The sequence below is a fragment of the Magnolia sinica genome, chromosome 5 (assembly GCF_029962835.1).
Source record: "Magnolia sinica isolate HGM2019 chromosome 5, MsV1, whole genome shotgun sequence".
Taxonomy (NCBI): Eukaryota; Viridiplantae; Streptophyta; class Magnoliopsida; order Magnoliales; family Magnoliaceae; genus Magnolia; species Magnolia sinica.
In genome coordinates, this window is record NC_080577.1 from 27,274,012 (window position 1) to 27,346,100 (window position 72,089).

At 39.6% G+C, this 72,089-nt stretch overlaps 2 protein-coding genes across 3 annotated transcripts; one reads left to right on the forward strand and one right to left on the reverse strand.

The window, feature by feature from the left end:
* Positions 1–7,858: 7,858 nt before the first annotated feature.
* LOC131245838 (T-complex protein 1 subunit zeta 1) lies at positions 7,859–36,956 on the forward strand. Of its 2 annotated transcripts, none has more exons than XM_058245564.1 (15): positions 7,859–8,128; positions 8,229–8,292; positions 8,715–8,850; positions 18,207–18,358; positions 18,510–18,557; positions 19,601–19,693; positions 21,461–21,567; positions 29,142–29,256; positions 29,344–29,430; positions 30,251–30,455; positions 30,617–30,711; positions 35,671–35,739; positions 36,201–36,308; positions 36,436–36,554; positions 36,660–36,956. In XM_058245564.1, exons 1-15 carry the CDS (start codon positions 7,995–7,997, stop codon positions 36,733–36,735), a joined length of 1,608 nt encoding a protein of 535 aa, XP_058101547.1. In that variant the 5' UTR covers positions 7,859–7,994; the 3' UTR covers positions 36,736–36,956. The 2 variants fall into 2 exon arrangements, with proteins under 2 accessions (XP_058101547.1, XP_058101545.1); XM_058245562.1 differs by lacking the exon at positions 8,715–8,850 and adding an exon at positions 13,150–13,285 and having other exon boundaries at positions 7,860–8,128.
* A 2,920-nt stretch (positions 36,957–39,876) lies between these two features.
* Positions 39,877–58,179, reverse strand: LOC131245839 (uncharacterized). Its single transcript, XM_058245565.1, has 11 exons — positions 58,038–58,179; positions 57,877–57,951; positions 57,257–57,352; positions 57,062–57,137; positions 56,876–56,974; positions 56,684–56,772; positions 56,472–56,576; positions 56,197–56,334; positions 55,143–55,248; positions 54,519–54,724; positions 39,877–40,259 (listed from the first exon to the last, which is right to left on the reverse strand). Exons 1-11 carry the CDS (start codon positions 58,107–58,109, stop codon positions 40,191–40,193), a joined length of 1,131 nt encoding a protein of 376 aa, XP_058101548.1. The 5' UTR covers positions 58,110–58,179; the 3' UTR covers positions 39,877–40,190.
* Positions 58,180–72,089: the final 13,910 nt, after the last annotated feature.

The window sequence follows — 72,089 nt, forward strand, 5'->3', positions numbered from 1 at the left end:
AAAGAATTCCAGTGGTTGGCAACACGAAATAATCTGTCTGAAACAGAATTGCAGAAGGTAGCACGATTTGTAAGTGGGTTACGATCAACAATTCAGGATCGAGTTCAGATGCACTCAGTCGGGACCGTGGATGAAGTAGTTCAGTTGGCAGGTAGGGCAGAAACATAGCTTGCAAGAGTTCATATTCAGCCTTACCCTTCAACTCCACCCTCCATGACAGGTCCCACTTAGGATTCAAAATTGACACGAGGAAAAGAACCAGTAGGATGACGTCATTAACCTTCTGCAGACAATGGGAGCGGCTCATATAGGCTTCAACACCCCGCAACCCACGTGAGGCCGTAGAAGAAGACCCTAGCATTGATGAACATGAGCAAGCCACTGAGGAAGGAGCATATGGCGATAAGTTGACGGTTCAAGATTGTGGCGAATTTCTAGTCGTGAGGTGATTAATGTACACCCCACGGAAAGAATTATATCCACAACGACATAATATATTCTATACACGATGCACTGTCAAGGTCTATGATGTGATCATAGACAGTGGTAGTAGCGAGAACATCGTCTCAAGAGTAGTGGTGGATAAGTTGCAGCTACCAACGACAAAACATTATTCCCCGTACTCAATTGGATGAATAAAAAAGGGGAACGAGACCAAGGTAACCGAACAATGCACTATCTCGTTTTCAATTGGGAAAAATTATAAGGATCAAGTACTTTGTGACTGTTGGAAGACCAAACCAAAACGGTGCAATCTCAGAGACAGTGAATGCTGAAAGAAGCTTCCAGCAACTGACATTCTCCTCCATGCAACCGTTCAATTCCTCCATGCGACTGTTCAGTTCCTGATGCAAGCTATTTAATATTTTATTTTGGTTTTTGTTACTATAGTAAATACTATGCCCCTGTAGTGTATTTTAAATGGCCATTTGTGTCTTTTCACATTGGTGGAAAAAGTCTATATAAGGGAGCTCTTGTAGTCGTTTGAAACCAACTCAGTCAGCTTGTAAGCAATAAAAATATAGGAAAAGTTTCTTCTTCTCACGTGTCCAGTGAGTTAGTTTCTCAGGTTTTGTAAAGCCGAGTATAGTTTTGGCTAGTACAACCATCAAACTGGTATCAAAGCTAGTTCTTCTCAGATTTAAGGCTAACGATTTTAGCATTCACAATCTCTAGCTCTCTAGATAGCAACAAGGTGTTCTTGTTCATTTTATCAAGTGATTTCGAAGCAAGACTGTTTCAAGTTCGTTCGGGCTTCTTTTTTTGTTGCAATCTGTTTCTTTAATGCATCCAGGCCTTTCTTCAAAGAAGTGACTGCCTTTCTTTCTCCCAAATCATGAGTGACAATCTCGGTTTTTTTTATAGATCTCTAGCAGCTCCCTTACAGGTATCAGTGATTGCAGGAAGTCTGTTGTCTCATCTTAGTCAGAATCAGGATGAGCTTTTTCTGTACCAGTTAAGAGTCTTGTTAGGTGCATTCTTCTTGTGTTTTTTTTTTTTTTAAGAAGAAAAATTTGTTCAAAAACGAAAATCAGATTTCAAAAAAATAAAATAAAATCAGATTTCTAAAGTTTTTCTAGCTAAAAATTTTGTTTTCTATTTCATCCCTCTCTCTCTTCATTTAAAAAAGTTAGTCATTCCTTCTTTAAAAATAAAAAAGATGGCCAGCACAATCCAGCCGCAGGTTCCTAAGTTGTCAAAGGACAACTATGAAATGTGGTGCATCCAAATGAAGGCGTTGTTGGGAGATTGTCACCGATGGGTATGTAAAACCTACTATGGAGGAAGAAGCTGCTGACCACTCTAAAAAATCAAAGGAAGAAAGACAACAAGGCTTTATTCCTCCTCTATTAAGGGTTGGATGAATCAACCTTTGAAAAGATTATCAAAGCAACATCAAGCAAGCAAGCTTGGAATACTTTTGGCACCATCTTCAAGGGTGTTGATCGAGTGAAGCGGATTCGCCTTCAAACACTAAGAGCCGAGTTCGAAGCGGTGCACATGAAAGGAGGTGAAAGTATCTCTGACTACTTCTCATGCCTAATTATTATTATTAACAATTTAAAAAGAAATGGTGAAAAAGTTGAAGACATATGTGTCATTGAAAGGCACTGCGATCTCTCACAACCAAGTTTGAGCACGTGGTTGTGACAATCGAAGAATCAATGGACTTGGAAAAACTATCCATTGAAGAACTGATGGGATCGTTGCAAGTGCATAAGCAACGAATGCAAAAGAATGCTGGTTCAACGCTTGAACATGTCTTACAGTCTAAGTTGACTTTAAAAGAACAAAAGAATGGCCATACACAACAAGGCGGCCGTGGCACTAGCAATCGTGCAAGAGGCAGAGGGCATGGATATCATCCAAGCCATCAACAAAATCAACAAAAGTCTACCAGTTTCCGTGGAAGAGGAAATGGTAGAGGCCGATTCATACGTGATTTTGAAAATACAAAGAACGTTTAATGCCACAATTGCAAGAAATTCGGCCATTATGCCTCTAAGTGTTGGAGTAAAGTGGATCAAGATGAACGGTCCAACTATGCTGAAGCATCATACCATGAACAAGAAGACTCCACACTCCTCCTCGCATAAGAAAAAACATGCGAATGCCCAGATGTGTGGTATCTTGACACTGGTGCAAGCAACCACGTGAGTGGTAACAAAGAACTGTTCGTGAAACTCACAGAAGGAGTTCGTGGCAACGTGAGTTTTGGCGACTCATTAAAGGTACTCATAATAGGCAAAGGAAAAGTTAAAATATATCAGAAGAATGGTGAGCCAAATTACATCTCTAGTGTGTATTACGTACCAAACATGAAAAATAACATCCTCAGTATCGGCCAACTCCTTGATAAGGGTTATGTCATACACATGGAGAACTATTATCTCTCTATAAGAGATGCTCACAAGAGACTTGTGGCTCAAGGCCAAATGGAGAAGAATCGCATGTTTCCGCTCCATATTAACACAGAGGCTGTGAAATGTTTCTATAGACTCGTGAAAAATGATTTATGGAGATGGCATCTTCGCTTCGGGCATCTCTATTTCAGTGGCTTTAAACTCTTATCCTCATCAAGTATGGTGCATGACTTGCTAGCTATTGAAGCTCCAAAACATATGTGTGAGGCGTGCACACTCGGCAAGCAACAAAAGAACTCCTTTCCAAGTGGAGTGTCTAGAAGAGTAAAGGAACCACTTCAGTTGGTTCATATTAATATTTGCGGACCACTTGAAACACCCTCTCTTAAAGGTAATAAATACTTTATTACCTTCATTGATGATTTCAACAGAAAACGATAAAATTAGAGTATTGTCATACTACAGAACAGGTAGCGGATATTTTCACAAAGGCATTGCCAACAGATGCATTCAAACGACTGAGAACGATGCTCGGAATGAAGCTGGTTTTGGTTTAAATGAGAGTATTGGAAGACCAAATCAAAATGGTGCAATCTCAAAGACAGTAAATGCTGAAAGAAGATTCCAGCAACTGGCGTTCTCCTCCATGCAACTGTTCAGTTCCTCCATGCGACTGTTCGGTTCCCGATGCAAGCTATTTAATATTTTATTTTGGTTTTTGTTACTGTAGTAAATACTATGCCCTTGTAGTGTATTTTAAATGGGCATTTGTGTCTTTTCACATTGGTGGGAAGAGTCTATATAAGGGAGCTCTTGTAGTTATTTGAAACCAACTCAATCAGCTTGTAAGCAATAAAAATATAGGTAAAATTTCTTCTTCTCACATGTCCAGTGAGTTAGTTTCTCGGGCTTTGTAAAGCCAAGTAAAGTTTTGGCTAGTACAGCCATCAGTGACATGGTCGATATGGAAGCATACCATATGTTACTCGGTCGACCGTGGCAATTAGACCTTGATGCGACCCACAGGGGACGAGACAATGTTTACGTCTTCATCAAGGATAATTGAAAAATAATCATTATCCTTATAATATCAGAGAACCACCCTGAAGTCTCTAAAGTGGAAGAGAGTTCCTTCTTAACCATTCGGAATTTCATGGAGGAATTCAATGAAACAGACGAGGTATACGCCGTAGTGGTAAAGGGCTAGGAATCGAAACCATTAGACATTCTTCAAAGTTTAAGGCCTTTCCTGAACGAATTTAAAGTAGTTTGGCCCGAAGATTTACTCAATGGATTGTCCCACATGAGGTACATCCAACATCACATGGACCTTGTCCCTGGGGCTAGCTTGCCTAACTGCCCTCACTGTTAGGTGAGTCAGAAAGAATGTTAGATCTTGAAGGTAGGAGTGAAGGATTTGATCAATACTGGCCAAGTTAAGAAAAGCATGGGTATATATATTGTGTCAGCTCAAAAGCCCAATGCCAAGTATAAGAAAATGACTAATAAACATCGGCATCAAAGTTATCTTAGAATCATGAACCAAGTCCCTTGAGTAACTCAAGAATGAGTTTTTTCAAAGCGAAGGGGTTTGATGTAGAACGTGTCACAGATATATTCCTAGCATGGTTAGACCAAAAGAAGGTGGACTATAAATTGATCATAACTTTTGATCCGGGTATTATTAGGTGCACCAGACCGAGTATCATGAACCGAAGCAGCACGAGAACTTGAGGATGAGTTCTTTTGAAGTAGAGGGGACTGACGTAGAGTAGGCCACAGATACTTTCATGCCCAGGATGTATTAGAGAAGGCCCGATCAGAGGTAGAAATTATCAAGATCGTCAGAACCTTAAAACAGACATATCTCGCAAACCGGAATGAGTTACTCGACGTACCATATATGATTTTAGGGTAGGACAAGCTACTTTAGCCAACCAACTCAGACACGTTGGGTTGCCCACGCCGAATTTGCGAGATTCCGTCCTATCGACGGTCAAATTCCATGTTTATTTCTATTTTTACAATTCTCAGTATGTTTTAATCTGATTATAACTCTTCATCTGTTGGACTTCAGGAGTTGTGTCCAACATGAAAAGTGATAAGAAAAATTAGGAGAATAACGTGGTTAAGCCACATAGGATGCTTACTATAAATAGTAAATTTACTATTTATAGTAAGTTGCGAATTTTATGGAGTTTTAGTTATAATTTAATTCTTAAACTTTTTTCCTAGTATTGGTATCCCTATTTAAAGGGTTGTTGACTCGTTTATTTCATAAATCAGCCAATTTACAAATTTTCATGAATACTATTTTTTTTTATTGCCTTTTCCTCGTGGATTTGAGAAGTCTCTGTGAGGAGTCCAAAGAAGCTCTGTGGATTTGGAGTAGTTATCCTTGAGGAAGACGGTGATCGACTTTATCACGTTCACCCCTGCGTTAACTCTCCTTTAGCTACATTAACTTGAATCTAAAAGGAGAAGGGCCCTGCGGGTCTATCTGAGAGTCAAAAATAAAATAAAATAGGACAATGATTTGACACTAGTCTAAGGAGCAAAAACCGATGGATGTTTGGGTACAACTCACACCACCTTGGATAAATAGGTTGGGTGTGGATCCCATGAATTCTCATTTGGTTCAATAGCATGAGTCCTCCCCTACCCCCTGGACGCAATATGCTTGATCTGGATGAGCCAACCCATTAGCTTGCTCACCTCGAGTCAAGTTTGGGCAAGTTAGATAGAGTTGTAGAATAAAAAGAACCATGTTATATCTTTGTATGCCCGAATCTAGCTAGTAAAAAATTAGATGGGCATGGACCTAAACATGAAATGTACTCTACCTAGATTTTTAATTAGTCACTATAATGTTAAAATTTTAACTAAATTATTAATGGGTTAGGTCCAGGACTGCCCTCATCCTAACACACCCATTTGCACCTTACAACAGCCACAACCTACCTAATACATTGTGAGGGTGTCACTTGCAATGGCTCATGCATCAAATAAACCCATTATACAGTTTTGACTTCTCGATGATTTAATCAATGGAAATTACCAGGTGAGATTTCTTCTCAGGCACCCTAGCTCAACAGTAGATGCAACAAGAGAGGTGATTTCAAACTATCCATTCGATGGATCCTGTTATGGCTATTCCGAGATAAAGACCCCAGTGATCGGGTAATGCCAAAAACCATCTTTGCCCACCTTTTTTTGTTACTCCGAACATTGTCCTTGCATTTAATCATTATATTCTACACCACAAGATGAGTGGCTCGACAATGGGTTCGAACGTTATTCTTTATGGTGGAGCCTGTGTTTTGGATGGGTTGGATCTTGTGTGCAAATGTGAGATAAATGGGTAAGTTGGACCCCAAATGTATATCCAACTCGGGGCCACTTGGTTGCAAGCAAATCTCATACCAAATAAGTGATTGAGACTTTTTTAAAAGGCAAATAAAAAATCTCTCTTATTACCCACCACTTGTAAAAGCCCAAAAATTGTAAAGATATATTAAAAGGTTGAAGCCCCTTGCTAGAAGGAAAGAGGAAAAAGGGGAAAATGATTAAAAAAGAAGAAAATAAAAAAAAGGTCAAACCTTGAGCAAGTGATAAAAAAAAAAAAAAAAACTACCCACATCCCAAGCTAGGGAGGAAAAGAATGCCCACACCTCAGGTGAGAGAGAAAAACTACCCATAGCCAAGCCCATGTAATACTTTGAACCATATATGAAAGCAAGAGAAGGCTTTTACATGAGATTGTGCTTATTTTTCAGCTCGTTTGTTTTTTTTTTTTTTCTCACAGGAGCACATTAATCAAAATTAAGAGAATTGGAGGATCCAACCCCTCCAAGACCATTAAAAGAAGGGAGCGAGGGTTCATGATCTTGTATGAGGTGGTTTGATTGGGTCATTTAGATGCATGAATAGCCATGATGGATTTGAGGTTCGTGATCAACAATAAATGCTACCTTGATTATATCCCAAATATAGATGTAGGATCCTGAAAATTACAAAATGGGATGTACATGTAGAAAAGGATATTTAAAAACTACTAACAGGTATAGATCTATATAGATCTCTTTATTTGAAATGCATGTTGTAAAAAGTGGAGGGTTCCAGACGAAGAAAGAAACTTAATGAGGGTTTTACTGTATCAACAACCTATAAAACAAGCATGCGATGAAAAGCACAAGGCCCACACCAAACATAAATTTATCTTTTTTACATCTATCTTTACTTTTATCCTAGCATAGTATACCCCAATTTTAGCATAGATTGTTGCTGTCCCACGCCACCGATACAGTACCATAGAATTAGATTAAATATCCATATACATAAGTTGTTGGACCTCGATTAATTGAATTCTTATTTACACGATCATCTTTTTGGTTACATCTTGGTGACCATCGGCCTGATCAATATGTTCTTACTCATGGATCATATATTTATATTTTGTTCTACTTATTTATTATGATACTTAATCATTTGTAATGAGCTTGATTTATATATTAATGAAATCATCTTAATTTTAACATTTTATTTATTTATTTGTTTATATTCATCAATTTAATAAATATTAATAACAATAATTACTTGTGAAAAGGAAAACAAATTAATTGGAGAGACTCATCCATACTCTTCCTAATGCATAGGCCACCAGTGTTCAATCAAAGACCATGTGAAGTATGAATTTGGCACGCCTGAACAGTGTAATAGTACGGAAATTCAAATACATTTGACCACATTGCACTGTGTTTGATTGAATTACCCAAACACTTCGGTCGGGCATCAATATAGCCTTTCATATCACATGTGATGGACGGATTGGATCTCTGGCCTATCGTGTTATGCGGGCACATTTGTCGCGTGTACATCAGCTTCATCGGGCGCGCGCGCTTAGCGAAGCTCTCAAAGTATCAGAGGGCGGTCATTAACAGGAAGTGCAGGGTCATTTCCGTCATAGCAACTTAAAAGACTGTCCTTCTAGGTTTTTCCCGGCTACTCCATACAAAACCCCGCAACATCACTTCCTTCTCTTCCGAATACCGGAGTCCTATTCGCTCTCTCCCGTTTTCCATCTCTCAAATCCCTCTCTCGCTCTCTGCTCGCAGATCCAAAAACGCGAAGATGTCGCTGCGGGTATTGAATCCTAATGCGGAAGTGCTGAACAAGTCAGCCGCGCTGCACATGAACATCAATGCCGCCAAGGGCCTCCAAGACGTCCTCAAGACCAATCTCGGTCCCAAGGGCACTATCAAGATGTATGGCCCACCTTAATCTCCATCATCATCACCGTCCATTCCATCACCACCACTACTACTACCATCATCATCTTCATTCTTCCTCTTCTTTTTTGGCCAGGCTCGTCGGAGGCGCCGGAGACATCAAGCTCACCAAGGACGGCAACACCCTTCTCAAGGAAATGGTCAGTTTCTCATTGTATCAGGGAATGCCGAAGACGTGCTGTCATATCCAGACCGTTGGTCTGATGGGCCCGTTTGCTGAGCTCAAAAATCGCCCTGATCGGTAACAAAGTTACATCTGATCGTTGAGCTACAGATGCACATTCAACAGGCCAAATCCTACCAGTTGAATACCCAGAATCATGTTATCAATACGTTTTTGCTGGACTATGGTCCATTCATGGTAGGGTTATTCGATGAACGGTCCGGATCATGTCTTCACGTGCACAATCTATTCATTTTCGATTGGCATTTCATGGTTTCCTCATCACTCTTTCTCTGTTCATTACTCAGCTTCCTTTGAAGTTTTCTGCCTTTTTATTTATTTATTTATTCATGTCTGATGATTTCTGCCTATTTAAGTTGCAATTGGATGGTTTTGCAGCAAATTCAAAATCCAACGGCCATCATGATCGCGAGGACTGCAGTGGCCCAGGATGATGCGAGTGGTGATGGCACGACTTCTACCGTGCTCTTCATTGGGGAGCTTATGAAACAATCGGAGCGTTGCATCGATGAAGGTTAGTACTTAGTACTCTTAACCGATTTAACTTTTTATCCATTGCTTATGCATTCTCATCAAAGGGTGCATTTCTTTTCTTGTTCTATCACGAAATCTTATGTGTCATTTGAATTACTTTCAATTAATGCTGAAGCATTACATTGAGTAGATTCATTTCAGTAGTCTCTGGTTAAGGGTTTATGCTGCTTTTGGATGCTCAATCGTGTTGATTCACAATAAATCAATTTTAAAAGTGAAAATGGTCAAACTTGCTCCACTCTGATCATAATGATAGAGTTGGCCCGAAATAGTAATTATGTTTGTTTCGAGTTCAACTTGAAAACCCCTTAAAAAAAGAAAAATAAAAAAAAAAGAAAAATCCAACTTGAAATGCATTTGATGGGAAGTGGGCCTGAATTTGAATCCAAAGAATAGCATCAATAAATGCAGAAATTCGTCCCACGAAGAAAAAAAATAAATTCATAGTGGCAGTAATTCAAAGAAAGATAAAGGATTGTTGAAGGACTTTCAACGGCCTTCTACGATATCACACCATTATAGAATATAGGAATCACTATTTTCGCTTATCCCACTCAATGAAGCAGAAAATTCTGAAATTCTGTTTAAGAAATAAGGTGCCTATTCCATGTATTTCCTTGTATTTATATGCCTTTTTCTTCAATAATTTCCTACTTTAACTCTACTTGTATATGTCTTTGCTTGCTAATCAAGTTTCACAAGTAAAAGAAACTAAACAAGAAAGGAAATTAAGTAAGCTAGGACTATCTTTAGGGACCAACTAATCAAAATAAATAGTTAGGAAAAAAGAAAGTACCTCATCATTGTCATCTAAGCCTTGTCCCAACTAATAGGGTTCCTATTCGTCATCCCACTTATCATGAACCGTATTCTCAATTAAACTATATGTCCTCACTCCTCAAGTATTTTCTCACTACCCTCACCCATGTCCTTTTGGGCCTTCCCCTTGCCCTTTTAGAGCCTTTAACTTGAACCCACTGCTTTTAGCCGGTGTAGTTCATGGTCTCTGACTCTCTGTGGCACATGGCCCAACCATCTAAGTCTACATTCCCTCATCATTACCCATTGGTGCCACTCCTAACTTTCTTTGGATGCATGCATTTTTTATTTTATCCTTCCTCATCTTACCACTCATCCATCTTAACATCCTCTTTTCAGCTATCTCATCCTACGAAGCATGGTCGGTCTTATAGCTATGTTATAAAATTTCTCCTTTGGTTTGATTGGGACATGGCAATCACTTAAAACTCCAGAGGCACATCTCCACTTCTTCCACCTTGCTAGAATTCTGGAGCAACATTCTTCTCAATCTCTCTGCTCTCATGAATTATTGGCCCAAGATATTGAAAATGGTTATTTTGGGGGTGCTTCTTGGTCAACATTTTTAACTAATTCCTCGTTTTCAGTCTATTGTTGCTAATATTGCATTCCATCTAGTTTGTTTAGTTTAATTAATTTTAAAAACATGTAGATTATAAGCATCCCTCCATAGTTAGAGCTTTATGTTTATGCCCTCCCTCATCTTGTCAATTAGGATTGCCATTTGCAAATAACATACACCATGGGACCTCATCTTGTAAATGCTTCGTTCACTTGTCCATAACCAATGTGTAAAAATATGGGTTCAATTCCTCACCCTAGTGTAAGCCTACATGAATTTGGGAACTCACTTGTCTCTCCACCAGTGGTCCTCACATTTGTTATCGCTCACTCACTCACACATTTCCTTAACCATGTCAAGATCTCCTCTTGAGATTCTTTTCTTTCCCAACATCCTCTGGATTAACTCTCTAGGGTCCCTACTCCCTATCCTATGCTTTATATTGGTCAATAAAGACCATATAGAGATCATTCCTCGTATCTCTATATCTTTCCATTAGTTGTTTAAGTAGGAAAATAGCCTCAATAGTTGACCTTCTTGTTATAAATCCAAACTGATTTTCTGATGCATGCATTTTTAATTCTATCCTTCCTCATCTTACCACTCATCCATCTTAACATCCTCTTTTCAGCTATCTCATCCTACGAAGCATGGTTGGTCTTATAGCTATGCTATAAAATTTATCCTTTGGTTTGATTGGTACATGGTGATCACTTAAAACTCCAGAGGCACATCTCCACTTCTTCCACCTTGCCAGAATTATGGAGCAACATTCGTCTCAATCTCACTGCTCTCGTGAAATATTGGCCCAAGATATTGAAAATGGTCATTTTGGGGTGCTTCTCGGTCATCATTCTTAACTAATTCCTCGTTTTCAGTCTATTGTAGCTAATATTTCATTCCATATGGTTTGTTTAGTCTAATTAATTTTAAAAACATTTAGATTCTAAGCATCCCTCCATAGTTAGAGCTTTATGTTTATGCCCTCCCTCATCTTGTTAATCAAGATTGCCATATGCAAATAACATACACCATGGGACCTCATCTTGTAAATGCTTCGTTCACTTGTCCATAACCAATGTGTAAAACTATGGGTTCAATGCCTCACCCTAGTGTAAGCCTACATGAATTTGGGAACTCACTTATCTCTCCACCAGTGGTCCTCACATTTGTTATCGCTCGCTCACTCACACGTTTCCTTAACCATGTTAAGATCTCCTCTTGAGATGCTTTTCTTTCCCAACATCCTCTGGATTAACTCTCTAGGGTCCCTACTCCCTATCCTATTCTTTATATTGGTCAATAAAGACCATATAGAGATCATTCCTCGTATCTCTAAATCTTTCCATTAGCTATCTAAGTAGGAAAATGGCCTCAATAGTTGACCTTCTTGTTATAAATCCAAACTGATTTTCTGACACTTTTATCTCACGCTTTAACCTTTGTTTGATCACTCTCTCCCAAAATTTCGTAGTATTGACTCAAAAGTTTAATGCCACAATAGTTAGTCCAGATCTGTCCCCCTTTTTCTTGTAAATAGGTACCATGGTACTATTGCCCCATTCATTTGGCATTTTTTTCGGTCCTACAAACTTGTTTAACAACTTTTTCCAACCAAAATAAATCGTATCTCCCATGTACTTTCAAACCTTTTGTGGCATACCATCTGGTCCTAGGGCATTCGTTTCTTCATCTTTTAAAGCTTCTTCACTTTGGATATCCGAATCCTACGAATGTATTGCCTTTGGTGTCATTTGAGTTTATGATTCCTTTTGTCCTATGCTCTCAGAGCGGCCATTATCTAATAAGTTTTGGAAATAGCTTCTCAACCTCTCATCGATATCATTATCATCGTCTTTAATCAATACACTCTTGTCATCACTGTCATTGCATCTAATGGGATCTAAGTCCCTAGCTTTCCTCTGTCTCATTTTTGCAAGTTCGAAGACATCTTTCTCACTTTTTATGAGTGTATCCCTAGTCTATTTTAAAGATCATCACATGCCTTAAGTGTAGCCCTAGGTGCTATTCTTAAATCCTAGCATTAAAAAAAGAAACTATCTTCTATAGAAATGTCCAAACATCTCATCTGTAGGAATCATGTGGGCTCCATGTCTTGGTCAAATAGTCAAACCCTCTGAACCTAAATGTCTCCCAGTATTTTCTGGACAAAAATGGGGTCTGAAAGCACACACTTGTGCTTCCCAACTGGTCAACCGTGTGAACTGTGGCCTGATCTTCAGTCAGATTACTCCTTGTGCCTGCCTTTGGCCCTGCTTAAGATCTTTTGAAGATCAGGAGGTTCTCCTGCATCTGCATGGAATTTCAATCAGGGGTTAGTCATCGCTATGAATTGAAATGATCTTATCTTCATTTTGGACATTTTCCTAATTGCAATAAGTTAGTCCAATTGAGCATCCAAACCCGCCCTTAGCTAAATCAGAGACACTACAAAGATTCTTATCCAGGACGTGAATAAATCAACAAAATAACCAACGGATTCTGTGTAAGTGGTTTCATCCCCATCCTCAGTGCATTACTGTGAGGTAGGATAGGAAGCCACAACTGTTTCATTTCATAATGTTATTGTTTGTCACTTATTATCATGTGTGGCATGATTCTGGTGTCAAATCCTACCAGTTGAATACCCAGAATCATGTTATCAATACGTTTTTGCTGGACTATGGTCCATTCATGGTAGGGTTATTCGATGAACGGTCCGGATCATGTCTTCACGGGCACACACTATTCATTTTCCATTGGCATTTCATGGTTTCCTCATCACTCTTTCTTTGTTCATTACTTAGCTTCCTTTGAAGTTTTCTGCCTTTTTATTTATTTATTTATTCATGTCTGATGATTTCTGCCTATTTAAGTTGCGATTGGATGGTTTTGCAGCAAATTCAAAATCCAACGGCCATCATGATCGCGAGGACTGCAGTGGCCCAGGATGATGCGAGTGGCGATGGCACGACTTCTACCGTGCTCTTCATTGGGGAGCTTATGAAACAATCGGAGCGTTGCATCGATGAAGGTTAGTACTTAGTACTCTTAACCGATTTAACTTTTTATCCATTGCTTATGCATTCTCATCAAAGGGTGCATTTCTTTTCTTGTTCTATCACGAAATCTTATGTGTCATTTGAATTACTTTCAATTAATGCTGAAGCATTACATTGAGTAGATTCATTTCAGTAGTCTCTGGTTAAGGGTTTATGCTGCTTTTGGATGCTCAATCGTGTTGATTCACAAAAAATCAATTTTAAAAGTGAAAATGGTCTAACTTGCTCCACTCTGATCATAATGATAGAGTTGGCCCGAAATAGTAATTATGTTTGTTTCGAGTTCAACTTGAAAACCCCTTAAAAAAAGAAAAATAAAAAAAAAGAAAAATCCAACTTGAAATGCATTTGATGGGAAGTGGGCCTGAATTTGAATCCAAAGAATAGCATCAATAAATGCAGAAATTCGTCCCGCGAAGAAAAAAAAAAAAATCATAGTGGCAGTAATTCAAAGAAAGATAAAGGATTGTTGAAGGACTTTCAACGGCCTTCTACGATATCACACCATTATGGAATATAGGAATCACTATTTTAGCTTATCCCACTCAATGGAAGCAGAAAATTCTGAAATTCTGTTTAAGAAATAAGGTGCCTATTCCATGTATTTCCTTGTATTTATATGCCTTTTTCTTCAATAATTTCCTACTTTAACTCTACTTGTATATGTCTTCGCTTGCTAATCAAGTTTCACAAGTAAAAGAAACTAAACAAGAAAGGAAATTAAGTAAGCTAGGACTATCTTTAGGGACCAACTAATCAAAATAAATAGTTAGGAAAAAAGAAAGTACCTCATCATTGTCATCTAAGCCTTGTCCCAACTAATAGGGTTCCTGTTCGTCATCCCACTTATCATGAACCGTATTCTCAATTAAACTATATGTCCTCACTCCTCAAGTATTTTCTCACTACCCTCACCCATGTCCTTTTGGGCCTTCCCCTTGCCCTTTTAGAGCCTTTAACTTGAACCCACTGCTTTTACCCGGTGTAGTTCGTGGTCTCTGACTCTCTGTGGCACATGGCCCAACCATCTAAGTCTACATTCCCTCATCATTACCCATTGGTGCCACTCCTAACTTTCTTTGGATGCATGCATTTTTTATTTTATCCTTCCTCATCTTACCACTCATCCATCTTAACATCCTCTTTTCAGCTATCTCATCCTACGAAGCATGGTCGGTCTTATAGCTATGTTATAAAATTTCTCCTTTGGTTTGATTGGGACATGGCAATCACTTAAAACTCCAGAGGCACATCTCCACTTCTTCCACCCTGCTAGAATTCTGGAGCAACTTTCTTCTCAATCTCTCTACTCTCATGAATTATTGGCCCAAGATATTGAAAATGGTTATTTTGGGGGTGCTTCTTGGTCAACATTTTTAACTAATTCCTCGTTTTCAGTCTATTGTTGCTAATATTGCATTCCATCTAGTTTGTTTAGTTTAATTAATTTTAAAAACATGTAGATTATAAGCATCCCTCCATAGTTAGAGCTTTATGTTTATGCCCTCCCTCATCTTGTCAATTAGGATTGCCATTTGCAAATAACATACACCATGGGACCTCATCTTGTAAATGCTTCGTTCACTTGTCCATAACCAATGTGTAAAAATATGGGTTCAATTCCTCACCCTAGTGTAAGCCTACATGAATTTGGGAACTCACTTGTCTCTCCACCAGTGGTCCTCACATTTGTTATCGCTCACTCACTCACACATTTCCTTAACCATGTCAAGATCTCCTCTTGAGATTCTTTTCTTTCCCAACATCCTCTGGATTAACTCTCTAGGGTCCCTACTCCCTATCCTATGCTTTATATTGGTCAATAAAGACCATATAGAGATCATTCCTCGTATCTCTATATCTTGCCATTAGTTGTTTAAGTAGGAAAATAGCCTCAATAGTTGACCTTCTTGTTATAAATCCAAACTGATTTTCTGATGCATGCATTTTTAATTCTATCCTTCCTCATCTTACCACTCATCCATCTTAACATCCTCTTTTCAGCTATCTCATCCTACGAAGCATGGTTGGTCTTATAGCTATGCTATAAAATTTATCCTTTGGTTTGATTGGTACATGGCGATCACTTAAAACTCCAGAGGCACATCTCCACTTCTTCCACCTTGCCAGAATTATGGAGCAACATTCGTCTCAATCTCACTGCTCTCGTGAAATATTGGCCCAAGATATTGAAAATGGTCATTTTGGGGTGCTTCTCGGTCATCATTCTTAACTAATTCCTCGTTTTCAGTCTATTGTAGCTAATATTTCATTCCATATAGTTTGTTTAGTCTAATTAATTTTAAAAACATTTAGATTCTAAGCATCCCTCCATAGTTAGAGCTTTATGTTTATGCCCTCCCTCATCTTGTCAATCAAGATTGCCATATGCAAATAACATACACCATGGGACCTCATCTTGTAAATGCTTCGTTCACTTGTCCATAACCAATGTGTAAAAATATGGGTTCAATGCCTCACCCTAGTGTAAGCCTACATGAATTTGGGAACTCACTTATCTCTCCACCAGTGGTCCTCACATTTGTTATCGCTCGCTCACTCACACGTTTCCTTAACCATGTTAAGATCTCCTCTTGAGATTCTTTTCTTTCCCAACATCCTCTGGATTAACTCTCTAGGGTCCCTACTCCCTATCCTATTCTTTATATTGGTCAATAAAGACCATATAGAGATCATTTCTCATATCTCTAAATCTTTCCATTAGCTATCTAAGTAGGAAAATGGCCTCAATAGTTGACCTTCTTGTTATAAATCCAAACTGATTTTCTGACACTTTTATCTCACGCTTTAACCTTTGTTTGATCACTCTCTCCCAAAATTTCGTAGTATTGACTCAAAAGTTTAATGCCACAATAGTTAGTCCAGATCTGTCCCCCTTTTTCTTGTAAATAGGTACCATGGTACTATTGCCCCATTCATTTGGCATTTTTTTCGGTCCTACAAACTTGTTTAACTACTTTTTCAACCAAAATAAATCGGTATCTCCCATGTACTTTCAAACCTTTTGTGGCATACCATCTGGTCCTAGGGCATTCATTTCTTCATCTTTTAAAGCTTCTTCACTTTGGATATCTGAATCCTACGAATGTATTGCCTTTGGTGTCATTTGAGTTTATGATTCCTTTTGTCCTATGCTCTCAGAGCGGCCATTATCTAATAAGTTTTGGAAATAGCTTCTCAACCTCTCATCGATATCATTATCATCGTCTTTAATCAATACACTCTTGTCATCACTGTCATTGCATCTAATGGGATCTAAGTCCCTAGCTTTCCTCTGTCTCATTTTTGCAAGTTCGAAGACATCTTTCTCACTTTTTATGAGTGTATCCCTAGTCTATTTTAAAGATCATCACATGCCTTAAGTGTAGCCCTAGGTGCTATTCTTAAATCCTAGCATTAAAAAAAGAAACTATCTTCTATAGAAATGTCCAAACATCTCATCTGTAGGAATCATGTGGGCTCCATGTCTTGGTCAAATAGTCAAACCCTCTGAACCTAAATGTCTCCCAGTATTTTCTGGACAAAAATGGGGTCTGAAAGCACACACTTGCGCTTCCCAACTGGTCAACCGTGTGAACTGTGGCCTGATCTTCAGTCAGATTACTCCTTGTGCCTGCCTTTGGCCCTGCTTAAGATCTTTTGAAGATCAGGAGGTTCTCCTGCATCAGCATGGAATTTCAATCAGGGGTTAGTCATCGCTATGAATTGAAATGATCTTATCTTCATTTTGGACATTTTCCTAATTGCAATAAGTTAGTCCAATTGAGCATCCAAACCCGCCCTTAGCTAAATCAGAGACACTACAAAGATTCTTATCCAGGACGTGAATAAATCAACAAAATAACCAACAGATTCTGTGTAAGTGGTTTCATCCCCATCCTCAGTGCATTACTGTGAGGTAGGATAGGAAGCCACAACTGTTTCATTTCATAATGTTATTGTTTGTCACTTATTATCATGTGTGGCATGATTCTGGTGTCAAATTAATGGAATAAGGGTGTAATCTTGTTAAATGGTACTCACATCAGTGCATGGTACATCACGGAAGCTATCTTACATCACTGAAGAAATCTTGGAGACCTCTAGAGTGAGTATTTACTCTTCCCATGTACCCAAGGAAACAAACCCAGCAATCAATAGGGCCTTGAAGGAGGATGTGAGGAAGATCTAAAAGGGCTTGGACGGTGGCGAGAGGGATGTTGCGGCTTTTCTCACATACCAAAGATAGGGCCTCAGATAGGATTTTTTTGAGAAATGGGATTTGCAAAGCTGACCCCAAATAGCTGGGACAAGCCTATGACAATGTTGAAGATGTTGGTGATGATTGTACCAAGGGAGGCTAATGAGATTGCAGATGCTATTGCCAAAGAGGGGGTGACAAGAGTGTTGCTGTTGGATCGTCATTGTAGCTTTCTTGGTTGTTGTTCTTCTGTTTTTCTTTAATAAAATGACTCATTTGCTCCTTGAAAAGGAATAACCTTCATTTTTCTGACAAGTGATGGGAATTGCATGTATTAATTCTGTTTTTGCATATTCGAATTCAAGACACTTGCAAATGCAGTACACAAACACAGTATATACCGTGCGTTATTTGCGTTTCTACTGTCATGGTGTTATGCGCAAAATCAAGTACATTATATGCATGTATAATAATATACACTGTATATAGTGTATATTATACAGACACACAAGAACAGTGACTCCTTTGTGTATCTGAAGGCTTCCATTTGAAATTGTCATGTAAACTTCCGTTTTCTTTCAGTTTTTACATGGTTATCCATTTTATGCTGCATGCTGGATTGAGATGCTATGCTTCTGTGCTTTATTTTGATCATGTTCGTTACTTCATTTTTTGAACAATGCTTGGTCTAGGGATGCATCCCCGTGTACTTGTTGATGGCTTTGACATTGCAAAACGAGCAACACTTGAATTTCTGGAGAAGTTTAAGACCCCTGTAGTGATGGGTGATGAGCCTGATAAAGAGATTCTCAAAATGGTCGCAAGAACAACACTAAGGACAAAGGTTTCAACTATTTTACTTCTTTATGTTTTTTGCTTTTCTAGTTTGAGTGTCTAATAGGAATTTTCTCTTGCATTTGTTTTTTTTTTATATTTAATTTTTTAATTTTTCATATGGACTGCCTTGAAAGTTTTGTATTTCTTCTTCTGTGCAGCTGTACGAAGCACTTGCAGATCAGTTAACTGAGATAGTTGTTAATGGGGTGAGAACTTGTATTTGGAGTTGACATTTGTTTTGAATTTCACGTTTCTCCATCCATATCTGTATTTTTCGTAACACGTTGTGCATTTTCCAACAGTGTTATGGTCATGAACTCATGGCAGTTTATTTCATTCTACCGAAGCAGAATGATCCCATGTGCCATTGGGCTCCAAATTCAATGTTGTACATTTACCGTTGAATATTACCTTTGTCTGTTTCTTGTCAGTTAAGGTGCAGAAATTCCTTCTGAGCATGTGTTTCTAATCTGTCTTGCTCAATCCTTTTGTTACTTTACCTCTCCATCTCCCTTCCTTTGTATGGTTATCTTGTAAATTTATATCCTTACTATTTTATATCTACTGTTAGAAATTAGATCATATAAATGATTAGCCTTGGAAGCACCACCATTTCTACTCTCTTTGATAAGGTATAAGAAACTATCAAGTAATGGGTTATAAAATACTGGGGGTTCTGACTGCACTAGATAGAGATAGTTATTGTGCGTTTTCTTCTGTACTCATGCGCATGAATAAAGTTTTCAACATTTATTAAACGTTTCTTCCATAAAAGGACTTCCTTATAAATCCAGTAATTATACATTCTCTCTGCATATCACACGCATTTGAGTTGGATTTTGCATTCTTTTAGCATTAGATGTTCTGTGTATGTGCGCGCGCGCCTCATCCTACTTCATGTTTAATGATTTAATCAGACTTATTTGTTTCCTTCCATTAAAACAATTACACTGTTCGATAAACTTCCCCTGACACCCTTCATTTTTAGCTTATTTCGCCCACCCCTCAGTAGACATTTGCTTAGTTGCAAGACTTGATTTTGCTTCTCCGTATTTACATATATTCTTTTGTTTCTATGTATTTAGATTTATTCTTTATGTATCTCTGTGTTTGTTTGTGGAGGTTTCCTTGTCTGCTTCAATTTGATTTGTAGAAGTTTTTTGTTGAGTTCTATATTATGTGGGTGGTTAATTATAAATTTGTAATGTTAACTTTCATGATTAATAAATTGGATGATGGATATGAACAGGTGCTTTGTATTCGCAAGCCTGAGGAGCCTATTGATCTGTTTATGGTGGAGATTATGCACATGCGTCATAAGTTTGATGTAGACACACGTTTGGTATGCTTATCAGCTTTCTGTTATTATTTCCTGTTTGCACAGGCCAGACATTTTTCCTTTATGTTTAAGAGCTGTGTGCATTAGTTTTAATTTAGATGCTGAACTAGGGTCTGGTAATATCTCAATTGAATTTATGATGCGCATATAAATATTAAATATTCTTCTGATCCACTGAAAAGGTTGCAAGGTAGGTCTTGTCATTAGTTTTCATTAGATTTTTTCTGATCCAGTAATGTGCGTAAGGAACATTTTCAATGTTGTTGTCTTTTCATCCTCCGTTCACTTGTGCATGTGACAGTCCAAGGTATTCCATAACAGTAACAGTGGCCATAACGGCCACCACCGTTACCTTTACGATATGGGTCGTAACGGCCATTATGCTCTCTCTCTCTCTCTCTCTCTCTCTCTAATGAAAGAAAAAACCCAAAAAATCTGTATTTGCCCCGTAACGTTGAAAAAAAAATCCGAAAAACCTGTATTTGGCCCCTAACAGACTATTACGGGGCTATTATGGTCTTTACAAGGCGCGTAATGGGCTGTTAATGGCGGGTATAGGTCATTTTTTCCATAACGGCTGTTACGACCATTATGACCTTGTAACGTGTATCGGTTGCCACCGTTACCTTTACGTAACGGCCTTTATGGCACACCATGTGTGACACCTTACTTCTCACTGTGCATGGTTTCTATAAAAGCTCCTTTAGTTACATGCAGTGTTCGAAGTATCGACATCGCTACGAGTTTCACAGGCCGGGGTTACGGAAACAATATTGACATCGCTGATAATATCACCGATAACAAAAATGGGGGGAAACATGGGGAAAGTTGTGGAATTTTTTAGTGAAACTTCAGGAGATGCTAAAATGCTCATTTGCATATTTAGGAATAAAAAAATTGCAAAAAGAATGTATAGGGGGCCTAAAAGCCTGTGCCGTTGTATCCTTTAAAAAGAACACGTGCTGTCTTAAGAAATCAGTCCAACCATCCCATCAGTCCCATTTATCCATCTAACCTTCCATCCAAACATCCATCGATAGAATATCGAGAACACATGATATTTTGCTGAGAAATCGTCGACAAACCGAAAGGAAACGAAAGACTGTAGTCTCGAAATTACCCATGTGCGATAACGATAACGTCGCAATATTATCGTTAACAATTTGAACACTGTATACAACCATGCGCTTATAAAAAAAATTGAAATGGAATTTTTTTTTTTTTCAATAAACAGATTTTTGGCAATATCGATACATTGGTGATATCATCGAAATATCGTTGATACACTGAAGATACAAATGACACCTAGAATTTATACAGTAAATTTTTTTGGCGGTATCGATACATTGACAATACAAGCGACAACTGGAATTTACACAGTCGAAAATATTGGTGATACATTGGCGATATTGACGATACTTGGCAATACATGGCCGATAACTGGAATTTCTGATACTAGTGTTAGCCGAGCTGGAGATATGGATAATATTGGGGATACTCCGAACAATGGTTACATGTTAAATGGACAGTTTAGTTTCATAATCAGTCTTTCATGCTTTAACTGCTTTCCTTTTTAAAAGATATCCTTATTGCATGCTAAGTTGAATTTTGATGTGGTTTTGATGCTTCCGACGCATTTGTTATATAAAATCATTTTCTTGATTGGCACTCCATGATGCACTTCTGCTTGTGCATTTTCTTTGTACTTTGGTGAAATTCTGAATTCTATTTCTCATTTTTACAAGTTTAATGTAATTCTGGCTTTTCTAGGTTGAAGGTCTTGTCCTCGATCACGGTTCAAGACATCCTGATATGAAACGACGGGCAGAAAACTGCCATATCTTGACTTGCAATGTATCATTGGAATATGAGAAAAGGTAGTTAAAATTTCAGTCAGTTGTTTTTTACTAAAAAGTATAGGTTGCACATGCTAAGAAGATGTCAATGGAGATGGATTTTGTTGTAAGTCGTTTGAAAGGTATTTCCTATGGATGATTCAATTGCTTATTTCCTGCTCCTCGTGGTAAGATTGGCAGGGATACATGCTGGATATTTATTGCAGTCGTTCATGAATACAATTTTTATTTGGTTGCATTCCTAGACATTTTGTGAAAAACTCATTGCAGTCTCAACTGTGAATGTACTTATCAATTATAATTTGGAGTTTATAAAGGCTGGTGTCTTGTTGGGAACACTATCGTCTGGCCCTACTTTCCGAGGAATTTATCTGAATTGGAGGAGGCCGAGTTCCTCAATTTCTTGTGTTCTCTTGAATGTGTTCATCAAGGAAGTTAGGGAAGACATTCTTCTATAGCATGGGATACCTCTAGAAAGTTCTTGCTTAAATCTCTAGCCAACTTGTTGGTTAGCTATAGCGGGCCCAAGCATTCTCCCCTGAAAAGGATTGCAGGCAGCTGGATTGGCATAAGCTGTTTTGGGCAACAAGATTGAGAGTCTTTGTCCCATTTCAGACTCGAGATCACCATGAAACTAGCTGAGATGTTGGCATCTAATGTCTTCAACGCGCTTTACACCTTGTAGGCTTCTGGGCTCGAATGAACCAAAGGCCCTAGATAGTTGAGGATCTTGGTGCAGCTAGAAAGAAGAGCACAAGCTCTGATGACGACTTGAATTGATGGCTTCGACAGAATACAAATTCAAATCTTCACAAAAGCTCGAATCTTTATGGGCTAAATCACTCTTTAATGGACAGGTGATGGATAGGTGTCCCCCATCCTAAAGACTTGAAGGGACACATTTACTGAGGGCGGTTGAAGAGGTACGCCACGTCTCCCTGTAGAAGAAATATCTCCAATTGGCGTAGTACTAGCGTGATTCTCCTTAAGACGTGGCCTTAAAAACGATCATCGAGGGCGTGCAAGGCAACTGCTGCCTTTGAGACAAGAAATTTGAATTTGACTATTATCATGAGATGCTAGAAGTTCTTCGCGATAAGGTAAGTTGGGAATCTCCTGAGAAGAAGCTACACCCTTCGGGAGGCCCATCTTGCCTGGCGTAACGCTGGGCCCAACAATGACACTGTTTCCCACACTAGACTGGCAAGTGGGCCAATCTCCTAGTAGAACTAGATTTGGGCTCATCTTATAATTGGGCCTGGCACCAACAGGGCCCAACTCTGAGGTCCTCTCGATATTATCTGAGCACCCTCTACCCCTCGAGCAACTACTATTATTTGAGCTGGGGTTGAGCATCGAATGAAAATGGGGAAGTTTCTCGACTTGAGGTAGTTGTCGGCCGCTCTAAACCGCATGAATAGCCGCACATTGTGATGCTACTCGGGTCTCTCCATTGTGCAAACCTTGCTAGCGGGCAATATTCAAGCTCTTGGGATCGACGGATCTTGTTCTCTCATTCCAGCGGGGAAGGAGTGAGAACCACCATTCTCAAACTTAGGAGCCACAAACCCCCCATGTTGTCTGTGACAACTTTAGGCATCACCTTCGACCTTCGGCCCTAATGAAAAGTCTCCTCTAGTGTAGCTCCTCCCAACATTTGGTGGCCTGGTCCACAAGCACAATGTCACCAAAGCATGAAGCTAGAGCACGAAAGAAATCGTTAAACCAAAACTACTTTAGAGGAAGTTCCATTAAATGAAACAAGGCATCTTTCGTACCAAAAAACGGACTAATCTACTATTTGCAGATGGACTCCATGGGATCTATGCATTGGAGCATACTATTAAACAAGATCCTATCAATGCTCTCCAAATGGCAGAGCGATACCTAGACGGAAGAGGTGTTAAGGTGACATAGGAGAATGTCTCTCGAACCTAAATCACAATAAATTTGAAACCAGATGAATAAATCCTGAATGGAAAAATCCGATCGCAATGATACTACTAATCAGGATTGGAACATATTCTATGCTTTTGGAACGATATCTGAAGGAACTGAAATTATTGGATGAGATTCTTGATCGAGAGAGACTTGAGATTGATGGAGAGGTTGGAGGTAAGGAGGGGGAGGGAAGATGGTTGGTAGGGGCCTCAGGTGGACGTGGTGGAGGCAAAGAACCCAAAAGAGCCTCTTTGTAGGATGTCAAAGAACTCAGTTGATTCTTTGAAACCTTCGGCACTGGCGACAAGGGAGGAAACCTTTGAGCATGTGTCATGCAAAGGTTTCTTTAGGGGAACAACTTTATTGCTCCTCCTTTGAAGCTAATAGCTCCTAGTTTACCTTTGGAGGGCTAAAATGGCCTACTTGTACAATCAACTCTCTGCCATTGAACTTTTGACCATTGAGACCTTTAGTGGCACAAGCCAAATCTTCTTCCTTCTCCATATGAACGAAGGCAAATCCTCTAATTGAGGTTGAGCCTTTCACTTGCGGAATCACCACTGACCATTGAGACCTTCAATGGCACAAGCCAGCTCTTCTTCCTTCTCCTTATGGACATAGGCAAACTCTCTAATTGTGGTTGAGCCTTTCACTTGTGGAATCACCGCCTCTCTCACCTTAACAAACTTCCCAAAAACCCTAAAAAAATGGAGTTCCATCACTCCTCTGGGAACTGATTCACAAAAAAAGGGTAGGAAGTTCATGAAGGGGGTTAGGTTTGTACCGTAGGGAGTAACCTTTACCTTTTTGCTTACCCTTATTGATGACTCTCCAACCATAAGAATTGCCATTGATGGGGTTAACGGGAGTTGAAACCACCCTTTTCCCTCTCGAGATACCTTTGCTGCGGTTGCTTTTCTGATTGTAGGGGTGAATGGAGCCTTGGGAACGGGGAAGGGATAGAGCAGAAGGGGCTCTGCATCTTGATTTAGAGCGATAAACTGATCGACCTCGTCTCTCCTCTTGCCTATCCAACTGACTAGAGCTGCCGCCGGTCCAAGATTCTGTTTGTCTAGCTCCATTCTCATCAATGAAGTCTTCGTCTTAATCTCTCGCATCGTCAAAGCTTTGAGAACTTCTTTGCGAGGAGATGGAGTTAGCGTGCCAATGACCTTTTCCTTTGGATGAGAGAGGAGAGCCCTTTCAATTACCAACTCTTACTCGAGATGCACGATATGAAAATCGGGAATCTTGAGACCGGTTTCTAGACCAGTTAACAGGGCCATTTGTTGAGCGAGGATCTTGCGAATGGTTTTTGGATTGGGAATATCGACCTCTCCTCGGGAGAGGATCTCGAGGAGAGTGTCTGATTCATGAGAGCATATCATTAGCATGGTTCTCCATTCTCATTAATGGCTCTTTGAAAGGCATTTTCATGGGGGGAAGAGATCTCCAGCAAGGATATCTGTTATCCCCCCTATTATTCTCAATTATCAGTAAAGCATTATCTCAGATGACATCCAGGGCTTTGCTGTTGGGTCTGATTCAGGGGATGTGCTTAGTCAACGGTGAAGTTGTAGTGACTCGTTCCTTATACGCAGATGATACATTTCTGTTTGGGAATGGATCGCTCGAAGAAGCTTCATATTTCCAAGACTTATTTGTTTCAAAGCGGTTCTAATCAGTAGATCTTGAAAAAGCTGTATTTCTGGCATCAACCTTGAATTTGATTTAGATTTCTGGAGTCATCGGTTGTAGGGTGGCTAGTCTTCCTAGTAAGCATCTTGGGGTACTGATTTGTGCGGAAACCAAGTATCGACTATTGACACGTGGGATTCTACTATTGAGAAGATGTCAAGAAAATTAGCTTGCTGGAAAAGGAGACTTCTTTTGCTGGGAGGTAGGTTGGTTCTTATCAAAGCAGTTTTGGCCATTGTCTTGGTGTATATGATGTCTCTTTTTTCATTGTCCTGCTAAGGTGGCTAACAAAATAGAAGCTTTGCCAAAAGGTTTTCTATGGAATGATGAAGTGGGGACTCATAGAATTTATCGTGGTTGGGGCCCGTCTAAATATTATATGGGCTGTCAATATTGCATTGTTGTTCAAATGGTGATGGAAGCTGGGATGTGGGGAGGCTAAAGGCGTTAGGAGGGTGTTGACAGCCATATATGATATGAACTTGGGTGGGACAGTAATCTGGCTTCCCATAGTAAGGGGTCGCATATATGAAGGGGCATATCCTGGGCTTGGAGCTTCAGGTATAAATATCTTCGCCGATGTTGTCGAATCGCATATGCGATTATGTTCAATCGCATATGCCTATGCGCATATGCGATCGTACAATTGCATATGCGACTACATATTTTTTGTTTTTTTAATTATTATTATTATTTTAAATTAAAAAAAATCGAAAAATGTAGAAAAATTCAAAAAAATAGTTTTAAAAAAGAAGAAGAAATTAAGGGTAACTTTCCTAAGTTAATAAATAATTAATTTTACATATTTAAAATATATTTGAGAGAAATAAAATCAATTAAACAATGAATTAAATAACAAGTGCTTGAATCTTGATCTTTCAACTTCCAAGAGAGGGAATGTAGGGGGGTGAGAGAGAGAGAGAGAGAGAGAGAGAGAGAGAGAGAGAGAGAGAGAGAGAGAGAGACTGCTTGGAATTAAGAAATGTAAGAGAAGAATAGAGTGAAAGAGTTTTGGGGTGAGAATATTGCAAATGGGGGGAGGTTTGGAAGCCTTCTTATAGACAATTTTTTTTTTTCAAAAAAATTAAATAAAATAATGTGCCAACTATTGGCCAATATGCGATCGCATATGCTGTATGCAATCGCATATTTTTGCATATGCAACATATGCAATCGCATGTGTGCCAGATCGCATATGCCATGATCGCATATGCGATCTGCATATGGATATGCACCTATGTGATTGCATATGCGGTCGCACATGACAACAATGATCTTCGCTTAGAAGTTGGCAATGGAACTAGAACCATAATTTGGAGATATTGGTGGTGTATCGAAGCTGCTTTTTGTTCCTAGTTTACGGACCTTTTTAGAATTGTGTGGATCCTAAAAGCTCTGTGGCTGAGATGTTCCAGTGGCAGGGCGAATGCATAACTTGCTGCCCTACTTTCAGAAGAAATTTGAAAGATGATGAAGCTCTCAATTTTGCTCATATTATGGAGTCTGTCCGCCATTTGTATCTGTCAAGCAGTGATAGATGCACCTGGTGCCCCAATGCAGATGGTAGATGCTCTATGAGGTCCCTTTCTTCTCTCATCTTAAGTTCCTCCCTTCGACCCCTTATCATTTTTGTAAGCTATGGCCAGCGCGTGTGCCTTTAAACGTTAGGGCTTCTCTTGGATGGCATGCCTTGCCAAAATCTTGACAATCGATCAGCTCAACTGTCATGGAATTGCAATGGTTAACAGATGTGTCACGTGTCTTAAAAGCCAAAGAAACTTCCGACCATCTGTTTATCCATTGCGAGACAGTCCGTAATATCCCGGCACAGGCAGTGTTTGAAATATCGGTATCGTGTTACGTATCACATCCTTCGGATACATATGTATCGGTTATCACATGGGCTATATCGTTTGTGTCGGGTAATGTATTGCACTTTTTGAGAAACATGGAGGAACATTGGGAAAATGGTTGAATTTTTCAATGAAACTTCAGGGATTGTTAAAAAAGACCTTAATATACACTTTAAATTCTAACATCTCAAAAAAGAAGTGCACATAATAGGTTTCCTTTGTATAGGGTCCTAAGCTATGCACTGTCTGACTGAACTAATGCAACTATATTCAAATTGAATGCATAACGTTTAGAGTGTATTTGTGATCATTTCATCAAACACCCGTAAATACTTCGAAATTAGTCTCAATTGACAGCTGTTTGAAGGGGAATTTTGAAAAAAAAATATTTTAATAAATTGTCTTCTTAATTTTAATGAAAAATGATTTTATTTTCAGAAAATTGACGAGGACTTAACAAATCAATAGATCAGCCCTCATGCATGCTTGATTTCATGTTTGGAGTGCAAAGTGCTTGGGAGAAATTGGGGACATTTCGAATTATCCCCATTTTTTTTCCAAATTGGAGCACCTACACTCAAATTTCGAAATTAGAGTGTATGTGATGATCATTTCATCAAAAACTCCTAAATACTTCAAAATTAGTCTCTATTGACAGCTAGTTGAAGGAAAATTTTGAAAAAAAAACAAAACATGGAGAACATGAAGAACCAATGGATATCGAAATCAAAGATCCAACTCCATGATTTTTCATGCAAAACATGAAGCACCAATGGATTTATAACCATTTGACACCGATTTAACATAATCTCATCAAAAAAGGGGATCAAAAATTGAAAATGCTCACCAGATCGAACATGTGAGATATTTCACACTACCTGTGCGTTTCGTATCGCACAGGTGGGATACAAGATATATCCTAGGATATATCGGCCGATATCGTTGGTATTTAAAACATTGGACAAAAGTGCTATCTAATTCTGGGATGAGGTAGATTTTCTTGGGGTTGGTTGCTCAGCTTGTCTCCAGTTGGCCAGTTGGAAATATTATGTAGGCTGAGATCGTCTATGCAGTGTTATGGTGCGTTTGTTCGGAACAGAATAACAGGATCTTCAATGCCAAAGGTGTCGCTGTGGCAACGTGCAATAAGATCATAAAGATGCTAATCAAATGGGCTAGGCTCGATTGTAGACTCAAAGGAATCTCGAAGCACTTATTTCAGAACAATTGGGTCAAATGCCTGCAGTTACAATGGGGAAAAACATCTGAGGCAGTCATGCAGTGCCCCTCTAGGAGGACGGTACAAAATTAATCTCAACGGTTGCACCCTTGGTAAGCCAGGCATGCGGGGATCGGCAGCACTGTTTTTATTGCAGAGGCTCCATCCTTGTGGAAATCTTGGGTCCGATTGGCATGACAGATTTGCATGTCACAGATGCTAGAGCCGTTTTCCAAGCTGTTAAGTTGGCAGCTGACCTTCTTTCCTTCCAGCCATCGTTGAAAGGGCTCCGCAATCACTATTAGTTGAGCTAATTCCAAAAACCGTCTCTGGAGGATGGGATGTTTTATAGACAAGTTGCTGTACTTGGTTAGCAGTTTCAGGATTTCATTTGCAAGAATCAATAGATTGGGGATTGATAGGGCGGATTCTCTTGCTAAGAAGGGGGTTTTCTTGGAAGCTTGATCTATAGTGGACAGGAGATAATCTCCATGTTGTACTTTTCATGTTGCTTCTTGTTCTTGTTTTGCTGTTTTGTTCATTAATAAAATCAATACCCTTCAAAAAAGAAGAAAAAAGAAAAGGAAATGCTTACCAAGGGTAGGGTTGGGGAATTCTTGATACCCATTATTCCATGCAAAGCTGCATAAATGTAAGCTTTTTCCTTTTGGATGTTACCCATTAATGTTGATTGCATACCCATTTAATTCCGAAGCTTATATTCTTTTAAATCGGCAAATTTCCTGTGATCCTTTCAAAAATCCCCCAACAAACCCATATAATAATATTATGGCACCTTTTAACCATTCAAATGCCTCTTTGTTGCAATTAAGTTATATGGGATAAATGATGGATTTGAATGAGACTAATTTTTTACATTTCAGTGAAGTAAATGCGGGCTTTTTCTACTCAAACGCGGAGCAGAGAGAAAAGATGGTTGCTGCTGAAAGACGTCAAGTTGATGAAAGAGTTAACAAAATCATTGAACTAAAGAATAAGGTAAAGGAGTTTGTATGCATTCTTCCAGTTGCAAGTTATTTAGGTGTCGAACAAGAATAATGCAATCTTGAACATGACTTTATGCAGGTTTGCTCTGGCAATGACAACAACTTCATTGTTATCAATCAGAAGGGAATTGATCCTCCATCACTAGACCTTCTTGCTAGAGCAGGGGTGGGATGTGCCTTCTCTATAGAATATATGCTTTTCATTATTTATTTTTTAAAATTTACTTGTGTTTCTTTACTCTTGGTTGTCAACAGTTTCAGTAACCTTCTTTTCATGCCATAATCCTATTTTGGAGTTAATAAATGGTTCAGCTATGCACTTGTTGCATACCTATTACCTAAACAAGGTTGTGGCCTCATCTGCGTTCTAGACACTATTGGATGGTTTTGTTTCTTACCCCAAGAATATACCATTACTCTGTATTTTCCAAGACTAGGTTAGAGGAAACTGTGTTTTCTGTCCAAATTCTTTTGAGGAGAATGTTCTCATGGTTAGACTGGGCCCTATTGAATTGATTTTCTGCCAAGAAAGCCATTTATTTTTCTGTCCAAGTTGTTTTGAGGAGAGTGTTCTCATCGTTAGACTGTGCCCTATTGGATTGATTTTCTGCCAAGAAAACCACTTGCTAGTCAATTAGTGCCTCTAAACAGTTGGGTGGTTTTTGCTGAACAATGCGCAAACAACTACTTGCTTCTTGCTTTGATTTCTAGTGGTCTCTGGCTGGTTCAGAGTTCTTTTCCAGACAGGCAAGAAAAATTTTATTCCTTAGTTTTAGACACTTGTTCTTTGCCATAATAGCCAGTCTTCAGAAGCTATTTGCCAAGTAGTAGAGAGCCATGCTTGATCTCTGCATTTTGGGAAAGTATACAAATGGATTTGAACTGCCATGCATAGGCGCAGTGATGGCAGGTTCATGTCAATAATCATATTCGAAATGCCTATTATTGTACTCTGTTTTTGACTTGTTGGCAATCTGATTTTGTAGATAGTTGCTCTACGTAGAGCAAAGAGGAGAAATATGGAGCGATTGGTTTTGGCTTGTGGAGGGGAGGCTGTCAATTCTGTTGATGACTTGTCTCCAGATTGTCTTGGCTGGGCAGGACTTGTCTATGAGCATGTCCTCGGGGAAGAAAAATATACTTTTGTGGAGAATGTGAAGAACCCTCATTCTTGTACAATTTTGATAAAAGGTTTATGAGACGGTCCCAATTGCAAGCAGTTTATTATTATTATTATCATTATTATTTTGTCATTTATACTTCTATTAGCAGTAGTAACACAACAAATATCACCTTATACTGAAAATCTGATTACTATTTGTCAACTCTCATCACTAAATCCTATATTACAGGGCCTAATGATCACACAATTGCTCAAATTAAGGATGCTGTTCGTGATGGACTTAGAGCTGTCAAAAATACAATTGAAGATGAAGCTGTTATATTGGTTAGTTTTTCTTTTCCCACTCCTCATCAGTACTTCAGCACTTTATTAATAGTCATGTTTTTTTTTTTTTTTTTGAGAGGTTAACTAACGGTAAAATGCTTATGATCTGCATTAAATTACAAACTCTTATGTATACTTTATTTTGTCAATTGGTTAATTTAGTAGAATGGTGCAATTGCATGAGCAAGTTGTCTTATCTTGCATAAAGTTTAAGCATGAGCGATTGCATGTCATCTAGGAAATTGACATTTGATACTTCACATGTATGGCAAATGCTATTGATTTTACTATGTTTGCTCATCTGGTGGACGTAACGATCTTTTTACGATTGCTGATATCTTTAGGCTTGTTTGGCTTTGCTAAAAAAAGTGTGTTTTTTTTTTTTTTTTTGGTTTTTTTGGTTTTTTAAAGAATGCAATTATATTAAAGGGAGCCAAAGCAACCCAAAGGAAAAACAAAAACAAAAAGAGAACAATAACAAAACAACAAAGAAAAAGCAGAAAAAGGAAAACAAAGGCAGAAGGAACAGAAAAAAGGACACTATACAACACTAAGCAGGGAAAACCCCCAAGGGCTGGTGACTGCCAGCCCTTTACAAAGCCAAAGTAGAATAAAAGACATTGCCGTCCGCAGAAGGAAGATTGAGAGCCCAATCGAGAGCGTCTTGCAGCACTTCGGCTAGCACCCTAAGGGCAAGGACTGATTTTGAAAACATCAAAGATTATGCTCTTTCCAGATAGCCCACAAAACTGTCAGGCCGACGATGTGCCAAAGGCATCGAAGTGAGCTGCTGAAGATCTTGCCATGCCAAGTGAAGAGAAGACCAGAAATATCATTGGGCATGACCTTGGAGATCCCAAACTTGGTCATAATGGAGGACCAGATTTGAGAAGTGAAGGAGCAATGGAGAAACAGGTTGTTGATGGTCTCGGTTCTGTTGGGGCAGAGGAGACATACATTTGGGAGCACCATGCCCTACTTTTGGAGGTTGTCAATCATTAGGATTCTCCCTCTAGCAACGAGCCAAATGTAAGCAACGACTTTGTGTGAGCCTCCATAGAACTAGACGAAGGAAGGGAAGGCTGAGGTTTGAGAAGAAGGCGAGCCTCACAGCTTTAGGTAGAGGGATTTGGGTGAGCCTCCACAGATGGATGAGGAAATGGGTCTACTCCCAGCACGGGACTGATGGCATCAAGAAGCTTTAGAAGGCTCAGCAACTCTTGAAACTCAGAGTCGGCTTTGGGTGGGCCTCTATAGAACCAGACGAAGGAAGGGAAGGCTGAGGTCCAAGGAGAGGAACCAGCTCTTGCTAGGCTGAAACCCTGCAGTCTTGCCAGAAACCTGTCCTCTAGCCATCGCCTAGTGTAAAGGAAGAGCTATTTATTCCTTAGAAGGGGCTTGAGAGAGGCAGTAACTTTCCAACAGGAAGAGGCACAGTAAAGAGAGGAGGGTTTAGTGAACCAACTACCCTCATCAGAAACATATTTGCTAGCAATAGTCTCTCCTCAGAAGGGGCTTGAGAGAGGCAGTAACTTTCCAACAGGAAGAGGCACAGTAAAGAGAGGAGGGTTTAGTGAACCAACTACCCTCATCAGAACCATATTTGCTAGCAATAGTATCTCTTCACCATCTGCCCCTTTCTGAATAGAAACACCAAACTCATTTGCCAATAATTAAAATCTGCCAAGACCTGAATCCCCACACCACCCTCAGTATAGGGTTTGCAAACCTCAGACCAATTGAGCAAGTGGATTTTCTTGCTATCAGAACTACCATTCCAAAGAAATTCTTTGCCAAAATTCTCCAGCCTAACCGGAATAGACTTCAGGCATCAAAACAAGGAGAGAATAAGTGGGGAGGTTGGAGAGGGCTGATTTAATGAGGGTCAAATGACCCCCTACTGGCAGGAAGCGACTTTTCCAAGGGGCCAGTTTGTGCTCCATTCATTCGATGACTGAGACCTGAAGGTGCTTGGGAGCAAGGTATTTCGTTTCAGTAAAGGTGGCCATAACGGTCACCACCATTACTGATATGGGTATCGGCCATAATGGCCGATACGGGGGTGTAACGATTGTTACGACTCCCGTAAGAGTTGAAGATTTTCTTTTGCTCGAAAAATTCTTAAAACATATCTAGAAAATCAAGAATAATGTAGATATTTCAAATATGTATTCATTTTATTTTTATTAAAAAAAAAAAAAACATGTTTATGGTAGTGTAACGGTCCACTCTTGGGTGAGAGTATTGTATCGGGCTGTCTAGTGAATTGTTTAATATGATTATGTCCCTAATGTTTACACATCACAATCAAGCATTAGAACTAGAAATCAGAAAAAAGCATAAATGCTGCTTTTTCAATTTTTTGGAAAAAAGGCTATTGGAGAATCTATTCGCTCAAATCACTTCAATCTACAGTTTTAATCTTAAAATCTATGGTAAGAGTGGTCGGAATCTGTTGTAAAATGATATAGGAGAGTTTTTGGAGTGAGAAAAGTGAAAAAGAGGAGAAAAATGAATTTAAATAGAAAAAAAAAAGAGTCATTGTTTTTCGACCATTATGGGAGCAACGATCGTTATGCCCTGTAACAGCCTTTATGACCAACGTAACAGTTGATACAGTCTCAAAAAAACTAACTACCCCTTTTCACCCCCGTATCGCATAACGGTCATGGCCATTGCCTATACGTATCAGCCTTTACGGGTGTATCGTAACAGATACGGAACACCTTGCTTTGGAGGGTGACATACATAGAGAGGCAGATCAAGTTAAGAGGCTGGAAAGAACCAGCTTTGCAACTGAAGACTTTGGCAAATTCAAGCAAGTGACTATAGAAGAAACATTAATGCCCAGTAATTCGCTTTTGCACAGGTTAATTTTAAGGCCGGAGACTACTTTGAAACAACGTAGGATTTTGATTCTAAAAATCACTTTTTTAGGCTTTTAGTGTGTTTAGCCACTTAATTAAACAATTTTAGAAAAAAATCGAAATTTGCGCTTTTTTCTACAATGCCCAGCCCCCCATTTCCTACAGCCGTTTTTTTGCTTCTACAAACTTGCGAAAAGTACTCATAAAAACAAAAGATCTCTCTCTATTCTTGGAAGGTTTGTTAAATGCACATGAGTGTGGAGCTGTACAGCTACATACATGTGCCATGATGGCGCATAGGCTTGAGATCAAATCCATCCATCGGTGGGTCTGATTAAGTTTTCCGAAAATTAATCTGGTCCGCTCAGAAGGTGGGCCCTAATACTGGAAACAGGCTGATGGGTTGGAAAACTTCAGCCAAGTGTTTTAGAGCCGTACATTTCTTTTGCAAGCTGTGGCCCACTTGACCAATGGATCAACCCAATTCTTGGGCTAGAGCATCAATATAGTGTATAGTGTTGCCTTTCTAATGGATGGATTGGATCTCGGAACCTACACACCATGATGGCAAATGTATGGTGTGTACATGAATTGCATTGCACATGCGTGTGCCCTTAGCAAATCTTATCTTAGAGAAGCTGGAGGGAGCCCTCCTCGGCAGCGCTGTGGGGCCCACTGTGATGAACGTGCGGCATCCACTCTGTCCGTCTGTTTTGCTACATCATGTTAGGTATGACTCTAAAAATGTTGTAGATCCAAGACTTTAGTGGGCCACACCACAGGAAAACAACGGTGATTGACCATTAAAAACTTCTTGTGGGCCACAAAAGTTTTGGATCAAGCTTATATTTGTATTTTCCCTTCATCCATGTCTCTGTAACCTTACCAATAGGTTCGATGGCAAATAAACATTACAATGGGCCCCAGAAGGTTTTTAATGGTGGGAGTTCAATCACCACTATTTGCCGTAGTGTGGTCCATGTCAGATTTGGGTCTGCTACATTTTTTGGCTCATACCCTAAAATGAGTTAGCAAAATGGATGGACAATGTGGATATGCAACATTATATCGAGGTGGGGCCACAGTCACGGCCTAACCAAACTGGGTATTTCAACAACGCATTGATAGGAGACCTTTCTGGCTACGTACTTTAAAAACTCATGATTGTAATCTCCACAGCATCCACGCTTTAAGGATAATCTGTTTTCCTTTGAATGGGCCACGTCACGGATTGGGCTGATTCTTGGGCCCTATGGTTAAAATGGTGTGACTTACCTGGTGATCGGAGTGGATTTTACTAAACATCACAGTGAGGCCCACTTCAGCCAGCCACATCTGAAGACCACAAATAAGGCCTGTGCAAACTGGTGTGCAGGAGACCACATCTCTCTCTCTCTCTCTCTATATATATATATATATATAATCTAATTTCTTCCCTATAGGAATGCCAGAGATTACACTTTGATTTACCACAAGCAAACGAATTAGTAGCATGTTATCAAACCAGATATTCAGGCATCAAATCTGGTTTATTTTACGTTTTCAATTTGTACGAGTAGGTTGCATGATCACTGATTTAGACCATTGTTCTGACAGGCCCCACCATATTAGACCACACCCAAAAATCCCCCCTAATGGGACAATCCTAACCTTCCTATTTATGGCTTGCAAACAGACAGTGAGAAGGCATTTTCCGCAATGGTCCACATTCAACTCAACAATCAGGGAGATATTTGGGGCAGGGTGTAACCATGTCAGTATCCAGTAGGCCGATGGTCTGGACTAGCGAACAATGGTCCCTACTTGTGAGGACTGACAACTTGAGTATACTGTTCACATTCCCAAATCAAGGACCATATGACAAGGTTATTGGGGTTCTGCTGGCCGCCTAAATTTCTGACCCATCGTGGGATTCAACTCTTGAGTGGAACTCGTAGCCTGTCAATTTATTCATTTTCTATTTTCTCAATTAGATATGTTAATTTTCCTAAGGAAAAACAGGACACTGGAGATTCATGCTTTTGTAGAGTTCTATGATATGTGTGATGTGAACTCATTGTGGGTAAGGTTGGTCGTTTGTTTGCCAAACCAGGGAGCAGGGGCATTTGAAGTTGCAGCCAGACAGCATCTGGTCAACAATGTGAAGAAAACTGTTCAAGGGGTAAATATAACATGCTCTCACTGCACTTGCATATGCTTATAAGAAGAAGAAAAAGAAAAAGAAAATAAAAAAATAAATTGTAGAGCACCAAGCCTCAGAAAATTTACAGTGAGGCTCCCAATTCCGCATGTGTGTCCCTGTGTGGCAATTGCACTTGTGATCTGACAGGACCCACTGTACATGGATGATATCCCAAAAATATCCCAGTTTGAAAGATCCTAACCCTTTTGACTTGCGGTAAAATGCCCGACTATTGGAGGGTAAGAATCTTCCAGCCTTTGAGATTTGTGGGTGCATCCTCCATTGAGGGCAGGGGCCGCAGGGCCCATCAGCTCAATGGTTTGCATCCTGTGTGTCACAAAGTATAGTACCTGAAAGTTTTTTTTTTTAAAAAAAATTAATTAATTAATTATTTAACTTTATGTTTATATTCTCATGAACTTGCCGGCATGCGATAACAGCGAGCACAGCTTGGAGTGGAAGCTTTTGCCAATGCCCTTCTGGTTGTGCCCAAGACGCTAGCTGAGAACTCTGGCCTTGACACACAAGATGTACTCATTGCGCTCACGGTAATTAAGATGGTTCTCTAGTTCTTTGAATAGTGTTCTCTGTACATTGGACCACTATGTGCCTTTTCCAAGGAGTGAGGAAATCGAACTCATCAGATCTATTTTTATGTTTGTATATTATATTCAGGGGGAGCATGACAAGGGGAACATTGTGGGATTGAACCATCACACGGGGGAGCCGATAGACCCACAAATGGAGGGTATTTTCGATAACTATGCTGTGAAGCGCCAAATCATAAACTCTGGGTATGTAAAGAATCTATTTGCCTCTTTTTGGAATTCCTCTGACTAGTCTTCTTTCGATGCTGTTTCTGGAGTATTTCAAGTAAAGTGAGGTGTTTGTTTTGGCAGACCTGTTATTGCATCACAGCTGCTGCTAGTGGATGAAGTAATTCGTGCGGGTCGCAACATGCGGAAACCAACCTAGGCATCTCAGATGTAGTTAAGGTTAGATCATGTGTGTTTTGGTAAAGAGAAGCATGATTTTGTTTCGGGAATTTACAGCTACATATATGTAGCTGCGGGGGAGCTGTGTGGCTGTGGTTATTTGTTTCAGTGGGATTTGGACGAGGGTTGTTTAGAGATACAGCAAGGATATTGATGTTGATTCTCTCTCATCTCTTAAAATTTGGGGGAGTTGGGCTTTAATCATGCATGTTGTATGAGTTGAATTTTGTTTCCGTTTAAAAAAAAGAAAAAGGTTAGAGCATGTGGTTTTGATGAGGATCTCTATTGGACCTCCCTTAGGCAGTAGGACCAAGCAGGATGCTTTTCCACCCCAGATCAACATTGAAGATGGCATGCTAGGGATATTGATTTGAGGTTGAGAGGAATGTTACATCCTGCCCCAATCTCCCATATTGGACGTTCCTAGCCAGCCAATTGCAGGGCCCACCTTTTTATCTTGAACATAAGACCTGCAACTATCAACATTACTGCAACTATAACTGCCACTATTGCTCCAACTATTGAATGTTTTTATCCGTAGCATTTATAATGGGGTCTTCACTTCCACTGGTATCAGCCAAACTGTCCATTGATTTACTTAGCCCACACTTGTGTTATCACTCCTTTTTAGACAACATCGAATTGAACCACCATTTTTCCATAGAGGCTGCCTCCTATTTGAAAATACAATAGATGCGAATGGTCATTTGATGGTGTTTTTTCTAATTGAACTATCTATTTGGCATGCTGCCAATTGTAGGGTTAGGATTGTCCAGTCGGAGAAGTGGTCTGTTTACATCAGTCCACACATTCTGGATCGTGCCATGGTCTGCAGCTGTGTAGGCTTAACATGGTTCATAACATTCATAACTATTGTAACTATGTTCAAATTGAATTCATAACATTTATAAATATAAGAAGACGTATGAACACAGCCAATTTATTCAAAAGCAAAAATAAAAATATTTTTTATTGTTAAAATTTGACCAAACAAATCAGTAGATCAAGCTACATGCATGCTTGATTTCACGTTTGGAGTGTAATATTGCAAGCATTTTGGGAGAAATTGGATAAATTTCAAAATTTTTTCAATTCTCCCCAAATTAGGCCACCTATACTCATATTTGGAAAATAAAGTATATGTGGTGATCATTCCATCGAACTCCTAAATAGTTTCAAATTGCACTCAATTAGTCGCTAGTTAAAGGGAAATTTTGAAATAATAATAATAATAATTTAATAAACTTTATTATTTTTTAATTAAAAAATAATTTTTATTTTTCTAAATTTGAAAAAAAAAGAAAAGAAATAAAAAAAAAAGTTAACAAATCAGTAGATCAGGTCTCATACATGCTTGATGCCATGTTTGGAGAGCAACATAGCAAGTAATTCGGAAGAAATTGAGAAATTTACAAAATTTTCCAAATCAAAGTCACATACTCAAATATCAAAATAGAGGTTTAATTCACTAATTTTCCATGCAAAACATGAAGAATTAAGGATTCCATTTTTATGATTAAAAAATGATCAAAATGAAAAATTACTTGGCGAATAAGAAACAATTTAAAATGCAAGAAAATCTCGATTCTGATTTTGAATGTTGGTTTTTCTTCTAAATTCAATCAAATGATGGGTTGAAATATACCCTCTAACAGATTAATAGAGAGAAATCTGAAGGAAAAAAAATAAAATCAATTTTTGGAGTTTTTGAAAAGGGTTGCATGTGTTTCCTATGAAGTATTGACGATATATGTTGACATCGATAGATATCATCGATACATTGTAAAAACGTTTACAAAAAAAGTCAATATCGCTGATACATATCGGTACTTTCTGATATCTTATGATATTATCGCCGATATTAAGGAATCCAGGCTTTTTTTTTTTTGTTATTACTCATCAACGATTACATAATGCTGACATACATTATCGATAATATTGGCCGATATTATCATTAATGCTGACATACATTATCGATAATATTGGCCGATATTATCATTATTGCAAACTCCGATTGCTATTGCTATGATAACATTACATGAATGAGTCATGGTTGAGATAGGGGGATTACGCTGTGCTCTATGGTTCTGATGACATTACATTAATTGAGTCATGGTTAAGATAGGGGCTCAATTACAATTACAGGTATACAGGTCCTCAACCTGAAGCTTTGCTCCACCGAGCCACTGAGCCCATGCATGTCCCAATTAATGTTCTGGGCTGGAAATCTGCTCAATGTAAAATCACATCATAGAAGGCCCTGGCAGGGATGGCTAATGCCTCAAAAATCAGTCCTACTAGACAATCATATCCATCTGATCTGTGGCCATTAGAGTCATGGTAGAAAATGAAAACAGTTAACAGGTCATGTCTGCAGTGGGATAAACTTCTGAAAAAGGAATGGATAGGATTGTTTCTTAAACATAAGCCATCATCTTCGTGCCAATATAAGGATGGAGCTGACTGATATATCACCCTGCCATGTTTCCTGTGTTGAGATTTCTCTACCATGTCATGCATCTTGGGGAGGCCCCCCTTTGGTCCATTCCAAGTTTTAAAACAGCTTACGTTGTTATTTACGGAATTCAAAGACTCTCATTTGCTGCAAAGATAAACCTGTTGAAGAACGTTCGAGGCATGGTTCATCACAAAAAACACCCATCTTCCGAAATTTACAGAGTTTTAAAGCAATTATTCAAGTTTTTTGGAGTTTAAAACGGAGTTTTCCCAACTATGCTCCGAAATAACATCATGGGCACATTTTGGCAAAACTATTTCCAGTCCTGTGAAATGGACAGCTAAAACAAATTTGAGTGGTCCGAATTCAATGGCTGAAACCAACAGACATCATCCAATCAGTGTGATATTCAAAAGCTATGCTCAATCCCCAATTGGGGTCCATGATTTTGGCAGTCCTGATTGATCTGCATGAATGCCACCATTTGATTGGTTGATGAGTAGCCATAACAAATTGGTTTGTGCCTATGGAATGGAGTGTACAGTCCAATGTTCTATAATCCCTTAGGAATCCTGGTGAAAACCTTTTCGGAGTCCTAAGAAAATTTTTTCCCAGCAAACAAACACGAAATTCAGAAAGCTCATGACCTGCCGTATGCCCATATGCAATAACTGGATCCTCAGCTCATTATTATCCCAATAATTTCCAAACGGCCAACATAAAACCCATAATAAAATGTTAAAATTACCCTTCAATCACTGGCAATTCAGTTGCATTAACTTTCATCTAGCACATGCTACTAATTCAATAGCAACATATCTCAGCCATAGTATCGTATCCAGAAACATATGATTTGGAATCAAATTTACAACAATGGAATAACATCGATTCAATTTATGATGGCCAACCAAATGTCCCTGAAATGGCATTTGCTACCTATGGGCTTGTTGCAGTTGGAAGACTCGTTCCTTTCATGCTCAATCCAGCTTCACATTAGAGTACAGAAGGGTGTCTCTTGTGAGGGGCATATTGAGTAGATAGTAGATCTGTGAAACCAAAGCAACCAAAATAATCAGTACTCAGTGGAACCCTCAAGTTCAGAATATAATCATCCTTCTAATAAGGAGAATCCAGAAACAAAGATTAACACATCCACATGCAAGGCAACTATGAAAAATATATAGTTGTTCATGTGAACATTTATACTTTGATTTCTATTTTATTTTTTTGTTCTTTTGAAAAGATGATGAAATTCATTAAAACCAAAAGGCAAGCACCACAAACACAGGCAACATGAGACCCTCACATTAACCAACCCAACGTGGGTAGCAACAAGCACACCAAAAAAAAAAAAAAAACTACAAAAAAGCAGCAGAATATAAACTGCACCAAAACTAAATCAGCCAAAAATAATAGACTCCCAATCCCTTTTAAGCTTCCTGAGATGGACAAATCTCTCTCGATCTTGAGAGTGATAGAGAGGGCGACACTTCGCCATGGAATATTCTAGCATTTCTCTGTCCAAATCCCTGACAAATTTGCAGAGGGCCTAATTTCCAAATGAGTTTAACATCCTTGGAAAATGGACCAACCGTTCAACCTGCGATAACCACGGGAACAGATCTGTTAATCACCCCCACTAGATTCCAAGCGGTGCCAAAAACAGTCCCATACTATCCACACAACTGGGCAATGCAAGAAGAGTCGGATCTCTGGATTCTTAAGCGTTCCTACACATGGCGCATCTATTTGGGATTGCCAAATTCCTCTTCTATGAAGTGTCCATGGTGAGGACTTGACATTCAGTGACTCACATGACTGCCTGTACTCTGGAAGGGATGAGAACTCTCCGTACATTAAGCATAACGATACCAAGCTCCACCATTATCACACAACTTCACCATCAACGATTTGGAAGAGAATATCACCAGATGACCACTTTCAAACCTTTTTATCCTCATTTTATGGATCCAGGTTAGCAGCATGGAGGGCCTCCAAAAGGGCAGCATAGCCGCCCATCTCAGCCTCAAATAAATTATGCCTCGAGCCCACATTCCACACCACAGCAGCCCCAACCACTTCGAGACAATTGCTGACCGTAGCCTCTTTATTCAAGCATTTCAGAAATACCAAAGCGGGATAGGAAGTCATCAATGGAACCTCCCCAATCCATATATCTTTCCAAAATTGGATCCAGTTGTCGCTACCCACCACAAACCCCGTCCCTTCCACGAATAACTGATACACTTTGCCCGGAAAAGAGTGGTCATTAGGCCCGGAATTTTTTCCTATCAAGTCTATTGCTTTCACACCTTAGATCCTCCAGTCTTCAAGTTCCCTAGTAACCAACCCCCAAATCCTGAGCTAGCCCCTAGCTCTTCTCAAAACCTCTACCACCATTTCTCGATAAGGGACCATTTCTTTTCTCTCAACTTCACAACCACAACCTCGTTCCTTCTTAGGGCCTTCCTCTTTGCCTACCCACAAAAATCCCCCTGAATTTCTCAATTCTATTTGCAATACATACAAGCATCTTGAAAAGAGAGAGGTAGCAGACCAAAAAAAAATAAAAAATCGAAACCCAGATTTCATAAGGGTAATTCTGCTGCCAAGCCATATATAGGACTTCTTCCACTTGGCAAGCCTCTTCTCCAATGTCTCCACAACTAGGTCACAAAAGGCCCCCCTTTTTTTGGAGGATGTCCCAAAAGGTGTTAGCACTCAGGTTACCACCAATCGAGAGCCCCAAGTACTTCATTCACCACCTTGCAGCCCAAAACATCGGCTAAGGAATATACGGCTTCTTCAGTTACTACCCTTGAAATGGCACTTTTTCTCATTCACCCTCAACACTGAAGCACACCTTTCACCACAGAAAGTGATAGAACAAAGCCTCACATAAAATGATCGTGTCATCCACGAACTGTAGATGGAAAATCAATTACTCCTCACGACCAATTCCAAAACTGCTAAGGACCCCACTTCCACCACCTTTGACCTCAAAAGACTCAAACTCTGAGCCATATCAGTAAACCAAAGGAGAGATGAGGGATCATCTTTGCGCAATCCCCTCGTGCTTCAGAAAAAACAACCAGTCAGTATCCCTTTCCAACCAAATGGCTTGGTCAACATGCGGGCTTCTACATTAGTACTGCCCAACCTTGGCCTTGCCAAGTCTTCCTTTGAACAGAGATTACTGTAGAAATCTGCTAATGAATCTTTAATCTGGTTGGGCTCCTCCAACAAGATATTCTGGGTTTTAATCTTGTGAATGTAATTTTTTCTCCTCCTGTTAGCTATCATGTGGAAGAAAGAGGTTTTTTGTCTCCCTTCTTCAACCGGGTAGGCTCTAGACTTTAGCCTTCAAGAAGCCTCCTCTCTTTGAAGAATCCCTTGATACCTGAATTTGAGAAACTCTCTTTTCATCTATTTTGAACTGTCCAGCTGGCCCACTTCTTCCTCCCTATCTAGAATGCCAATATTTCCCAAAAACTTCTTTCTTTCTTTTTTTAAGCCCATCTAAACCAAATTTAACCTTGATCCACCCTTTCAATTTAACCTAGATGTGCTGCAACTTTTTCAACAGCTCATAGCCAGCCCACCCTCCATTTTGCATTCATTCCATCACGCTGCAATCAGCTCATGAAAACCTTAAGTCTCAAACTACCAATGCATGAATTGAAATGGGATCCAGCCGGAGGACATAATGGGGGATTCAAGGAAAATGGGGGTATGATTCAACACCGACCACGGAAAACACCAATTGCACTATGCCAGGATCGATAATGAGTTTCCCAATCCACTGTAATCAGTAATCTATCCAATCATGTCAACCTCCCGCCTCTAAGACGAAGATCCACAAGGCTATTTAAAGCAACAAAACTAGCAAATTTCCGCATCGAAGTCAATAGTCCTACACTCCTACCCCCAAGCTTCTCATATCCCAATCGAATGGTGTTGAAATCACCTCCCGGACACTAGGGAAGGTTGTTCCTGTTGTTGATGTCGGATGATTCTTGCCAAAAATTGTTCCTTAACCTGGGATCACTAGAGCCATGCATCGATGACAACACACATTTGAAAGCATCTCCCACAGCATGGAAAACCGATGACAAAGAGAAGACTCCACATTGGTCATCTTCAACACACTGTATCTTGATTCCACAATATGATAATCCTCCCAGCTGAACCCCTTGACGGAGAGAGGCAAAATCTTTATTCACCACCCCCCACAGCTCATTAATAATCCCGGCCAAAATATCCCCTAGCTTCAATTCTTGGAGCATGACGATATCAACTTCCCTCCAGCACAGAAGATCTTTCACGACAAATCTGCAGTCTCTGCTACCAAAGCTGTAGATGTTCCAGGAGACAGCTTTCATTGGGCCACCTTAGAGCCTCCTTACCCAGCCCTTTTTATTTCTCTGCCTTTTGCTTCGAGACATCTCTTCTTGTTTATCATAATTGACCGTGCATGAAAGGTCAGCCAGGTTCCTTCTCCCTCTCTACTTACACAAGAAATATTCTACACCTCCCCCGCGGTTTCTCTTCTCTAACTCCTTAAATATGGATCTCATATAGATTTTTCACTTTCAAAAGATAGGCCTAAACTTTTATTTAATTCCACCATATAGATGCTACATGTAGACTCCCCTAACGAATCCAAGTGCTTGTTCACAATTATGTGAAATCTCTTAGCCCCCTCAATAACCACAAATTTTCGGACTACACTCCCCACTGCCTCCAACATAACTCGCATTCTTGTCAAATTGGACCATGGGACAGATCGAAAGAGGATATGAAGGTGCTATTATCTTCTAACAAAGACAAGCAAGCACCGCAACAATGATGGAGTAACCGGAGAGTCGGAGACCTAAACCCGCAAAGAGAAGCCTTGTAGGATGCCTCAACAACTGTCCCTTCCTTGCTATTGCACCTGCCACTAGACCTCGAAAGTGGAGTCTCCTTTCTGCTTCTTCGAACTTGGTCATTCCACATGCGACTATCATAGATCGGATTCCATTTCCCCAAACAGCGGCCAGATTCACCAGGTTAGAGCTCCCACTCCTACAAACCTTCCCAAAAATCGTCCCCTCATTGGTGTCTTTGAGCATGACACATGCCTCCCTAGGCCGAACTGGCCAATGAATTGAATCTCAGGCATACCTTCAGTCCCAAATGGGGATGACAAAAAGGATATGTGATGCAGGACAATTAACCACTTACGCTCTAAAAGCTCAAACTGATAGAGCATGGCAAATTAATCCTTTATCTCATAGCCCAGGCCCCACATCTCATGGGTTAGGACCTCGGCCGAACCTCCCTTGTGGGCCCCACTTCACATGGGTTCCACCTTACACGGGCTGCCCACTCCGAGTGTGTCCCTACATCCCACAAACTACCCTACTCGAGCTCGGTGTGAAAATGCCCATGCATTAATCGCCCACAGTGAGGAGTTTCGAACATGAGATCTCCCTCTCTGATACCAATTTGATGCAGGACAATTAACCACTTGCTCTAAAAGCTCGAACTGATAGAGCATGGTGAATTAATCCTTATCTCATAGCCCGGGCCCCACATCTCATGGGTTAGGACCTCAGCCGAACCCCCCTTGTGGGCCCCACTTCACCTAGGTTCCGCCTCACACGGGCCGCCCACCCCGAGTGTGTCCTTGCATCCCACAGGCTACCCCACTTGAGCACGGTGTGAAAATGCCCCTGCATTAATATGCCCCTTGCTATTATCTTGACAAATATAATAATGGCCTTCATCTCTTCTGAATGAATGAAAATCTTGCGATAAGATGTTCTTCGTTTCTCGGCAGGAAGAACTCTCCCGCCTCACCTACATCCCTTTTATCGCCCACTTGATGTGTCTCTATGTGACATATGTCCTTACTTCTAGAAGCCCCTTGACACAAGACTGATGCACGAACCAAATAAGATGTGAGATCAAGTAGCAGAATTAAGATATTTAACAAAAAAAACACAAGTATTGCCATAATCATCACGAATCCTATGAAAATCAAAAGAGCATCATGCATGATCCTAGGCTAGGTTACCAACATCATCACACAAGATCATTAAATAAAATGAAACTAGGATCTAATGGATGTAGGGACATCCAATTAGCATAAGATATATTCTATTTCAAAATAGAAAACCTAATACAATCTAGGGTGAAAATTAAGGTTTGGGTAATTTGGAAAAGTAGAAAAATTAGGAATTTTAGGTTTAGGGTTAGGGTTTCGGGGATGAAAGAAAGGAGTTTTGATATAACGATGATGAGAAACCAAAAAAGGGGCAAGGTAGGATTCACACGTGTGGCCCCACGGTCACACGTGTGGTGTGCGGTGGATGGGTTTAGGTCGGTTAGGGTTTGGATTGTGGATGGGTATAGAAAAGTTGGGTTTGGGAGAAGACAAAGATCTGAGATGAGAGAATTAAGAACCTGAAGAAAATACCAGGATGGGGGAGAAAAGAGAAGATAGTGTGAGGATAGATGGAAACCCCGCACCTCCGTTAATGAAGATTAGCCTCGCACCAATCTCCCTTCCAAATCGCATAAAGATGGAAGATGAAAGCAAGAGCTTCTCTCTCCTTTTTTTTTTTTTTTTTTAATGACAAAATCCAATGGGAGAGGTCACACGCCCCCTTCTTTTTATAGATCCAAGAAGTTTCAAAAATTACAATAACCCCCCTGTCTTGTGAATCTTAACGAAAATAATCAGTCTAAATAAAATCAACCAAAACACTAATAATGTGTCCAAATATAAAATAATCAAAAACTAAATCCTAAAAGACGGTAAAGTCTAAAACTGATGTGGACGATAACGATCAATGACCCGATCATGTGATCCATGCGATCCAATGGATCGATGGTTGTGTCCCTCCAATCCAACAGTCTGAATCACTCCATAAAGCAGCCCGTGCATCTCCCCAGTATGGGGTCTTTCAGATGCTCGTACATGCACATGGGGTCTTCAGCACGATCATGGATACACGGATACTCACCTAGCCACAGGAAAATCGGTGTGGCCCGCCTCCTCCTCTAATACGTACGCAAGGGAGTACGTGAAGTGATGTCCTCATCACCCCTCCTAGCCCTTGCCCTCGACAGGTACCCACATCTGTGCAAGAGTATCAAATGCGAAGCAAGTAACATTCGCAATTCCTGCACCTAACCTCTTGGATATCATTCGAGCCGTTGGGATCCACCAACCTGCAATCCACCACACAAGTGATCCCACTGGTCTTCCTTCTCTCCTCACACTCCCCTATAGCTAAGGTATTCTGTAACGGTAACGGTGGTTATAACGGTCACCACCATTACCTTTATGATACGGAGTGTAACAACCGTTATGGTCTCTTCTTTGTATATAAAAATAAAATAAAAAATCAAACAAACCTGTGTCAGCCTCGTAACAGACCATTACGGGGGCTATAACAGCCTTTATGGGTCTTTTTTTTTTTTTTTTTCCGTAATAGTTTTTACAGCCTTTGTGACCCCATAACGTGTAAGTTGTAACGGTTGCCAAGTTACCTTTATGTAACAGCCTTTACGACACACCATGCCTATAGCTCTCCCTCCCCTCTTTAGCATACTTAATCATTGATGCACCATACGTTTCAGCCATCTTCTAACCTACCACCACCACCATCGTTGGATACTATCACCTAATTCTTAGAACTTCCCCTTCCTCTCTAAGCTTAACGATGTACAATTTCCCTTCTATGCTGAGGGGGGTCACCATTAACAAATTCAATGAACCCTTGACCAAGATCTTCAACCTTCCTTCCAAGCTGTCGCTACAGATCACACTCAAATCTACCTCCAAAACCACTCTGATGAATGAACCAATAGCACGAAATATATTGACTTCCCATGCATGTAGCTACGCTCTCTAGACTTCTATGCAGATGGCTCTCCTTGCATACTCGATTTTGCTGCTCCACTTGCATAGATCATTAATGGGATTCTTGATTACCACCAACCCTCCTTCAAGATTATCTTAGCCTCCATTTCAAATGGCAGGGAGAACAAAAGCGAAAGCTAGTAAATACTTTGAACTCCTACTGGAATCACCACCTTCTACTTCTCTGCCAACCATTTCCAATGATCCTCCAATGAAATTTTCCCAAAATCAACCTTACCTACAAAACACGATTTCAGTGTGAATATCCTATCACGGGCGACCGATTCTTTCACTAACCTTGACCTACAATCAGCTACCTCCTTCCAAGCTGCTAGAATGGAAGTTGGAAACAAAATCCCCTGCTTGCCCCATGCTGCTGACCATACACCAGAGGAACCATGCCAACAAAACTTGTTGTGAGTTCTGATCAGGTTGAGAATCTCTCATTGGGTTGTCCATCTGATGAGGGCCCTCCCTTTGCTTTTCAAACTTTGCAAGATTGACCGCAAGCCTCCAACCTCCATTGATATGCCATTAAAAATTCAATCACTTAAGTGCTTGATCCAAATACCAAAATCTAACCAATGCGCAACTTCTCAGCATCCCTATATCTTTATGCCTCACCATGAATGTCTCCACCAACTGGCCATCTCTCTCAAACAGTCCAACTATGTCCCTAGCCGGCTAGCCCTCAATTTGGAGTTAAATCCAGCTACAAAGACTGTAAGCGACCCTTTCCCTCTTTCCTTCCTTGAATGTAGCACTTGACGCTCTAGCATAACTACGACAAAAACAAAAAAAAAAACACCAAGAGGCAGCCTAAGTGCTTCCACACACCACTTTTGAGTTCCTTAAACCAAATACCAGATCACATGAATAGAGAGACATTCGTCACATCCCTCGACTCATCAATCAGTAAGCTGGAAGAGAAACTCAGAACAAGCATGCTAGATGAAGTCTAGATTGCCAACCTTGCATTGACAGATGGGGAGTCATCAGTGCATCCCCTTGATCCGCAGTGTAGCGGGAGGCCACTTGGCCTTGAATGCCATTGAATGCCAGGTAAGGATCATGTTGGAGACAGGATTGTGGTTCCACTTGGCCTCAAATGCCAGGGAAGGATCATGTTAGACTGGAGACAGGATCACCTTGTCTTAAACAAGCACTTGCAGTCATTGGACTATTCTTATCATATTGTTTCCACCATGATTGGTCCTTAGCAGAAAGGATCACCTTGATGATTCACAAATGATTATATAGTCAAATGACTACTTTGATTGGTACTTTCACATATCTGGTTGTTCTCATATTATGGTTATCGGCAATGTTTTCACTATCGGTATTGACACATGCATCACACCCTTGGGATACGGAAACATATTGGTTATCACATGAGAAATATCAGATGTATCACGTAATGTTTCGTTGTTTTTAGAAAATGTTGAGAAATTGGTCGAATTTTTCAATGAAACTTCAGAAAAATTTACAGATCCCCCCAATGGTCCGGAAAAGAAACAATAAACTTTGAAGCTAATGTCCATTCTATTACAAGTGATTCGGCCTTGCTAAAAACCTCGAAAACCTGCCTCTTGCAGTTTCTGAAACATCGGTCGTTTCTTTCTAACCATATAACCCATATACCAGCTAGCAAACATAATCACCAAACTTTTTTCTCAGTTTTCCTTGTACCCCACCATGCCACATTAAAAAGAAGCTATCAACGGATTTTGGTGAGACCCATAAGACTCTGAATAAAGTGAAGAAATTATCCCATAACATTTTTACAAAAGAACAATGAAGGAAGAGATGATCCATTGATTCCTCATCTCGCATGCACATGCGACAAGCATTCGGAAGAATAAAGTTTCTTTTGCAAAGGTTATCCAATGTAAGCAGCTTCTTCCTCTCCACTAGCCACGCAAGCACTACCACATTTGGGGGAGCATCATAGCGCCACATAAATGTTGTCGAAGAAACCCCTCCACTAGAGTTGACCCCACTTACGAGCATGTAGAAGGATTTCACTAAAAAAATGTCTAACTTATCTTTTAGCCATTTCATATAATCCAGTTTTGAAATTACGGGAGACATTTTTTATAACAACTCCAACAATCGAAAATCTCTTCATCTACCAAATTCCACCTACACGGCGGGGCCCATATTACCACCTCTCCTACTGTTGAGAAATAGCTAGCTACCCTCAATCACCGCCTTAATCAACGTAATTCTCCCTCCCAATGATAATTGACAAGACTTCCACTACGATAGCTTCGACTCAAATCTTTCAACCACTCTATCCCAAAGATGTTTCATCGGTCTGCCAATGCATAGCATGAGACCAGGATATGTAGTAGGGAAGGAACCCTCCCTACATCCAAACACTGTAGCAAAAATCTTTTAACTCCTTCAAGATCCCCACCCCCAAAATCTCACTCTTGCTAATATTAACTTTTGGTTGCGAAACCACCTCAAAACAAATGTCAATCGAACGAAGATTTTAAACATATCTAGCATCTACCTCACAGAAAAGCAATGTGTCGTCAGCATAGTGCAAGTGAGAGATCTGGAAATTTGACTTATGCACCCCGAAGCCTTTCACCAAACCCAACTTTGCCCCTTTATCTATCAAACTACGCAACGGCTCCATAACCACCACAAATGAATATAGGGGAAGGGGATCCCCTTGTCGTAATCATCTGGAAGTTGTGAAGAATCCATTTGGGGATTTGATCACCAATACTGAGAATTTTGCCGACCTCACACATTTCTGGACCAAAAGTCGCCATTTAACCGCATATCCCAACCTCTTTAGCATGTAATCCAAAAAGTTACAATCCACATGATCAAATGCATTTTCAATATCTAGCTTATAAATAAGGCCTTTTGACCCTCTCCTATTACAAGAGTGAATACATTCATTTGCCACCCAAAAACTATCCATAATCCACCTTCCTTCCGAAAATGGTCCTTGTGATATCGAAATGACTTCACCCGACACCACCGAAAATCTTGAAGCTAGCACCTTAGCTAGGATTTTATATGGGCTTCCCAATAAGCTAATGGGTCTGAAATCCCGAAGGCATTTAGCACCTTTGTTGGGAATGACCGCTATAAATGTAGCTCCCATTTCCGAAGCAATGCAATCTTTACAATGGAAGTCGTCCAGTCCAGGGGTCTTATCACTTTCCAATTCTGACAACGCTCGTTTAATTTCTTCCTCTATGAAAGCCTTTTTTTAAAGAAAACCGTCGCTTATGATGAAAGAGAAGCAAAACTCAAATTATCACCAGCCTATTCCACTCCTCCCTCTTTAGGAGCCTCCTATAGAAGTCGACTATAGCAATACATACCTTTGACTTGCCCTCCACCCTTTCCCCCCTCCACCATTAGAGATTTGATCTTGTTTGTTCTTGCTCTAGCGCTTGCCATCGCGTGTAGGGGTGTACACCGAGTCGAGCTGGCCTCGGCTCAACCTCTTGCCAACCCCAGCTCAAACTCGGCTCGACTCGGTCTTTGAGCCTGACTAGCCAGCTCGGCTCGGTTCGGTTTGGTCAACAGCTCGAGCCAAAATCGAGCCTCTGCGGAATTTTCACAAACACATGCCATGCACTTTCAATTTCTCACTGTGTGTAAAACAGCAGTAGCCGTTTACAAGTATTTTCATCAAACACCTTCTATGCAACATCAAAATCAAGAAAAAATGATATCTGTTTCATATACATACTTTCCTTGCCACTAGCCAACACTTCGTTGAGTCATTTCATCAAACGCTTGGTGAGCAGCATCAATATCAAAGTAACCGAGTCACCAAACTAGTTCGATCCGAGTTTGATTCAAGTTGGGGTTCGATCCGAGTCAAGTCGAGCTCAGGCAAGCTTGAACTCGGTTCGAAATTTTTCTGAGCTCGCTCGAAATCGGCTTCGAACCAAGTTGAATCAAGCTTTTTCGAGTCGAGTCAAGCAAGCTAACCGAGCTAACTCGGTTCGTGTACACCCCTAATCGCATGAAATAATTTTGTATTTTTATTCCCTTGTTTCAACCACAGGGCCCGCAATTGTTGGTGCCACTTGATTTCATCCTCACGTAGTCTTTGCATTGTATTTTGCACGAAATACTTCCCGCCATGATATTTCCTCCACTAACAATTCTTCTTTGACATCAAGGAGTTGAATTTGTTGTAAATTTTGTAGTCACCTCCTCTCGAGCCCCTAATGCCTCTTTCTTCTGCATACAAATTTCTTTTTCAACACCTTTAATTTTTGGAATAAAATGAAAATTTCCCTTCCCTAAATCGAGAAAGATGAACAACATTCTACCACCTTCTCCATAAATCCCTCTACTTCTAACCAAGCAAGTTCAAATCTAAAAGAATAGGGACCTCAGCCTTCCTCATCCGTTTTTGGCAATATTGGGCAATGATCGGATATCGACAAACCTTGTTGAAATGCCAACATGAATTTTTCTACCCATTTGGGTAAGACAGGGAAACAATCTAGTATTGACTTTGTCGCCTTCGCTTGACACATCATTACATACTTAGAAATCAAAAGATCACAAAATATAGAGTCATAATAAGTTTCCTTTGTATAGGGTCCTAAACTATGCACTGTCTGACAAAGTGATGCAACTATATTCAAAATTAACTAATATAATTTATAAATAATAGAAGACATGTATAAAAATACAACCAATTAATTATTCTTAAAAATTGCAAACATGGTTACAAGTACTTGAAATTAAATTGTCCATATTATGTCTTACAAGTTACAACCCAAAATTAGGTTTATCTTCTCATCTTATGATGAGATTGGTGTACAATTCTTGTACAGTTAAGGATGAAAAATATCCAATGGTCCTTTTTCAATAAACAAGCATCGACAAATCAAAGGCTAGGATCGTTCAAGCAATTTGATTTTAGGACCGTGACTTAGTGACAGTGGGTTCAAATTTTTAATTGGTTTAATTTGAGTTGATATATAGCACGTGTAAAAATTTTTAATCATGCCTACCTTTATCAAAAAGGTTTTCAATCTGCCAGCAAAGAGGTCCACGGCTTAGGTGGGTCCCACCATGATATTTCTGTGAAATCCACCCGAACCACTAGGTGTGTCACCCCATGTCAGGCCCATGGCCCAAAAATCAGTCCCATCCGTGATTCAGGTGGGCCAAACAATTGAAAATGGTGTAAATGGCAATTCTTACCCTCCAAACTATTTCCCTTAGTGTGGCCCACCTGAATCACGGATGGACTTGATTTTTGGGCCCCGTGCCTAAATTTTATTGTGGCATCTAATGGTTGGACTGGATTTCATTTAATCATCACGGTGGGCCTAGTAAAAACAAGGGTGGACGTCTCTACGCCAACTATTTCCGTTAGTGTGCCCCCCTTGAATCACAAGTCAGCCTGATTTTTTGGCCTCAGACTAACAGGGGATTGCACATCTAATGATCAGAGTGGATCTCACGTACATGTCAAGGTGGAGTATAAAAAATGAAGGGCGTTCATGTCAGATTTTTTTTTAATACATTAGCTGAAATCAAGTAAGCCCACCTTTATTTTTTACAGGGCCCACCATGATGCAAGATGTGAAATCCACTCCGACCAATAGATGTGTAATCTCAAGTTAGGCCCGTTGGCAAAAAAAGTCAGACTAGCCTGTGATTCACGTGGGCCACACCAAAGGAAACAATTGGTAGAGAGATGTACACCCTTGATTTTTACAAGGCCCACTGTGACGATTATATGAAATCCACTCCAACCATTAGATGCCATAATAAAATTAGACATGGTGGCCAAAAACTAGGCCCATCCATAATTCAGGCAGGCCACACCAATAGAAATAGTTTGGACGGTGAGGATTGCCATGTACACTGTCTCTAATGGTGTGGTTCGCCTGAATCATAGATGAGGCTGACTTTCGGGCCTTGGGCCTAATATGGGGTGAAGCGCCTGGTGGTTAGTGTGGATTTCACATAAACATCACGGTAGGGCCCACCTAAGTCATGGCCCTTCGATCACCTAAAGCGCTACTGGCCGGTGTATTAAAGGCTTTGCAGCCTTTTGTTTCGAAAAGCTTGCAGGAAGCATCCGTGCAAAGGAGAGGAAGAGACGAAGCAGAGAAAGGGGGACTGGAGGAGGAGAATGAGAAGAAGAGGAAGATTAGGTATGAGTTTTTTTCAGTCTCCTTTCTCAGTATCGTTGATACATCATGATATATTGACGATTATTACAATGTATAGCTGATATCCCAAAAACTAGTAACTTAAGTAGGGCTTTGTATTGGGTAGCTGCAATACTAATAATATCAGCCGCTATTATCGATATTGCATTCATTGGTTATCGGTAGATCAAGTAACTATCTGCAAGGGTGCATGGTTATCCAATTGGCAGGGAAAAGTATGTTAAAAGGTCAAGTTAGCAGAGAAAACTGTATTGGGAGGGCGGTAAATGGACCTAGTAGGAGGCGGTCATTTCAAACGTAACTTTATGCATGTGCCAACCTATTGCAGGAAGGCCATGTGTTTTTCACATGTGCCACCCTATTTTAAATGGCAATTATAGAGTTGGAAAAATGGGTAGTTATGGTGGTCCTATCTTCATTACCTATTTAAAGGGCAAATCATGGAATAAAATTGAAGCATCATCTGACTAAGAACCTTTTTTATTTCTTTTAGCAACTAGGGTTGTAGTCATGGATTTAATACTAAGTGACTCGGGCCAACTTGTCTAGTCTAAAGTCAAATGGAAACTAGCCTAAGTCAGGCATGACTTGTGGTGTCACACAAGATTAAGGTCAAACAGAGTTCGAGTCGTCAACCCATGGCTGTAATACTTCTGATCAATTCACTTGAACACTACAAAGTCTCTTGATTTGTCAACACATGAGCCACATTAATATTGAATATCGGTAGAAGAGGAACATTTTCTCTTCTCCATATATCTTTTTCTTCCAACACATCAGTCATGTTAAAGGAAATAACTTGTGAGAAAAGGAAAAAAGCACTTCTACATTTGATTATCAAGATCGGCGAACAAGGTACCATTGTATTACTTTTTTTGGAAAAGCCAAAAATACCAACACGAGAGAAATGCCACGATTGGCAGATGAGAACCATAAGTGCTGCCATATGTTAAAATGAGCCGAATTGATCTGCAGTTTCTATAGTTCATAATTCTAAGAACCTTTTCAATAAGAAATTTGTTTGAGAAACCATCTAGCAATTCCATAAGTGTTTTCATGAATGCATTCTGATACTTTTGCATCATCGAGTGCGGTGTAATTTCATAAATTCAGAGAACTTTAAATGTATGAAAAAGAAACTGAAACGCTTTTTTTTTGACAAACTTGATTAATTAAATCATAATGACAAAGAGGGAATGTAGTCTCACCCCGATGAGAGTTGACACAAGAAGAATAACTCCAGTTATCCAAGCTAGACTCAGTCTAACCAACTTCACCTCTGCAATGGTAGTTGCATTGAGGGGTTCCACTTCCTCCAATCGCCGCGATGTTCGAGTTGAAAATTTAACATCCAACATTGAATCCAAGTCGGAAGAAGACTTCTCATTAAATAAGATAACCCCTACAATTTTCCCTGCCAATTTGAAGCATCCACAGGTTTCAGTAAAAATAAGGAACTCTCTCACTCTTTGTTTTCCCTTGCAACAAAGCATCGAAATAAAAGAGATCCATTATAACTTCTCAAGAACAGGGCAATATCTATGATTGAATTGGTACCATCAATTTTCAATAATTAACTGAAACACCGACCATATTAGAGAATTTGCCATATGAGAACTGGAAAATGGTATTACTAGCACAGGCCACTTTTCATTCATGGCATGTGATTTTAAAGGCAAAAGAGGTCATTGCACAAGGGAAAGAAACTATGGGATGGTTTTCCTAATCAAAAAATTTCTTCCCAGGAATATGGGTGCTTATGTATGCTAATTATGTGTAGGAACAGCTATCTCTGGATCTAAAAAGAAGGTAGAGACTAAGTGATAGCTGACCTTCGAGAGCTGCCTGTAGTGAATCAAAAGACTTGGTCAATGCAGTCAGGAAGAGCTCCATTCCCTGCTCCACTAGGTCGCCTGGACCATATTGTTCTTGCAAAGCCTGTAATGTGTTGAAATTAATCAAGCTGAGAACTATGACTAAATGCACCTGAAGGTTAGCATGGAAAATATAAAAAGTATTAAATAAATAAATAACTAAAAACTGGCAAGAATCAAGCTCATTGATTGTCTAGCAACCCCACATCTAGGCATATTGTGATGCATACCCAAGGCCCATCATGGGTTGAATTCTTTGACAGTTTGTTACTGATTTTTTTGGAGCTGGTTTTCTGGAACTACAGTTGATACTTTTGGAAGATTATAGTTGCTGACTCTGTTGATTCTCAGATGATTTTGGAGGCTGACTTTCTGGATCTGCATGTATTTTTGGCCCTCACAATTTGGCTAAATCCTTGCAGATACGAGGTATCCGATTTTGGAAAAAATTAGATTGATTTGGAATCAATCTAACATTTGGAAATTCCTGGTTAGAGATTTCATAGGGATTCTAGGGTGTGTCATTAAGGCCTAACAAGATTCTTCTAGTAGGTACAGGGGCTGAGTTTTTTAAAGTATTTAAGTACTTGTACCTAGTGCAGAGATTTCAACTACAAGTTGTTTATCTCTCCCCATTTGAATATTTGGTGTGGTGTGTTTACTTCTTGTTGTAGTGATTCAAGTATCGAATTCTCATTGATTCAATAAACAGATGGCATCATATCAGCATAACAAATGATCAAGCAATTTGCCATATGATGTTAGCTAAAATATTGTTTCCATTTGAAAAGAACACAAAAATGCATGACCACATGGAATGTGCACTCTAATTTCCCTGTGCAGCTCAGGAACCTGCCCATGATTGCTTCCAAGGTCCAGCAGAGGAGTGCTGATATTTAAAACATATCCCCCCTCCAGCGTGCACTATGAGCAGAACTTCCACAACATCAACGTCAGGCAATGAATGCTCAGAGCAAGGTGAAACAAGATCTGATGGCCAAGATGTAATCACCTGAATGCCTGTGAAACGGCCTTTCATTAGCTCCGCCAAGTTCTGCATGCTTCCGGGAAAATCTTCATGGATTTCAATGACCCTTTTAATACTATCGATCAAAGACAAAAGATCTGTTGCAAATTCCCAATCTGCTTTCTGCAAAACATATGCATCTCTTCCTATAAAGATCAGGAAATACATACAACAGATGATTTTGGAGTCTCTGCGTCTTAACAGATAGATGATAAAGGTAAATTCATCTTTTAATTGGAGAAAGGAATATTGCAGAAAACCTTTGACAAATTCAGGTTCAAAGACATCCCACTGGCCAAAGGGAAAGCCAACTCCCCATCCATTGCTTCCGGGGAACCAATATACGATCCGCCTAACCAATTTGCCTGAACAAGTTTGATAAGAGAAACTGTGAAATATGAACGACATGTTAAAGACTTCAGAGACCTTAATAGCGTCGGCAATGAAAGGAACCAAGAAAAGTTGCACTAACAAGATCATGGAGTTCTGTATCAAAGAAAGCAACATCACTTTCAACCCCTACACGGTCGTCTAGTGAAATTATAGAAAGCTCATCTTCATCTGCAACAAACTCAAGGATTAACCAGCCATCAACAGAATAGTTGCAGCCAAAAGAGAAAGGGTAGAGAGTTCATGGAGACAGATTTTTCTGAAGTTCAAATACCTGAAATTTCAATTTCAGCTTTACTTGAATCAATAAGAACCTTCCCACTAAAGGCACTGCCAACTCGGAAATTTGATTGGTCAAGCAACGACAATGGATCTGTAGATGAAGGAAACTTCATAAAATCACTGACTGCAGAAAACAATGCGACTGATGTAAGCACTTAAAGGTATCAGGTTTGTGAACCTTTGATTCCTCCAATTTCCAGCATGAAAACAGCACGTGGCCTATCAAATGGATTGGGCAAGAGAACCTCATCCAACTGCAAAAAAAAAAAAAAAAAGAAAAGCAAAGAAAAAAAAAGAAAGAAGCAATCAACCATATTTATAGAGCAAGGTCAAAATCAATATGCAAAAATCAGCATGAATTATAACACTAAACCTTTCTTGAAGACTCAGCCGGAAGAGAAGCAGGTGGAGCAAAACCGAGCAAGACTGATACAGCAGCAGCAACTTCAGATAGTGATATCAAATCAGACTGTCGCAAGATACAGATCTCAACAATTAGATTATGCTACATAGCATTGGATTTAAGAAAGTGCAAGCCACCAACAATTTAAATGACATAAAGGAAATCCTGATGACGGTTTCACTGAAGCAAAACACTGGACGCTAGGTTGGAATGTGGATGCCATGGGTTGCAAAAAAATCCTCTGAAAAATCAAAGTCCACAATCTTCCTAAAAAAATACACAGCATCACAGTACACGCTCGCAAGAATATCAATTCCACACAGAATTTGAAAGTAATTTATTTTGGTAACTCCAGATCTTCTATTCATCTTGCGACGCTTAAATTGCTCCTAGTGCTTAGCGGAAAAAAATAATCCGCCTAAATTAGCAACTTCCATATCCTCATTCAAAACTTACTAAATTAAAACACCAAAAACTTCCAAAAAATTGCAAAATCCACGATTGTGAAAGTAGAGGCTATCTTTCGATGACATCCAGCTATTCATGTCAATCATCAAAACAGAAGAAAGAAACGAATGATCGTGATTTACCTCATCGACGATATCTGATGAACGAGATCGGAGGTATGGATGCCTGGAGCTGTCGAGGAAGATGATCGAATCCGCCTGCATGAAAATACATCAGAGGAAAAATCGTCAGATCTAGAAAAAAAAATAGAGGAATTTAGGGGCGAGATTGAACGGAAACGTACCCTAGCTTGTAGGCAGAGAGCGGAGATGAAGATCAGTAAATGGAAGATTTTCATGAACAGATGAGAATCCATTGAGAGAGAGAGAGAGAGCTTATAAAAGGGAGTTTTGGAAGAACAACATGTGGGTGATGGAGAAGAAATTAGCGAGGGCAGAGATATAGAAATACCCCGCAGCGTGCGTTTGCCACTGTTTGCAACGATGGCAACTTAATCACTAGACGTCTAGACCTTTTACACCGTCTGATTTTGCCAGCCCGTTGAGGGAAAAAAAAATAATGGTTATTATAATTTGTTTATGACCAAGTTCGAGCCATTAACTCCGAGTATGCTATTCAGTAGCGGGATATTAATAAGAGACATATGGTAGATTTCTTTGACTACTGTGTGGTACAGTCAGCTACTCGTCGTAACAGCCTCGTGATTGATAACGAGTATTGATACAAATATGATCACAGAGAGTATCAGATTCAACTGATACCATGTAACATTATATAAAACGAACCTTCCTAGTCGAAACCACTCGAGGAGTCATGAAGTAGAACGACAGCAATGCCAAGGTTACGTATAAAATACAATCAAATAAAGAAATGAATAATGATCCCCAAAAAATGAATAATGATCCCCAACTTGTGGCATTAAGAGAATAGCTCTCATCTCGCATCATTGGTGTAGGATGTGCGCACAACCAATGGTTAACCTAATAAAATGACCATCACATATAATGTAACGCCCATAATTTTTAAAAATAAAATTTAAATTTAAAAGAGACCCAGCGATCTCATCATCTTTTCTCTTATCTCTCGTTATACAAAACTTTACTCGTATCTCGTAGTATCTTAATGAATCTTTTTTTCTTAAAAAGGAAACATAACAGAGAGAGAGTCTTATCAAAACTAAAATAACTAAAGAAAAACTAAAAGAACTAAAGAAAAACTAGTAGGGAAAAAAAAAACACACAAAAGGAAAAGTGAGAAGGAGGATTTTTAGAATTTACTTATTTAAGTTAGTGTATTTTTTTTTCCTTTTTTTGTTTTCTTTATTTAATATATAGTTAATTTGGCTCGATCTACACATTAGACGAATTGGATCAATCAAATATCCATTGTGTAGGTTTAATTCATTAATATGAAAAGGCATGCGCATCATTTTAAGGCTAATGTGTAGAATGTGAGATTTTAAGGTATGCACATAACTTTAAGGCTAATGTATAAAATGTAAAAATTTTCCATGATACACAGCGATCAGTATAATTTGTTTATAAGTGTTGTTATGAGACTCAATTATGTAATATTTTTAACAATTAGACAAATTTGACACCTCAATGGACCGTACTGATCATATATATACCAATTTTTTTCCTTAATATAACGAAATTGAATAAATACCAGAAGAGTAATTCTCCGCGCAAGATATAACTTGGCACAAAAAATTATATGACATAATCCGAAATATGTGATTAAATTATCACCATTCATTAGTTCCTTAAGATTAAAATAAATTAAAATCTTAAATTCTAAACCGATCGGACCATTGGACGGGCAACATCGATCTAAAGAAATGATAGATAATGAATCGTACGTTTTATTCATTATGTGTAATCGTAAAATTAAAGAAAATTCTTATTTATGTGATTTTAGGAAGTCTTAATTCAATTCAAACCGTTGGTCCACGGAATCATCTTCATCGCATCAAGGTAAGTGATCCCGATGTCTTTCCCATCCATCAAGTTAAAATAGATAGATTGTTTGATATGTTATATAATTACCCTGATATAATTGTCATGTACTATTAGTTGATTTAGATGAATGTGTAATTTCTGTATTAATATAATAATGATGATATGATTTGATTAATGTGTTAGACTATGTTAATTCAAATGTGATAATCGAAATAATCTATGCAATACATAATTCATTATTACTTAGTACATCTATCAATTACATGCATAACACGTGCGAAATTTTCGGGGGACCTCCTTGGATGGTATCCTGATAGAATCGTTACCAAAAGCCCACTATACTAGTGGAAACCTACTCAAAGAGTAGATGCGGGCCTTGCCTATGCCTATCAAATGGTAGAAGCCTGTCAAGGGACAGATGCGGGTTGACGGAATTCCAATTCAGGCAAGTTGACGGATTCCTACTTGATGCATTGATGCATTTATTGCATAATATTTACATTTTTTTTAAATTTTATATTGTGTATGATTATTGGCATTCTATTATAATTCGATGTAAAGAATCATGTCGGGAATTCTCACTAGGCTTAGCCAACTTACCCTTTATTAAATGTAAAACTGTACAGATGTGAATGAGAGCGTGCCGGCGGCTCGAGAACAGGAATGAGTGGTCGAGCCGGAAGAGGACTTGAGGGACACGTGGCCCTACTTGGCAGAGGAAGAAGTTGTTGCCCTAGAGTAGTCATGATTTTGTAAGTGTTATGGTTTCCTACTCCTTTAGTTGTCAAATTTTGTGGTGCCAAAAACACAATCTGTGTCTTGTGTAGCATATTGAGTTATATGTTCAAGACACCGCATCACAATGTTTCAAGTTAAGAACGGTGATCTACTTCAAGAAATGCAAGGTCAAGTACTTTGTCCACTTCTGTATACTTCAATGTTCAGAGTTTTTAAAGCTACATCGAAAAGACGAGTGCTTGTTCAAGACTTAAGATAATGTTCAACTCAATATCAAGTACAACTCAAGAACGATAAATCTAAGCTTTAGAAGATCTCAAGTTCAAGCTACATCATGTAAAAATCTCAAAGCTTCATAATCTTCAAAGGTCAACTATCATCTGAAGAAATGAAGATTTAATGACCATACTTCACATTTAAGGTATGAATGACCTTAGATTGACCTTAGGATAGGTCATTTTGTATTCTTAAGTCAATTGAATCATTTTATAAGTGTTTGGTCTGTTCTAAGACTAGTCCTGGACCTTATTCGACTGGTCCTAGAACTGCCTCGACTAGTCCAAGAAGTTTCAAGATCAGTCTTAAGTTTGTTGCAAAATTTCAGAATTTTTTGTTTGAGCTATGACCAGTCATGGACTCTGTTCGACCGGTCGTGTGAACAGTGCACGACTCGTCTTATGACCAATCCAGGATCTACGACTCAAATTACAACGAACAAACCTAGTGCCTCACGACCAGTCGTAGGATGGTCACAACCAATCGTGGAACGGTTTTATCCAATCGCGCTCAAAATTTTAAAATGCAGTTTGTCCTACGACCAGTCGTAGTGTCCATAAGACCAGTTATAGATGCGATTTCTGCAACTATAAATAGAGCACGAGTTTCAGAGTTTGATATCCAATTCAAGTAAAATCAAGGCATCATTCTGAGAGATAAGTTTGTGTTTTTTTTAAGCTACATTGTGCATATTTAATATTCTCTTTTGTTAGCTTTTCTTATTTGATTTTGTTTCTGCATTCCAGTCTAATTTGAAAGAGGAATTGGGATATTCCACTTATTGGAATTAAAGTCAAATAGAGCTAGCCCAACTTGATTTAATTTAAAATCAATTAGAACTTAGAACCATTTCAAAGTGAGTATTGGACATTAAACTTCTATATTCGAACTTCTACTCCGATTGGTTATTCCGGGCTGCTACAAAAGGAGAAATCTAGGTATTTTACATTATTATAAATTTCTTTCTTTTGGTTTTATTTGAGATTAAGCCAGAAAAATCTTATTGTGTTGGTTATCTAAGGAGAGCCAGAAAACTCAGAGGTTGGGGTTTTTGAATTATATAAGCCTATTTGAAAGACATAATTGTGAAGGTTTTAGGTGAACCTGAGAAACCTATTTTCATAGTGAACGCTAATATCCCCTGTGTGATGATATTAGGAGTGGAGTAGCATGCCGTGTGGCTATTGTTTAATAGTTGGTGAACACACAGTTGAACCACTATAATTCTTTGTGTCTTGTGATTTGAATGTTTGTTTAATTTCTATTTCTTTTATCATTCAAATTTGTGGGATGTATGTGTGGATGTGAATGTTGTAATATTTACATTTCAAGTATTGTAGGGAATGTTGTAATAATTTAGAATTTATTTCTTGCTATTTCCTTTATTTCCTTTCAGTTTGAGTTTTTGATATTCAAATTGTTCTAGTAAGGTTGTCCTGCCATAAACCCTTGGTTTTTATGGTGCAAGGTTATCCTTAGAATAATATTAGTATTAATCTCTTTATTTGAGGTTGTTTTACATTTTCGTATTGTGATTTGTTTAAAAGAGCCATCTTTACTTTATTCATTTATATTCCGTTGTTAAAGTTTTAATTTGACATAGTCCTATTCACCCCCCTCTACCCCTCTAGGATATATAGCTAGGCCTTTTCAGATTTATTTTTTTTTACTTTAATTATATTTGATTTTCTTAAATTGTTAATTAATTCTTTCAAGTTGTTGGACATGTTTATTTCATTTCATAAGCTCCAAATGGGAGGGTCCTTAACTATGTTTATAATTGATTATTGAAATGAATAATCGTTTTTTATTTATAAGATGTTGCTGAATATGAATGGAATGTGGATCTACAGTAGAGTTATTGGGTAGATGAATTTTTGTAAGCAATTTAACAGTTTAAGTACATTCAGTGTACAAGTCATGATGTGAATCTCAGGTCCGAAGTATACGCCAGGTACTCGAAATCTGGGTCGTGACATATAGTGTTGCATAACAAGCTACAATTGTCTACAAGCCTAGACTGTTATTTCCAAATCAACATATATAGGAAGTTGCTACAAAGATCTCCATTAGCTATCACATCGAAGTTTTGTGAATATGAGGAAGATCAGAGAGCTCTAGGCCCTCACCAACCCAACCCAACACAGCTCTATAACACAATGCTGCTTATTTTAGCTTAGTTTAGCTTAGCTTAGCTTAGTATAATCTAATTTGTCAATGTTGCTATGTTGGACATGCTTTAGCCCATGAGTAGTATATGAAATTGTGTTAATTGTCTACCACGACGCGTGCGGAAGTTTGACGGAGCTATAAAATTATGGCTACATCCCGTGGGGAGTAATTAGGACCACTTTATTTCTTTTATCTAATTAATACAATTTATCAAATAAAATTAATAATGTAAATTAACACTAAGGCTTCTAAGTCAAAGCGGGTCCAATCATATGGACTACAAATGATATACCAATCAAGCAGTTAGTCTATAATAGATAGCGAGTTTGTGTGCATATTATAAGTTAAGTGCTTAACATACAATTCAATCCAAACATTTATATAGTTTAATTAATCAAACACATAAGCTATAACATAATTGTGCTAAAATGATTATCACAAACACAAGCATGTATAGTAGTTCAGTTTCCCTACTCTACTCTCAGCGGATGCACTCTCATTGAGTGTACTGATATTCACTATCTTATGAGTTTTCGATCGGCTCATGTAACAACTCACGCTTCGACAGGAGTTCTTAAATAAAAATTTAAAATAACTAAAACTTCCCATACGTCATTACAGTTAGATTAGCCAACTAATACCATAAATTAACAGTTAAACTTTAGTTAAAACACCTCTTTAAGAAATCTGATGGCTCAGATCATCACGTGGACCCCACGTCTGATCCGAGTGCGTACACCAGTAGTGTGCTCACGCTGTGCATGAGACCTAGCCATCGGGTCAAACGAGCTTTGACCCGATGGAATTCGCAAATGGGAAGGAATTTTGAAATTCCTTTCTCGCTTGGCGCTGCTCAAAACAGGTTGCCCGTTTGATGATGCAAACGACCACCATTCAAATAAAGAATGGTGATCCAGACCGTCAATTTGATAGGTAGGGCCCCACCGACTCTAACCTTGCTGAGTTTCGCAATTGAAAATCACCCGTGCAAGCTCGGGCATCGTTCGGTCAGGCATGGTGGAAGGAAATTGTTGGCGTGAGGAGAAGCTCCATGTCCTCTGCCTGGCTGGCAAATCCGGTTGCTTGGAGTCGTCAGACTCCATCCACGCGCGCGGAGAAAATCCGCGTCAGCCTTACGCTTACCAGAAATGGATCCCTACGCTGGGAAAGGTGGAAGAATAACTTCCACTTTAGGATAGAACGATCTCCGCCCTTCTCTGACTTCTAGAAGCTTCGTCCGAGAGATCTGGGACGTTCGAACTACGGTTGTCCGGAATACCTAGTAAGGAAGCCGAGATATTGGCGAGACGCAGCCACATCTCGAACCGACCTTGTTTTAGCGAGTATTGTCATCAACAGCCCATGCCTCACCATGAGATGGACCCCACGAGCCTCCTGGACACAATCCCAACCATTTGAGCGTCTCCGATCGTGAAATCAGCCGTAGGTTGAAAAATCACCATGACCAGTGGGTCATCTTCCACGATCTGGCCGATTGACCCACATTCTATAAAACGGGCCCATTCACTGATCTAAGCCGTTCATCGTGCGGCCCACCCCATTTAAAATCCATCTGGGCAGTCGTTTAACACCCTGCACCAGACCCAATACATTGGAAGACCCTGATGGGAGGCCGTTCTCAGCTAACACATGATTCCTCCGCCCTAATCCTTGTGATTAGCTCTGGATACTTCCAGAAACAGGACGGTTATAAATAGCCATGTATTAGGGCGAATCCTAAGGAAAACTAAAGAAGAAAATAGAAAGAGATTATGAGAGAGAAATACCGTCGTTGAAGCGAGTTGCATGTCCAGTTGCAACCCGACTCGGCTAAGTGGTCCGTTTGCTTTGATAAGAGCAGAGAGTGAGAAATGAGAGTGATAGAGAGGAGATAGAAAAGGTATAGGGGATGACAGCCACTGGAACGAGCTTCCAGTTGGCTGTCTGAGACTTCTCAGTCTCGTCGCAGGCCCTGTTTCAGGCAGCTCTAGTCCCTATCCTTAGCTCAGGTAATGAAATAAAAAACCCTCCCCTGTCTCAACTTCTTACTAGCTAGCCAGTAAACTGACCTAAATTCTTTGCTATATCAGGTCGTTCCACCTCAAAATGGCATTTGAGATTGAGTCAGACGTAAGTTCGAGTTCCGACGAATCTGGAGTAGAGTACGCCACGTCCAGGCCCTTGCATCAACCGGAAACGGTCCCTGGTCAGGTAACCATGCCCATCTTCCCTCTGCATTTGACGGATTCCACCCACCCCGACCGACCGTTTTCACAGACAGCTCAACTTGGTCACGGGTGGAGTGACACTGATCAACATCTAGAGTGCAAAACCCCAATGTAGATTAGTAGCTATGATCGGTCTGCCTTGCACAATGATCAGTGCAGCAAACCGATCATGGATATGTTCATCTGGTTGCATGCTACTAATCAAATGAAGACTCGGCTGAGTTGAATCACTCCTGAGTCAGTGACTCAGGGCCATTTCATGATTAAAGGGCTTGATTCAGTTGGGCCTAGTAAGCAACTCGCCTAGTTAAACCTGGAGCCAGCCAAGGGTGTTCCAGATCTGCCCAGTTTGGGGCTAACCCGACCATCTAAACCGACTGAGTCAATTCAACACCCATTAACGAGCTAACTTGGTTAGTTTTCCAGTTGAGTCAAGTTGGCTCCAACCAGTTATGCATGACTTTGAGAAGCATTGGGTTCAATGGACCTTTAATCTGACCCAGTGGTTATTAGAACTCTTGAGACTAACTCAACTAATTGTTAGTTGAGAACCCTGATCGAGTTAACTCGGTCGTGACTCACTAGTCCCTGGTCAAATCCTCCAGGTACAACCAGCCACTGTTTCTCCTTAAAAGGCACTTCTTCCTTCAATCAGTTCAATCAAGAACTCAAAAGCTCACTTAGGAGGAAATTCAAGACAAGAGAGACATCCATTTGAGGTGAGGGATATCCCACATGGCTTCCTCATTTCATTAAATTATAAAATAGTGTTAAGCTTGAAATGGATGTGATATTATAATGGTGTAGGCGTTAGTCTTACTTCCTTTGAATTAATTTTACTAATCATGTGAAAATGTTCATATCTCATTGCTCTAAGATATCTTATAGAAGTTTGTGTCATACTCTTTGTACCATATTTAAAATATCCTAGTCACATGCACACTTTCATTAAGAACGTTAATAAGTAGTAAATCTTGTTTCCGTTTTAATGGCAAGTTTATTCCATAATTCATCTTATATGCTTGAACCATTTTAATTTGAATATAAGGTGTATGAAGTCTTAGAATAGTACACTATTTCTTTCATTCCTATTTGGTTATGTTGAATATGAGCTAATATGCAAATGTCTATTTACTCGATTTCTATATATAACGAACATATGATTAGGACTTGGTATTGCACTCTCTAAGTTATTCTAGTAATTGTCCAATTTGGAGTCATAATTCTACTAGTAACGACATATGTCATGATGTTTCGATTCATTCTCAAGTTGTATAATGAGGCCTAAGTGTGGAATGCCATCTTTTGTGAGATGTTGTATGAACTTATCATGATATGCCACATTTATGGGCCCTCAGTTGAACCACGATCAAAGTAAAGGGATTAATATGGCGCTCATGTCTGAACGATTGATATCCTATTAAAAGATTACAAACCTTAACCATGTTTATAAGAATAATCCTGTTAATCCTATGAACTGTACGTGAGTATCACGGTGCATGACATCCATGCATGCCATATGAGCTTTTCTGAGTGCTCAATACAAGCCACACTTGGTTTGATTTACTATGAGTCCTATTATTCCAGTCAAATTTCCAGAGCATGTGTATTTATGTCATTTTGGGCGCTCTTTCTTTTTATGAGGCTTTTCCGGGATTAGACACTCCTCGGGCGTACCCCGTGTATTTTTTCATGAGATATCCTTGGGCGTGCTCACCTACATGGTCTTTTTTGGGTGGCTAGTTCTCCTTGGGCGTACTGTGTGTATTTTTTCGGGTGACTAGTCACCTTGGGTGACACTTCATTTTGACAGCTGGATGTGTATCCCTAGGTCTGTGACTTGAACATACATTCATACATCCATACATTTACATTTGAGTTCATATTATTTTCATTTTGATGTATCATGTTAGTTGAAACTATTTTGGAATAAATTGATATGCATGAATCCTTGCGGGAAATTCCCACTGAGTTTTCAGTCACCCAATTGTGTGGTTGCACCAAATAGATGCAGGTATAACGGAGGAAGATGGCGCCTATAAAGATACTCCCGGCGCAGCTGAGGAAGAGTATGGAGAGGAAGAACCGTATGCTGATATGGTTGAGCCGTTGGGACTCAACTGACAATATAGGCTATAAATTTACTTTCATTTTTATCTTCATGTTGCTCATTCTGAATGTTGTAATTAAAAATCCCATTCTGTGGGATCTTGCTTACTTCTTTATATTCCACTTACATATGTTGAACTCTTCTTAACAGTTTACAAAATAGTTACATTTCGATGTTATGAAATATGTTAGACATTAGATGAATGGTTGTTATATAGTATGATGTAACCCTCGGGATTCTCGTACTTGAGCGGTTATCCTCAGGTTATGAGAATTAGGGTATTACAGTTCACCCCTAACCTTTACAACCATGTACACTGACATAATGCATATATACACTCGTGTCAAAGGAACACGTTTCCACCCATGTCGGTGGCTCCTACGGAGATTATGTTGTTTTTCTATCAGCTAACAGATACTCATTAGCAATCCCAATCCAAGGACCCACATTTTTCTCCTGCTTGAGGCTAACACGTATGCACTCATGTCCGATGAATTCAGCCTTACATAGTAGCCTAATTCCTACACATGAATCTAATCGAGTTTAAGTCACAAACTCCTACACTTAATCCTACACAAGGAAGGAGTGTATGCACTTTATAAAGACAACTTACTTATCTATAGACGTTGGAATCCTCATTAGAGTGGATGCAAATCTCATAGTTTAGAGGCTTGTAATAAGGGATGGGAGTGAGAAGTCACATAGGCTACCATTGAAAAAAAAAAACCCCCATTCATTTTTCTAAAGAACCAAATACTCATTTTATATAAAAAGGTTTCCAACGGCTGGTTAATGGCTCTGCTAATATGATCGAAAGGTCATCCATGGGATTGAAGGTCAATCAATCCCATCGAGAAAATCCATGATTTTTCTATATAGTTGCTAGATTGTTTCTTCAATCGCATCGAGCGGTCCTTCGATTCCATCGAAACCCATCGACAATCCATCGATGTGATCGATGACCATTCGAAAACTATTGTTTTGGGTTATGTGTTTTATAACAACTTTGCATACCTTTTAATCCATTTGATCATGTTCCAATTAAGCTCCTAAGGCTACGTGATGATCAACTAAGAGTTTGCTTATTAATGGTAGGATCATTTATAAGCTAGTTTGTTTTTGGTCTAAAGGTAAGGCCACATAGTTACCTAGATTTACACATTTTTTGCTCCCTGATGTGTCTTGTCCTCTCGTGTATTTGGTCTTCGGCCTATAAGGGCTCAACTAACTCACTGACACACATACTCATTTGATTGATAAATATGTAAAAAAATAAGTGCACTAACAATATAATCCAATCTATCTACACTATCACGCCATACTAACTTAACTTAAAAATTTTATAATTCATTTTGTCTATGCCCAAATCATTGGACTAAGGAAAACATTTTTCTTTTTTTCTTTATAGTGTAAATCCCATCATCTATATCACTGGACTGAGAAAGACATTAACTCTATAACCTTGCCATTTATGTCACATTGATTAAATTGTTGAGGATTATTTTTTGTAACTTTTTATTTTGTTGGGGGAAAAATTAACAAGTCCATAAGTCGGTTTATGGAATGGACCAACTTTACTTAACCAGCACGGACCAAGTGAAACCCAAGCCTGATAAGGCGTCTACGTCCAGAAACAGGTCGACCTTTAAGGAGGTCGAGGCAATTGTAAGGACACTCAAAGAACACGGTAACAAGCCCATTTAGATAAACCATGTTTTGACCTAATGGGTCAATTGCAGATCGACCACAGATCGACCGTTGGTCGATCATATGTCAGATCTTGGTCAACCATAGATCTACCCCATATCAGTTATTGTTCAACCATAGATCGGTCATAGCTTGTCCATTGGACGACCATAGATCAGACAACATCCGGTTACAGGTTAGGCGACGTCTCATGACAAGGTCAAGGACCATTAACACCTAGCTAAAGGAAACATGGATCCTCTGACCCAATTATTGGTCGAAGATGGTGAATGTTGATATGTCACCATTGGTCAAAGATGGTGAATGTTGATCTATCGAGAAGATCGGTATGGTTCATTCCCGAGCCATCACCCGCTTATGGGAGCTGACATAAATCCGAGCTATATATTCAAGGAATCTCCTGTAATCCCAAAGATCTCTCCCCAAATCTTCAGGGGATAAGATCGGATCCTGGTAACATTGGAATCCAGTAATCTCGTGAAGATCTCGGATCCAGATGGATCTCCAAGATATTAGGACAAATCCTCATACGATTGGACTCTCTTCCCTATATATATAGAGGTATCCCCAACCATCAAAGGTACGCACATTCTAATCCTAGCATTCGACTGGTGTCTCTTTTCTAGAGACTCTTCCAAACAAAAAAGACCCTGTTCCTGACTTAGGCATCGGAGAGTCCCTTGCACTAGCCAGGATCTCCTTTATTCCTCCTTTACACTTATGTAGGTACAAGAGGGTCAACCGCGCTGCATAACCAGTTTGGCGTCGTCTGTGGGATACGACATTCTAAGCCATTCTCAGTTCTACCAGCAACATCTACGATGGCTACGGGAAAGAAAAAAACCCAATCCTCTCTAGTGGCGACTTTGATTACAACCTTACCTATGACTAGTCACGCCCTAGAACCACTAGAGAAGCCAAGGCAGCCTGAGCCACAAGCGATCCATCAAGGTTCCTCCTCCAGGTAAGGCAGATGCGGTCTGTGGACTCGTGCTAAGAATGGTTGAATGAACAACCTCGAAAGAGAGGTCGGGGATATCAGATCAGATTTGGGCTGCATGATGCGATTATTGGAACAAATTCAACCTCAACATGCGCCGAGGGCCGATGGTCCATCTCAGCCTTCCTGCATGCATGCCGAACAACAATCGAATTATTATCCCTCCCAGCCTACTGGTGTGCCAATTGCCCCTCAGCCGAGCCAGCAGTATACTCCAGCCCAACTTGTCCCATCTCATGTGTCCAAGACTGTGCCTTTGCCTGCCTCTGACCTACATCATGAGATAGATCAGAGAAGGTGTAGTAGAGCCTCGGTTGAGGCCAATGCCGAGAGTGGGGAACCGTGGAGAGCCGAGTTGAAAGCTTGAGGGATCGGATCAGCAACATGTAGTAAACGTACTAAGCTAACGCAACGATGATCACAATGGAGGAAACTGAGTCCCCATTCGCTGTTGAGATTTTGCAAGCACGACTACCAGACAGGTTTCGATTGCTTCAGATCACGCCCTTCACAGGGAATACTGACCTGTTAGAGCACATGGAATCCTTCCGGATCTACATGGAACTCTACGATGCTTTTGATGTGGTTATGTGTCGAGCCTAGAGCTGGGCATTTTTTATCCGATCTGGCGATCCGACCCACTCCGACTCGATCCAAACCAAACTGAAGGCCTAGATCGGTGCGACTCGAGTTGGACCAGCCAAATTCGACCGTTCATCGGATCGAGTTCGGATCATGGCCAATCTGGATTGATTCGAATCGAAATCTGAACCGAATAGATTCGAGCTAGACCGATCCAGAGTGATTCAAAGGTGGAAATCAATACTTCTACTTTTTCATGTGGTATGGTCCACTTGAGCTTTGGATATGCATCAATTTTGGGTTTACCACTACAATGATTTGGAAAAACGAATGAACGGCGTGGATAATCCACATGCATTCACGGTGGGCCCTAACAGAGTTTACTCAGTACGATCAGAGCCCAAAGTGCAATTTCGTGAGAAGCGGATTGGGTACTGAATAACTGACTACACTAAGCGTACTGAGTAAACTTTGTGGGGTCCACCGTGATTTATATATTTTATCCACTCCTTCCATCCATTTTATAAGATAATTTTAGGGCTTAAGCCCAAAAATGAAGCATATACAAATCTCAAATGAACCACACCGTGGGAAATAGTGTGAATTGAAAGTCTACCATTGAAAAATTCTTGAAACCACATAAGTTTTGGATCAAGCTTATATTTTTATTTTCCCTTCATCCATGCCGGTATAATCTTATGAATAGGTTAGATCACAAATAAACATCATTGTGGGGCCTAGCAAGGTTTCAACGGTGGAAATCATTATTCCCATTGTTTCTTGTGGTATGATACGCTCGAGCCTTTCATATTCTTCAATTTTGGGCCCAACCCCTCAAATGAGGTGTAAACATAGATGGACGGCGTGGATAGACCACATACATTCATGGTGGGCCCAATTGAGTTTACCAAGTACAATAAGAGCGTACTGACTAACTCAGTTCGCAATCCGAATTCAAATTTCGTGCCGTGCATGGCACGTTAACACAAGAGCTTACAGGCTGGATGCGGATTTCGAAGTTCCTGTGCAAGGATGCTGGGTGGGGCCCACTGCAATCTACGTTATATATCCATTCTGTCCATCCATTTTTATAGCTAGTTTTAGTACATTCTACCAAAAATGAGGTGGATACAACTCTCAGGTAGGTCACACGAGAGGGAAAATTGGGGAAAGAAATTTCTACCGTTAAAACCTTACTGGGCTCCACCTTGATGTTTATATGATATCCAAACCTTTTATAAGGTTATTCCCAATGGGATGAAGTGGAAACACTAAAATTATAGCTTGATACAAAACTTTCACGGCAATAAAAGCGCTTCAACGGTGCTCACTGAATGCCCACTTTTTCCTCTTGCATGGCCCACGTGAGTGTTGGATATACCTCATTTTTTGTCACACATCCTAAACTGATCTCATAAAACGGATGGACGGGATGGATTTCTCAAAAACATTTCAGTGGGCCCTACCCAACATCCTTGCACAGGAACAAATCCGTGTCATTACAGGCTACACTACAAATCGCGTCATTACAGGCTATAGCTGTGTGTAGATACGTGTCGTG

Excerpts from the sequence above, each read along its gene's own strand:
- LOC131245838 (XM_058245564.1), top strand. The coding sequence starts at position 7,995 with ATGTCGCTGCGGGTATTGAATCCTAATGCGGAAGTGCTGAACAAGTCA. Across the intron at positions 30,456-30,616 it reads TTGTACAATTTTGATAAAAG|GGCCTAATGATCACACAATT; the intron begins GTTTATGAGACG and ends CCTATATTACAG. Across the intron at positions 36,555-36,659 it reads CGCCAAATCATAAACTCTGG|ACCTGTTATTGCATCACAGC; the intron begins GTATGTAAAGAA and ends TTGTTTTGGCAG.
- LOC131245839 (XM_058245565.1), bottom strand. The coding sequence starts at position 58,109 with ATGGATTCTCATCTGTTCATGAAAATCTTCCATTTACTGATCTTCATC. Across the intron at positions 57,138-57,256 it reads CGGCTGAGTCTTCAAGAAAG|TTGGATGAGGTTCTCTTGCC; the intron begins GTTTAGTGTTAT and ends TTTTTTTTGCAG. Across the intron at positions 56,577-56,683 it reads ATACAGAACTCCATGATCTT|GCAAATTGGTTAGGCGGATC; the intron begins GTTAGTGCAACT and ends AAACTTGTTCAG.